Source organism: Quercus robur, chromosome 5 (assembly GCF_932294415.1).
Source record: "Quercus robur chromosome 5, dhQueRobu3.1, whole genome shotgun sequence".
NCBI lineage: Eukaryota > Viridiplantae > Streptophyta > Magnoliopsida > Fagales > Fagaceae > Quercus > Quercus robur.
Window position 1 is genome coordinate 11,312,578 of NC_065538.1, and position 72,089 is coordinate 11,384,666.

The 72,089-nt window shown below is 33.7% G+C and overlaps 1 protein-coding gene and 1 pseudogene across 5 annotated transcripts; one reads left to right on the top strand and one right to left on the bottom strand.

The window, feature by feature from the left end:
- Positions 1 to 4,499: 4,499 nt before the first annotated feature.
- LOC126727791 (uncharacterized) lies at positions 4,500 to 60,463 on the top strand (annotated as a pseudogene).
- On the bottom strand, positions 45,173 to 50,052 carry LOC126725138 (xylose isomerase-like). 5 transcript variants are annotated; one of them, XR_007655326.1, is made up of 5 exons: positions 49,647 to 50,052; positions 49,448 to 49,538; positions 49,165 to 49,215; positions 47,919 to 47,993; positions 45,173 to 45,537 (listed from the first exon to the last, which is right to left on the bottom strand). XR_007655326.1 is itself a non-coding variant. In XM_050429673.1 (5 exons), exons 1-5 carry the CDS (start codon positions 49,691 to 49,693, stop codon positions 45,493 to 45,495), a joined length of 303 nt encoding a protein of 100 aa, XP_050285630.1. In that variant the 5' UTR covers positions 49,694 to 50,052; the 3' UTR covers positions 45,173 to 45,492. The 5 variants fall into 5 exon arrangements, 3 of the variants coding, with proteins under 3 accessions (XP_050285630.1, XP_050285632.1, XP_050285631.1); XM_050429673.1 differs by having other exon boundaries at positions 47,919 to 47,987; XM_050429675.1 differs by lacking the exon at positions 47,919 to 47,993.
- Positions 60,464 to 72,089: the final 11,626 nt, after the last annotated feature.

The window sequence follows — 72,089 nt, forward strand, 5'->3', positions numbered from 1 at the left end:
GCACCAAGAATTTGATGTGACCAGTGCCTGCTTCGGATTTTGACTAAAGGAGGCAGAGATACCATCCCCACCTTATCATGACGAAAGATCATCTTGAATCTATGTCTCCCCTGTCTAGACCGCAACACCTTGAATTTTGGAAGGACTCGGTGCCTCTGAAGCAAGTGAAGATCCCTCATCCCCATCCATGCCTCAAACATATTGCTCTAAGGGTGGATGGCACTGGAAATGGAGATTGTGAGTATGACGGAAGGATTATGATTCTGGAGGGAGCAGAAGGGTGTATATGCAAGGGGAGTGACCCTCTATCCTATTTATATAGAGAGCAAACCGGAGGCATTTAATCCATGCAAGTTTCCAATAAGTACCACAGACAAGACGGTCCTGGCACAATTTCCTATGCCATCTGCAACCGCAAGGTTTGAATAACCTCGTGAAGGAAACGTATTAATGGCGCGCCTTGGACACTGAAACGTTAAGGACGCCGCGCGAGAAAACCTAGAGGAATGTCTCACCGTTTTGCGCGCCCCCTATGCAAACGAAGAAACCCCGGCATTAAAGAAGTATTGAGCTGGGCAAGTCATGGTTTGGGCCTAACATCATCAAAACCCTCCTCCCTAACCACAAGGTCGGGAAGTAGGATTTTGAGGGGCTATTGTGGGGCCCAAAGTCTGAGGTCCCAGCCCACTTTACATTCGGGGCTCAAAGCCTAGACCGAGGAGCCCTATTGCCGAGGACGATCCCACGCTCAACACCTCACAAAACGCCTGAGGAAAAGGACAAACTCCGTACAGGGATAGGACAAGGAAAAGAATGCTGACACCGCAGTCTAGGGACCTACATCTGACAGGCCCATACTTCAGACCATGCTATTTAACCTTTCCCAACCACTCAGATGTACGGATTGATGAGACAAGTCCATACCCCAAAAGCTAAACTGACACGTGGACACAAACGGAGAAGGAAATACGAGTATAAAAGGAAACGAAAGCCAAGAGGAAAAGGGACCTGAAAAAGAAGAAGAACGGGAAGAACATGATGCTCCTCGGACTAAGTCCTCGGACTCAAACCCCCCGAACTACACCGATGTGAAGCCTAGCCATTCTGGCCAAGCCTACCTTTGCATGAGCTTCCAAGAAAGTCATGACTAAGCCACCGTCCAACGACCAAGGTCCAGCCTTTCAAACCCACTCTCTATGAATTGTATTGTTCGGGCCTTTTACATACGAGCCCAATGACTCCATGGGTCGTTAAAAATCGTGTCCCTACAAGTGTAAAGGTTAAAGACCAAATTCGTAATTTACTCTATAATTTATTACTTTGATAAAAGTTGAATAAAATACTAAATTAAATAGTGAATGTTTGAGGCTAACAAAGCTGGTTGGGTCATGCCCATGAAAAATGATATGGATTCCATATTTCCATGGTCATGACTCGGTGTGAAAAATGCTACATGTTGGATGAGAAAAATGTCTTGCCTTGGTCTGTTGGATTCCTTTGTTGATGACATCAAGCGTGATTGATTTTAACGGTTTTGATCCCAAGAGACCTTCATTAAGTTGTATTTTTATTTATTTAAGTTTATTAATCCTAGTCAGCAAGTACGTCTAGCATTTGAGTCAGCATAACAATTATTATTTTTATTTTAGCTGTTGGAGAATGCATTTTTTTCCATTAAATAATAATTTTACTCTTAGAATATTAATCAATTATATATGTTAAAAATAATAACTCTAACACCAAAAAAAAAAAAAATACCAAAAAAAAAGGATTTATGCACAAACAAAATAATTAGATTATTTTTAATCAAATAATTTTGTAAAAAAAAAAAAACCATATACTAATATCAATAACCCCAATTTCTCTACAAATTTCAAGGGGTTCTCATTAATTCTCTAAAATTTTACACTATTCCTACAACTTCCAAATTTATGCACAAATATATTTCCAAAAAAAAAAAAAAAAAAAAAAATACTAGCACCATATGACTCAATGTAAACATTTACAAGCTGTACGAAGTTTTGTTGCCAAAAAGATTTAAAAAAAAAAAGTTATTTAATTCAAAACTTCAAATTTCCAAAGTTGTAAGAAAGTTATGAGCACTTTCATCATTTATTTTAAATTAGTTTATAATTTTTTATTTAAGATTTGGTTTTCGCTAAAAGTTGTTCTTACACAATGTGCATCATGTTGTAATTGAAAGTTGTAAGAAAGTTATGAGCGCTTTCATCATTTATTTTAAATTATTTAATAATTTAATTATTTAAGATTTGATTTTTGCTAAAACTTGTTTTTACACAATGTGCATAATGTAATTTAAAATATTTTTGTTCCGTTATTTTTACAAACTATTTTATCATTCAATTTTTATTTTATATATATATATAATTAAATATGAAAGAAATCCAATTTAATTTTCAATCATAGTCTAATTTGATTCATATAATTTTTAAATTTCTTGCTAAGTGAATTATCAATGAAAGCTAAAGACTAAAAACAGAAAAAGGAAAGAAAAAAAAAAGATTTGGTTTAACTTTGACAAAGTATTGATGTGATTGTTAGAAATGGGGATGGTGAAAATTAAAAATAAATAAACAAATAATGAAAATGAAAAATATATTGATGTTGGACTTAGGCTTCATTTTAGGTTTCGTTACCATCTAAACCAAATCTATATCAATGTAAACTAAACTAGCCCAACAAAAAATTAATAACATTTGCTATCAATATTTACTTTTCTTATAGTATTATTATTATTATTATTTACAAATAATGGTTTGACAAATTAAAATTTAAAATTTTATTGATAAAAATTCAAATGAATTTTATTTTTCATTTGTATCAAATAAACTTCTATTTGATTTTATAAGTAGCTATTTTATATTTTCAAATATAGAAATATTATATATAAACTTAATTAGTAAAATTTAATACACATTTAGTTGTGCTTGTTTATAAATGTATCACATACATATGAATAAGTTATAAACTAGTTTCATTCATAAAAATAAAACCTAGTTTTAAAATTCTTTAAAATTTTCTTTTCTAATTAAATGTATAGTTTTAATTGTAATGGAAATTCTGGTTTTTATTTATTTTTGTTTCTTTTTGAAATATTAAAAATAAATTTAATAGTATTTTATGATACCATTGAAGTTAATAATAGTGCTTAAAAGAGATAACGTTATTTTTCATTCATTGATTGGATTCAATTAGATAAGCTAAGATAGCTAAAAATATAAAAACTATTGACAAGATATAAAAAAATAAAATAAAAAAACCTGTAAGGACGTAACTTGGTTCCCTGGCCCAAAAGATATATGGACCTTGGCCCAAAAAACCCCAAAGCAATGAATTTGTAGAGAATGAGTTGGAAATCTAGGTTCTAATGAGTTGGATAATTGATTCAAATGATAACAAAATACGAACAGGCAACTTATATTTAAAGAAGGTCATCCTCGGCCCAATCCGAGGAGATCAGTTCTTGCATGTCTTTTGGATTAGGTTGCTAGTCCGGTCCATGTTGTTGCCGTCCTTTATTTTTCTCTTTTTATGGCTCCCTCACTATCAGGGTCTCTCATCTATTTTATACTATCCTCTTCCTCCACTTTCCACCTTCCACGTGTAGATTTAGATTGGTAACTCTAATACTTGTCCCATTAGCCCCTCCCTAAAGTCTTTAGGAGCAACTGTAAGACTGAAAAGCATGGTTCAATCAGCTGCAGAGCATTCAATACTGTGGTAGCAGCCTTATCTTAGATATTTTATAGCTCTCCTTTGTTCTGTTCCTTCTTAATACTTATCCTCTTCCCTAGAATGGTCTAGAATGTTGCTTTTGATGGTAGACTATGCCCTCCCTCCTCGGCCTTGCCCAGCCAAGGAGGGATTCTTCCTCGTTTTCCCCCTAGGTGGCTCTGATTGGGTTCCATTTCTTTTCTCATTGGCATAGACCCTTCTAGAAGTGTTTAACGTCCTCAGATTGGGCCGCTGGCTCAACATATATATAAATATAGGCGCTCTGGCCTTTCACCCCTACAATAGCCCCTTGAGATCCTTCTTTCTTACTCTTCAGGAGGAAAGGAAAATGTCGATGTGATGATAGTTCCTTCGCACCCAATTTACATCACCTCTAACTGTACAGATTTTATTATTATTTTTTTTATAACTATCCAAGTCACGCTCCTGACATTTCAATATACGAGGGGTGCCGTCATTAAATTCTTGTGGCTCCATGTTCCCTACACTCTATGACGTGATGAGGATCCAACGGTTGAGGATTTTATTGGAAATTGAGCAGGATTTCTCCTACTTGTAGCTTTCTCTTAGAACTACGAGCGGGATAACTCCCACAAGGTTTCGCCTTTTTATATAAGGCGCCCTGGGGGAATCATTCTTCTTCACTTTACAAATCTTCGAGTCCTCCAGAAATTTCAAACTCTCAAATCTTCGGGGCTTCCAAAGGATCCAGCCAAGATGGTAATCAAGGCCTAGGGGATGAGATGGCCAAGGATAAAGGCAAGGGTGAGGAAACCAAGCCCTCCTTAGAAACCAAGGATGCTGCCAGGGCCCAAGATGGCACAATAAAGACGAAGGAAGCAGAGGCTAAAGATATTCCTGCCTTTCAGCCGGGCAAGAAAGAAGATCCTCCTTCTCCAGCCAAGGCCCAAAGCAAGTGCAGATCGCATCAGATTTTTGGTGCGACAAAGTTTGGGTTCCAACCTATATCATGTGTGCACAAATGTAAAAACATTCTAAGGTTGATTAAGCAAATTAACAAGAACAAGGATAGGCAGGCTTTCTGTTTTTCAGCCTTGATAGTAGAACATCTTGTAATTAGGAGAGAAATGATAGATAGGTCTCCTATTTTTTAGCCTTGATAGCAGAACATCTTGTAATTAGGAGAAAAATGATAGATAGGTTTCCTATTTTTCAGCCTTGATAGTAGAACATCTTGTAATTAGGAGAAAAATGATAGATAGGTCTCCTATTTTGTAGTGAAAGTTTGCCGTTATGACTAATGTACATTTCCTTCATCTAATAAAAAGGGTCTACACTTTTTACTTTGTGAGTCTTTCTTTTCTCTACAATAACTATTTTACGAATGGTGGCGTTGTTATTTTTCCCTCTAATGGGACTTAAAGTTGAAGATGTTGTCAGTAATGAAAAGTTGTTACCCTGACTTCATAAAAGCCGACAGTAGTGCATGGTTGCTATCTTAAGTAAATTAACTTCGTAAAAAATAGTAAGGAAAATAACCATGTGCTTATACCGCGAACTGTGCAATCCATCATAGAATACTAAATCCAAAGCAAGTGATCCAAGGGGACCATCACGTACTAAGGTTCTGTTTGAACACTTATAGGAGATGCCAGAGTGTTAATTTCCCCAAAGCATCTGGTCCAATGACTCCAGGCATGACTTTGGTTCTGTTTGAACACTTATAAAAGATGCCAGCGTGTTAATTTCCCTAAAAACATCTGGTCTGAGGACATCAGGCATGACTTTGGTTCTGTTTGAACACTTATAAAAGATGTCAGCGTGTTAATTTCCCCAAAACATCTGGTCTAGGACTCCAGGCATGACTTTGGTTCTGTTTGAACACTTATAAAAGATGCCAACCTGTTAATTTCCCCAAAGCATCTGGTCCGAGGACATCAAGCATGACTTTGGTTCTGTTTGAACACTTATAAAAGATGTCAGCGTGTTAATTTCCCCAAAACATCTGGTCCAGGACTCCAGGCATAACTTTGGTTCTGTTTGAACACTTATAAAAGATGCCAACATGTTAATTTCCCCAAAACATCTGGTCCAGGACTCCAGGCATGACTTTGGTTCCGTTTGAACACTTATAAAAGATGCCAACATGTTAATTTCCCCAAAGCATCTGGTCCGAGGACTCCAGGCATGACTTTGGTTTTATTTGAATACATATAAAAGATGCCAGTGTGTTAATTTCCCCAAAAACATCTGATCCGAGGACATCAGACATGACTTTGGTTCTGTTTGAACACTTATAAAGGATGTCAGCGTGTTAATTTCCCCAAAACATCTGGTCTAGGACTCCAGGCATGACTTTGTTTCTGTTTGAACACTTATAAAAGATGCTAACATGTTAATTTCCCCAAAGCATCTAGTCCGAGGACTCCAAGCATGACTTTGGTTCTGTTTGAACACATATAAAAGATGCCAGCGTGTTAATTTCCCCAAAAACATCTGGTCCGAGGACATCAAGCATGACTTTGGTTCTGTTTCAACACTTATAAAAGATGCCAGCATGTTAATTTTCCCAAAGCACCTAGTTCGAGGACTCTAGGCCTGACTTTGGTTCTATTTGAACACTTATAAAAGATGTCAGCGTGTTGATTTCGCCAAAGCATCCGGTCCGAGGACTCCAGGCATGACTTTGGTTCTGTTTGAACTCTAATAAAAGATGTTAGTGTGTCAATTTCCCCAAAACTTTTGGTCCGAGGACTCCAGGCATGACTTTGGTTTTGTTTGAACACTTATAAAAGATGCCAGCATGTTAATTTCCCAAAAACATTTGGTTCAAGGACTCTGGGCATGACTTTGGTACTGTTTGAACACTTATAAAAGATGCCAGCTGTTAATTTCTCCAAAGCATCTGGTCCGAGGATTCTAGGCATAGCTTTGGTTCTGTTTGAACACTTATAAAGGATGCTAGTGTGTTAATTTCCCCAAAACATCTGGTCCGAGGACTCCAGGCATGACTTTGGTTCTGTTTGAACACTTATAAAAGATGCCAGCGTGTTAATTTCCCCAAAGCATCTGGTCCGAGGACTCCAGGCAAGACTTTGGTTCAGTTTGAACACTTATAAAAGATGTCAGCATGTTAATTTCCCTAAAGCATTTGGTTTGAGTACTTCAGGCATGACTTTAGTTTTGTTTAAACACTTATAAAAGGTGGGAGCATGTTAATTTCCCCAAAGCATCTGGTTTGAGTACTCCAGGGATGACTTTGGTTTTGTTTGAACACTTATAAAAGATGGGAGCATGTTAATTTCCCCAAAGCATCTGGTTCGAGGACTCCAAGCATGACTTTGGTTCTGTTTGAACTCTTATAAAAGATTCCAGCGTGTTAATTTCCCCAAAGCATCTGGTTCAAGGACTCCAAGCATAACTTTTGTTCTGTTTGAATACTAATAAAAGATGTCAGTGTGTTAATTTTCCCAAAACTTCTGGTCCGAGGACTCTAGGCATGACTTTAGTTCTGTTTGAACACTAATAAAAGATGCCAGCGTGTTAATTTCCCCAAAATTTTTGGTCCGAGGACTCCAGGCATAACTTTGGTTCTGTTTGAACACTTATAAAAGATGCCAGCATGTTAATTTTCCCAAAGCATCTGGTCTGAGGACTCCAAGCATGACTTTGGTTTTGTTTGAACACTAATAAAAGATGCCAGCATGTTAATTTCCCCAAAAGTTCTGGTTCGAGGACTCCAAGCATGACTTTGGTTTTGTTTGAACACTAATAAAAGATGCCAGTGTGTTAATTTCCCCAAAACTTCTGCTCCGAGGACTCCAGGCATGACTTTGGTTCTATTTGAACACTTATAAAAGATGTTAGCGTGTTAATTTCCCCAAAACTTTTGGTTCGAGGACTCCAGGCGTGACTTTGGTTCTATTTGAACACTTATAAAAGATGCCAACGTATTAATTTCCCCAAAGCATTTGGTCTGAGGACTCCAGGCGTGACTTTGGTTCTATTTGAACACTTATAAAAGATGCCAGCGTGTTAATTTCCCTAATGCATTTGGTCCGAGGACTACAGGCATGACTTTAGTTCTAGTTGAACACTTATAAAAGATGGCAGCATGTTAATTTCCCCAAAGCATCTAGTTCGAGGACTCCAGACATGACTTTTGTTCTGTTTGAACACTTATAAAAGATGCCAGCATGTTAATTTTCCCAAATCATCTGGTCTGAGGACTCCAGGCATGACTTTGGTTGTGTTTGAACACTAATAAAAGATGCCAGTGTGTTAATTTCCCCAAAACATCTGGTCCGAGGACTCCAAGCATGACTTTGGTTCTGTTTGAACACTTATAAAAGATGCCAGCGTGTTAATTTCCCTAAAGCATCTGGTTCGAGAACTCCAGGCATGACTTTGGTTCTGTTTGAACACTTATAAAAGATGCCAGCATGTTAATTTCCCCAAAGCATTTGGTCTGAGGACTCCAAGCATGACTCTGGTTCTATTTAAACACTTATAAAAGATGCCAGTGTGTTCATTTCCCCAAAGCATCTCGTCCGAGGACTCCAGACATGAGTTTGGTTCTATTTCAAAACTTACAAAAGATGTCAGCGTGTCAATTTCCCCAAAGCATCTGGTTTGAGGACTCCCAACATGACTTTGGTTCTGTTTGAACACTTATAAAAGATGTCAGCATGTTAATTTCCTCAAAGCATCTGGTCGAGGACTCCAAGTATGACTTTGGTTCTGTTTGAACACTTGTAGAAGATGTCAGGGTGTTAATTTCTCCAAAGCATCTGGTCCGAGGACTCCAGGCATGACTTTGGTTCTGTTTGAACACTTATAAAAGATGGGAGCATGTTAATTTCTCCAGAGCATCTGGTTCGAGGACTCCAGACATGACTTTGGTTCTATTTGGGCACTTTTAAAAGTTGTCATAGTGAGAAGTACAATGCATTTGCACAATGGGCAAGCATATGTCAATGGAAAATTTCGTTAATAATAATACCTTTTCAAGAGATACTAAAACTAGCCCCACTCTGGATCCCCTTTAATTTGCAACATCATCAATATTAATCCTCCTGGACAAAGGGTCCGAATTAGTGGGACCATGCCAGGTAATTTTCCATCCATGTTTTGTTTCTCATAAAGAAAAATTTTCTTTTAAATGGGGTTTTAGCGAACTCGGCCATTAGATCAGTGATGGCTTCACCCTTCACAGAGGCGCGAGACATGTATTCGATATAGAAAGCCCCCAATATCGTATCCTACTTGGCAATCCTCTGCGTAACATGCATCCTTGCCAAAATGGCCTCTTCTAATGATCAATCTCCTGCTGCATCGCCTTGGTATGTTGAGCGTTGAACTCACTAAAACACCAGATCCCTACAGACGGTGCCAATTGTAAAGACGTAACTTGGTTCCCCGGCCCAAAAAGCCCAAAAACAATGAATTTGTAGAAAATGAGTTAGAAATCTATGTTCTAATGAGTTGGATAGTTGGATAATTGATTCAAATGATAACAAAGTAAGAACAGGCAACTTATATTTAAAGAAGGTCATCCTCGGCCCGATCCAAGGAGATCAGTTCTTACATGTCTTCCGAATTAGGTTACCAGTTCGGTCCATGTTGTTGCCATCCTTTCTTTTTCTCTTTTTTAGGCTCCCTCACTATCAAGGTCTCTCCTTTATTTTATACTATCCTTTTCCTCCTCTTTCTACCTTCCACGTATAGATTTAGATTGGTAACTCTGATACTTGTCCTATCAGCCTCTCTCTAAAGTCTTTGGGAGTAACTGTAAGGCTAAAACGCATGGTTTAGTCAGTTGCAGAGCATTTAATGCTGTGGTAGCAGCCTTATCTTAGATATTTTAGAGCTCTCCTTTGTCCTGTTCCTTCTTAATACTTATCCTCTTCCCTGGAATGGTCTGGAATGTTGCTCTTGATGGCAAACTATGGCCTCTTTGCTCGGCCTTGCCTAGCCGAGGAGGGATTCTTCCTTGTTTTCCCCCTAGGTGGCTCTGATCGGGTTCCATTTATTTTCTCATTGGCACAAACCTCTCTGGAAGTGTTTAACGTTCTTGGATTGGGCCTCTGGCCCAACATATATATTAATATGGGCTCTCTGGCCTTTCACCCCTACAAAACCTATAGATAGTAGCAAACAGATAAAAGTTAGCTGAAATACTACAATAAGACTTATTAATAGTACCAAAAAGTGCAGTAAAACTCATAAATAATAGTAAAAATAAACTAAATGGTAAAATAAACTTTTTTTTTTTTGATACCATAAGATTTCTCTGTAATTTATAGCCAAACGCATAATATAAAAAGAGAAGAAAGTGTCACTCAATACTCTAAAGTGGAAGCTAATAGCCAACAGGGGCTTGGCTCAACTGGTAAGGTTCGGTCACTTCGTCTAACCCACCTAGGATCGAGTTCTGCTGCCAACAGGCTTTCGTCTGGTGGGCATCCTTAGTGAGGGTTGGCCCCCTCACACAGTTTGGAAAGGAGTGCAACATCTCCCGCCTCTAACTGGCGCCCTAACCTGGGGTTTAATATAACCATAAACACCTTTTTTTATTGATTGTTTTTCTACGCTTTCCTTTTTAAAAAAATTTTAAAAAATTTAAAAACTCTTTTATGTTTTTTGAGAAGCAGAAAACAAAAAGATTCCAAAGCTATCTTCGATGCTTGTTTTTGCTTTCAGTATTCGGGGTTTGGTTTCTGACTATTAATTGATTCGATTGACTGATTGTTTGTGGTCTTTCACAAACAGCACAGCTGAAACAATTTCATGAGCACCAACAAAAACACAACGATTTTTCTTCCCCATCGTCTTCTGCATCATCAGCAAGGGAGACTCAGTCCTCAGCTCCTCCACCGCAGCCACCACCAAAAGAGTCAATAGCTCGGCGTTACAAGTTTCTTTGGCCTATGCTCTTGGCTGTCAATGTTGCTGTTGGAAGTCTAATTCCTTTTCTTATTCCTCAGCTTTGTAATTTGTTGTTTACCTTAATTTATTGGGTTTATTTATGTATGTGGGTGTTTATTTCGTATACAAAGTGATTAAATTTATAAAATGGTGATATGGGTTTTGAGATTTCAGCTTCAAAGAATTGTTTTTCAAGCTTATTAAGTGCTTTTCTTAATGTCGTTTTGTTGATGGGTATTCTGTTATTAGGATTGGGGTTATGGCTTTAGTCTCATTTCCTAGGGATACAATCACAGGGAGAGAAGGGAGGAGGGGGTATTCTGATTAAATGGCATTTGGTGTTCGAAGTTTGGGCTTGTGTGCGATTTATGATTCTCCTTATTAGCTGAAAAATAGTGTGAGAATATGTTGACTCTAGCTTCTATGGATTTAGATCTTAATTGGTTATGTAACATCTGATTACTTCTTACTCTTTTCCTTCCAAAAAAAAGAAGAAGAGGTTTTTGCTCTCTGCTCCTCCGATGCACTAAGAGTCTTGGAATGCTAATGCAGAAGCGTGGTGGAGTATTAGAGCTGAAATAAACATATATTGTAGTTCCAAACTAAGAAGCCAGAATGAATCTGGAGAATTAGAGGGGAAATCAATCTTGCAATTCTCTCAAATTACTGTAAAACTTTCAAATTCTTCGGCAATTGATAATTTTCATTGTTCCTTATTTGGGCTTAGAGAAATGAAACTTGAGCACTGTGGTTGACTACTTTAATTGTTCTCATTGTTGAAGGTTTATATACAGGGCATTTAAAGTAAGGAGCATTTGGATTGTAGGGCCAATAATTTAATTCCTTTACCTTCTACCCAAGCATGAAGGGGATAACCTTTGCTTCCACCACACCGTGCGCTGGGGGGAAGTTGGGGAGAAGAGGGGGTGGATTGCTTGGGTATTTGGAAGTTGTCTAGTTTCTATATGATAAGATACAAATATAATTAAAAAAGAAAAAAAAGAGAGTGGAGGTTGTGTATTCACTATTCATTCCAGAGTTGATAAATTATAATCTTTTATGCTTTGATCCTATATAATGGTCGTTAGTGCTTACTCAAGGCTGGGCATGATGCAATTAAAGATGAGTTTGCTATGTGTGTCAACCCAAGAAGAAGGAATACCATATGATCAAAAATCTTGATCACAGGTGACTTATTCCTCTGTAAAGTACTATAACTGTCTATTTGAGCTGGGGGAGGGAGGGTGTTGATGTGTATAGTGTCTGTAACCTAAATGTATTTTAGCTAGTGCCAGTTCATCTTGTAATAAAAGAACAAACCTGGGATGGAGAAAATTGAGGGTTTCGATGAGAAGGGATAGAACCCTAGGTGGCTTCAACCCTCAAATTTTCTTGGGCCTTAGCATCAACTCTCTTCTACCAAAATGTGCAACATTCCTTATAGAAAGGATGCATATTGCTTCATTTGGGGAATTCTGGAGTTTGTTGTTGATGGCATTTCTTCTTGTTTTGTTAAAATGGTAGTAACAGGAATATCTAGAGGCACTCTTCTGCATTACTAGAGCCTTATGGTTGCCTAATCAGAGTGATGTTTTTGGCTATTTGTCATGGATCTTACAGCCAATGGTCAAGTAAAAGACTTACTTGTCCATCCTTATAAGTTACAAACAATAATCATGATTCATGACCATTTTCTCATTGGCATAATCAGTATGGATTATTCGGGTGTGGGAAAAGAGTAAAGACATAAACATAATCGTTACAAAAGGTGGGAGAAAAATACAAACAAAATGCATTTCTTGCAAATATTATTTACTGGCCAGCTAAAGCTCTGCTACTTGTGATTAAAATCTTTTACAAGTAATCTTTGGCTTTATACATGTCTATGATCAGCAATATGTTGAATAGACAAAGTTAGTATCAATTCTTTTAGATGTGCCCAGTATCTTGCATTGCATACTGTAACATTAAGTAGGATGGAGTTATTCATGTGCCTCATTTGGAGGTTATAATTATATAGGTGAGTAGCAACATATTCTTTTTGCTCAAACTAACTCACCTGTTTAAAATTAAGAGTAAGGCTACCAATCACCTTTCCCAAACCTCGCAAAAGTGGGAGTTTTGTGTATTAGATATAATTATTTTAATATATTGGACCTACGTCTGTTGATCATCTTTAATATCTTGTTTGGTGTCTCAGTCAGGTTTGAGAAGGAAAAATTGGAATATACAAGAAGACTTCAGGGGTGGTAAACTGGTTTCATTACATTGCAATGGAAGTAGAGTGAGCAATCCGATAAAGGAAATATGTTCCTTGCATGTTTTGATCCTATATAGTTTGAGAGGTATTCATATCTAGTTTTGTGGCCAAACTTGGTTTTTTTCCCGTGTTTCTATGTAGTTTTCCTATATAACTAGTAAGTTTTTTATTCTCTAAATATGCTTGTTATGAGTTTCTGTGAACTTTATACTTTTATAGCCTACCTCTTTATGCGGACAAAGAAGATAGATGAGCACATAGAGGAAGAAATTGCAACACCAGTTTCAACTTTCAACCACAGCTGCAAAAACTTCTCCTCTTGCTGAAAATCCCTTCCCCCCTCGCCACCCATGACCCATCACAGAGCCTGTGATGTTGCGGGAACAAATTCCAGAGAATCAGAAATGCAAACTTTTCAAGTCAATGTTGGAAGAGAAAAGGAAGATCAAATCGAAAGATCCTGAAGAAAAGAAGCGCATTAGGAAAAAGCCATTCTCAAACAGTTTATTTGAGTAATATCTATCCCTGGTTTCTAATTATTAATACTATAAATGAACATTTTCCTTCGTTTTTACATGAAGTTTTATTTATCCTTTATTCAAATATCAATGAGTCTCCCAATTGTCTGCATAAAATCATGTGCAAAAACTTCATCTGGTTTCATTGAAGTTCTTTAGATCATTGTTGTTCAATGCAAGAATAATGTTGGTGTTAGTCGGTAAAAGATAGCGCAGACCAGTGATTTCCATGTTCTGCCACTTGAAGAGCAGATGACCCATTTATCTTTTTCATGTAACAAATGTTTCATCAATAGAGATCCCTCAAATTTTCTGTTCTAGGTGAAGAGTTGAGGGTGGAACCTCAATTTTGCCTAGCCAAAATCACTCAGATTGGTGGTTGAATGAGCCATCAGCCCTCAGCTAAAAGATAACTATAGAAAATCATATCATGGGTCCGTTTGGATTGAACTTATTATTGCTGAAACTGAAAACTGAAAATACTGTAGCAAAATAATTTTTAAATGTGTAAATAATACCGTGGGACCCATTTTTAATATTTTTTAATATGTGAACAGTATATGCACAGTGCATGAACAGTTTATACACTGTTCATAACAGTAAATATTGTCTCCCAAAGTCAACAAATGTGGACAAAAAAAAAAAAAAAAAAAAAGGAGAAAACGTGCTTTGAGAAAACACAGACGTCGGATAATTGCTATCCAAACGCCCTCCATATTATATATAATAAAAGTTGGGATGAGACATCGTGGTTGTGCCAAATGGCGGCACCAAATTGCAGAATTTTTCTTAAATTTTTAGATTTTAAGAAAAAATATATATAAGTTTTCTTCAACTATAATTTCTAAGTGGATAAAAATCTTAATTTGATTAAAGTTGAATTACACTCACTGTAAAATTCAAGAAAAATCAAAGAATTTTTTAAAATAAAAAGAAAAATTAAATATTATGTATATCACTATATCTTATTATAATTAGGATTTCTAATTAACGTGTTTGTTATTATCCCATGAAAAAGATGGAATAAAAAATGCCATAATTTTATGGATAGAATAAAAAAAATGTTGATATCAACATATTGTAAAAAAAAATTAAATAAAAATAAAAACACGTGAAGGAGCATAAGGAGATAAGATAGAGTTATTTATTTATTTATTTTTATTTTAAAGAATATATATTGTTATGGTCCCATTTGATGTAAAATTTAAATCCTATTGAAAATAGAATTGTTAATCAATGTGTTATATTACCAAACTAAAAAAAAAAAAGAATAAATAAAAAAGAAAGGTCATATGAAATTATGAATAGAATGAAAGGCAAAAACCAAAAAAAAAGTGATTGATCTGTAAGGAAATAGGATATGTTTTTTTTTATTAAAACCTAATTATCAAACATAGAAATTTAAAAACAAAATAAAATAAATACACAAAGAACAAAACTAATTTATCCTGAGAACTGATAAAACAATAGAAGAAAGGTTGATAAGAACAAATAATATGTTATATTTATCTAAAAAATCATTGTAATTAAAATAAAATAAAAACCCACAAAGAAGAAGAAGTTGTTATCAACATAACTTTATCCAAAGAAGTTATAAAGCAACTAAAGAAAAGTACAACTAATTTGTAGTAATCTTTTCCAAAAAAATTGTACGGTTTCTCTATCTTAAAATTCTATATCAATTAGGTTATGTTCCATCTACTTTGCAAGGGCAAAAATTGTTTATTGTATCTAGTGAATCTAAGATAACAGATGTTATGCCATCACGAAAGGTAGGTACAATCTAGATGCAATTTGTAACGTTAAGATGGAAAGGTAAGGAAATTTGTGTTATTAATATGTTCGATCTATCACCCTATCACAATCTCAGTCCAACAACAAACAACAAAGGTTAGTGATTCTCATACTTATTTTTTTAATAGGAATTGAAAGCTAATTCTTAGTACTTTTGAAATAGTGTTGTTTTTCATTATGGAGCCAAATATTGTTGTTTTTCATTAGGGAATCAGATCTCTTAAAGGATTGATGAAATTCATGTTCCATTCACTTTCTTTTATATAGTTTTAGATCTATTATTTTATATTTATTTCAGTTTTGTCATAGGAAACTCTTAAATTGACATTAAATTCAAAGGTTGTATAATATACAGTTCTATTTTTTATTTAGTTTAATTTTCTTTCTGATTTATATTTTCAATTTTAGCTATTGGTATATGTTTCATTCCATTTGTTATATGTCGTAATAGTTTTTTCTTAAAATTTATTTTCGACTTTTTCATAGGTGATTCCAAGCAAGCATCCTATAAAATTGTTGAAGACTCCTAAATTGACATACAATTCAAAGGTTGTAATCTATGTTATTCTATTTTTTTTTTAAACTTAGATTTTAATTTCTTTTTGATTTGTATTTTCAATTTTAGTTATTGCTATATAAATGTAATTTTATATTTTCTTTTCTTTTCTTTTTCAGTGTTGTCGTAGAAGATTCCATGGGTTCTAAGATTGTTGAAGACTCTTGACACTCAATCCCAAGGATGTAAAGAAAAAGTTCTATAGGCTTTTAAGGTAGATTCCCATTTTATCTCAATTTCATTTTTTAACTCAATCTTAATATTCTTCCTTTTACTTATTATTAATATTGGATATTGAGGAAGATTTCCATTTTATTTCATTGGGTTTTATTTTTTATTTTTTATAATTCGATAACTACACCAAGGCTATTTCTTGGGTTTCATAGAATGCATTATTAACTTTTTTTTTTCTTTGGAACAAGTGTTTAAACTGTTTGGTTATTGAAAATTAAAAAAATATTACCAATAATTTACTCTAAATAAAACTCTATCATCTAAAATATAAATTCTCTTCTATTGTAATTCTATTACTAAATGTTTGTGGCAATTTAAATAAATTTAATTCAATATATATAATAAAATTTATATACTATATACCATACTTGCACGAAGTTACATATATTATAAAATTAATCCATTTTATCATATGGCTCACTTATTATCAATATGATCATAATTTATTTCCATATAAATTTTTAATAAGTCGTGCATCACCCAAGTATTATACAATGTAGAATTTTGACTACATCATCAAGTAGTCTAAGAGTTGTGATACTCAATCAATTATCTTATATTATATATATATATATATATATAGAAAATGAATTTTTTTTTAATGCTTATACATTTGTATAGCTTATAATTTGTGAATTTTATGTTGATACTGATTTGATGCTTAAATATTAATTTACATGGACATATTATTTTGTTAAATGTTGATATTAATTTTTATTGTTTAGTTCTATTAGACAATTGGTATTGTTGAAGAGAATTATGAATAAAAATATTTCATTTAATTTATTATTTCTCAAATGCATTATTATATATAGTATTTAATAAGTTATTGGCCAAAACCGTGCAACGCACGGGCATTCAACTAGTGATAATAACAATAAGCTCCCCTCATTGCATTCAACGATCATAGGATACAATTTTTGACATTTTACTTTATTAAATGGGAAGTGGCCCAGCCATTAGCCTAGCAGTCTAGGTCCACCTTGATGCTAAGCCCCACCAAACCAAGCCCCGGATTGGTGCTTGTAACCATTGATTTCAATGAATCATATCACTAGGTGGTATACATTCAACTCACCAACTTAACGAAACCAACCCAACCTAATGCATTGGATTGGTTTCATGAGTTGTGCATTGGGTTGAAATTTTATTTTGAGCCTCAGATGGTTTTTTTCCATCCATATGACCCAACTCAAAGCATCTTATATGTAAATTTATTTCATTACCTTATTTTAATTTGTTTGGTTTGACTATTTTGGTATTTTGAGAATTAGTTTTGATAAAGTTAAAAATTTGGAATATAATTTAGACATTTATGCGAATTGTAAAAATTTATTGAAAGAAAAATATTTGAATAGTTAATGAAAGTCCAATTTTTATAAGAGATGAAATGGCTAAGCATAACTCATTGACCCAACTCAACCCAACCCTTGGGTTGGGTCGGGTTGTATTTTCTACACATGTGATGGGTTGGAAATTTCTCATCCCTGCCTTATCAAGTTGGATTTTGAAAAAAAACATTATCCAACTTGATTCATACACACCCCTACATATTATAATAATTCAAGCTCATAAGCCGGTTCTAGCTACCAATTCTCCAGGCTGCACTAATGTCCAACAACACCCACATAAAACCAAATAATAATAATAAAATACCATGTTTTTTTTATGGTCCATTCACTACATTTTCCTTGTTGCTTCACATTTTGATCAGAGTAGTCAATAATGTATTAGTGATTCAATGACCATTTCATATTGATTATAAAATTTTTTTTTTTTTTTTTGAGAAATAATTACAATATGCTGCTAACCCTGTAGCTCGAACCCTTTCCCCCCTAGACCCCAAGCACTTTGTGCATGGGTAGGTGCTAATTCAGTATTAGTTAATATCAATGTACTGTTTTGTAATTATTAATATACATACATACATATATATATATATATATAAATGTACACGTATATTTAATTTGAAGGTCATAATTATTAAGAGTTTGAAAATGTAAACCCTTACCTGTTCACACCATCGTAATTCTTAATAAATCTAACTTTTGTATTTTTAGAGGACCTAATCAATTTAACTAAATGTATATTTTGACCCACTTATTCTAACCAATGAAAAACATGCATAGAGTTTGAAATAAATCACCATAAAATACAAATAAAAGAATAAAATATTACACGTATAGGCTTAGCAATCGCGTGAGGTGAAGGATTTAGTCAAATAAGAAAATTGATAGACACAAAAAAAATGGACATTTAATAATATGATAAATTGTTAGTAATAGATAAAAATGTGATGTTAGTAATAAACCTAGATGAAAACTAGTAAAAACTTGCCACCTCAATTAAAAATGTTTGTGTGGCTGCCACGGAGAAAACGAAGATATGATTAAAAATTTTAAACTAAAAGATAAACGGAAGGAAGCAGTAGTGGTCGACGAAGAAGACAGAGTAGTTGTCGACGACAAGAAGAAGAAAATAAGAATAATAATAATAAAATACCATGTTTTTATTTATGGTCCTTTCGCTGCATTTTCCTTGTTATTTCACATTTTGATCAAAGTAGTCAATTTTGTATCAATGATTCAATAACCATTTCGTATTGATTAGGGAAACAAAATACTTAAGCATTAATTAATATCAATTATTAAGAGTTTAAAAAACGGAAACCCTTACATGTTCACACCATCATAATTCTTTTTGAGAAGACCTAATTGATTTAACTAAATGTACTTTGACCCACTTTGGTTTTAATATTGTTTTAGACATTTGTAGTTTTGGACACATAACAAAATGTCACTGTATTGGAGGTCATACTCATATCTAGACGGAGTTATCTAGTCCTTTAGATCATCTATATATATATATATATATATATAAAACCGAAGCCTTTGCTAGTTTTACAATTCTCCACGTCAGCATTCTTTTTAATTTTTAAATATGATTTTTTTTCTTTTTATTAAATATATATACTCTCCGTCTATGAATATATTTACTCTCCTTCTCAAAAAAGTTTTTATTTATTTATTTATAAATCTATTTTTTTTCTTTTTATTAAATATATATACTCTCCGTCTATGAATATATATACTCTCCTTCTCAAAAAAGTTTTTTTTATTGATCACTCTCACTCTCTCTCTCTCTCTCAATGGCTGACACCACTGACATTGCTACTGCCACCGCCTTAGGAAAACACCACAGCTGCTGTTGCTGCTGCTCCGCCAACATAAGAAATCCTTGTTCCAAAGACGGAGATGAAATTCTGGGGCGACGAAGAAGACAATGAGCCTTTGGAAGACACGGCTACTTTGTCAACGTCGAGGCCTTGACCATCGATGACACCAAAATGCTCACATCACTGCGGTACCATCAATCTCTCACATCACCAAGATTTGAATTTCTTTATTTGCCTAATCCTAATTAGGGTTTTGATCAACTCAATACCTTTGCTACTACTTTTGGTTAAAATATAATAAAGTAATGATTTTGATTATAGTTTGAGATCCTAATTAGGGTTTTGAATCTTTATCATTGATATTGCTTTTTGTTTTGATGCTTATACAATGTGGTAATAGATATAGTGTTCTATAGTTTTAATTCCTATTATTATGTTACTTGGAACATGAATGCGGAAACACACATGTATAGTTGAGTCTAATAGATATGTTTTGTTCAGTTTTCAATTTTGGGTTTTGATATATTAGGGGGTTAATTTGATGTAGGTTACTGTGAGTGATACCTTGTATACATCGGCGAGTACTTTTGAGGACTTGAATCTCACTACAAGAAAATGTATTTTTAGTGACGAAAAAATTCGTCACTAAAAGTCCTGTTTTTCGTCACTAATAACCTTTAGTGATGAAATTGGACTTTTAGTGACGAAATTCGTTTCGTCGCTGTAGCCCCGTCGCTAAAAGTCCTGGCGACGAAAAATTTCGTCACTAAAAGTCCGATTTGTTTTTTAAAAAAAAATTTTAGCGACGAAAACGTTTCGTCGCTAAATGTTTTCCTCGCTAAAAACAGTATTTAGTGACGAAAATATTTTGTCACTAAAACCATTTCAGTTTATTAAATCATATTTAGTGATGAAATATTTCGTCACTAAAACTATTTTCAGGTACATTTAGTGACGAATTTTTTCGTCACTAAAATTATTTTCGGGTACATTTAGTGACGAAAAAATTCGTCACTAAAACTATTTTTAAGAAATTTTAGACACATATAGTGACGAAAATTTTCTTCACTAAAACCATTTCTTACAAAATTCTGCTGCATTTAGTGATGAAATATTTCGTCACTAAAACAATTTTTTGTTGCCATATTTGTGACGAAAAATTTCGTCACTAAAACTTATTTTCTATTTTTATTATTTTCATGGTGTTGATATTAACCTGTAACCTGTCATGACATTATTAAAACCTCACATTTGATTAACATATTTATTTCAACAACACATTTATAAAAAATCGATCCATACATTTCACAAGTTAAAATTAAAGTAAGTATCCAATTCAAACTCCTTCCATACAGTAATTGTTTGCAACACATACAATAACTTAAGATGTTTTATAACAATACAAAAAATGTGGCATAATATAATTAGAACTAACGGAAGATGTCCTCATATGTCTTCAAATAATGCCTAAAGGAAATCCCCTAAAGCCACCAATAAGAAATCTGCACAAATATAAATCTTTAGTTAAATATAAATCTTTAGTCAAATATAATTCTACATAGTGCCAACATAAATTTCACTTCTATATCTTCAGTATCATAAACTAAAGATTGAATAACCTATCACGTGACAAATATTAGTTTCAAATGATACATAAAAAATGAAGTGTTTTAATTTAAAGATAAAGTACTAACTAATAAGTGATTTAGCTTGAAGATGAACCACTTCCATAGGTAAAAGCATCATCATAACCCTTGCTTCTCAAAAAATTAAGAATATTCTTTTGGACCTCATCTTGCTTAGCTCGCTCCTCTTCGTCCCTAGCTCTTGCCTCTTTGAGCTCAATTATCTCACTTTCTAACCGATGAATATACTCCACCGATGAATTAGATGAGGCAGTGGTTACTAGAGAAGATGAAGGTCTCATGCCAAGTCCTTTTACAATACCAGATTTCTTCTTAAAAACCAAGTTTGAGATCTCCTCTTGTGTAAGGGGAATTGCATTAGGATCTTGATAATGATCCTCTTGCACTTTGAGAATAGTTTCCTACCATTTTAAAGAGAAAAAAACAAGCAATCACAACATTAATAATACATATGCTATAGCTTTACAAAGATGATAAAGATGGAATAATAGGAATGGAATGATACACATACATATGTCGCTTCATCCTCAGGCTGTATCCACCTATTTGTATTTGGATTGAAATGAACATCTTTGTAGATTTTTGCCAATTCAGGAACTTGACCGCCATTATTATTTGTCTAATTAAGTAACATTCGAGTGTTAGTTATTTACTTAATTAATCACAACATGTAATACATTTAAGGTTTAAGAAAATGAAAAAACACACCTCCTCATCAACCCTAACAGCAAATGCCTTTGTCCCGCATCTATGTTTGCCTGAAGTTTTGCTCCTATTTTCAGAGTTAATTCTTGATTTTTCCTAATAAAGAACATTCAAGATATTTATTGGATCATGACCAAAACAATATACATTTATTTCATCTAAGTATTAATCTAATAATTTGACAACATAATATAGTAAATATTAGATAATAATAATATACGCATAAATAATTTACCAACCAATCCTTATTGGTCCATCTCCCTTCAATGAGGCCAGTCCACTGCGCAAGTGTGACATTCTTTGGCGGGTGATTTTTTGCATGGTCAGTACCATGAGATTGTACGAGCTTCTTATAAGTCTGATACAACTTGTTAGAGCCGCTACTCAATAATCTTCCACATTTTGGATTTATTGCTTTCGTTACTAAGTTGGAATCTCCTTCTAGCTCAAACTGATCCTGTAAATTAAAGTATATATGTATTATAAAATTATTATTATATGAATTTAATATGCTTAGTGACAACAAAGACGAGTTAGACGTTATCAATATAAATTTACCTCGATACTTTGAAGCACCACATCTCTAGTAGCAGCATCAACACTTTTCCAATTTTTTACGTTGTAACTTGACAAATTACTTCGCACTTGTACACCAATTTGATTGACAAGCTTGCACGCATTCTTCCCAATAGGAGCATCATACTCTGCAGCTATACGTACTGGCAATTTACCACTTTTTTCAACAAGTGCCCGTACTGCTACACCACGTGTTGTTCCACGGGTATTTCTGCTAGTAGATCCTATTTAAAATTTATCAATGTTATAAAATAATACATTCTATGTATATTAAGTATAATCTCAATAGTAAAGACAAGGTGCAGTTGTAATTAAGCATGTTTTATGTAATTACCAGTCGAGCTAGTTAATGCGTCGGTAGCCTCTGCACTAGAAGAACTTTGGACGGGAGGATTTGCTTCAAGCGGTGTTTCCGTAGATTGAACCGTAGATTAGACCACCGGGATAGATGCCTTACCTCGCGAGCGTGTAAGTCGTCCTGGTGCCATCTGTAACTAACAAACATACATATAATGGGACAACAAAGTCATTACAAATAATAGAACGACAAAGTTATTATCTATTGTACCCTATGGAACATCTATTGTACCTTATGGATTAAAGAGTTAGATGACTCAACATCATTCTCATCGTCACCAATAGGTGGTACATAATCATCATCTACCATAACACTAGCTCTACTTCTTTTCCTTTTTGCACAATTGGACTGAGCGGAATCCTTTAGAGAAGTTGAGATGTGCTTCAATCCCAAAGCATCAATTATCTCTTGATTTTGCCTCATTCTATCCAATCTTGTCATCTCATACCTCAGTATATTATGAGTGTATTTGGCCTTTTCTGGACATTTTTTGAAACTATGTATTAACATGAAAGATAAGTATATTTGCTACTAACTTAACATTATAGTCCACATCATTATCCATATCAAGAAATTCACAAGTGTAAAATTTGAACACAATTGCTACTAACTTAACACAACAAATGACCACATTAATATCCATATCAAGTTTAAGATAAGCACAAAACATCTCAATAACAATTGCAACGTAGACAAGCATAAAACTTTAAAACAAGCATAAAACTTTAAGAAAAGCACATAACATTTAAGACAGTTGTTATAACTCTACATATCATAATCCATATCAAGATCAACATCAGGTATGTCATGCTCTTCATTTTGATTAGCATCTCTTGAAGTTCCACCTTCAGGAACAACCTCAGTTTCAACATCGCCCATACAATACTCAATAATATTGTCTTCAACATTGATAGGGACAACATCAACAATTGCTTCTTGTTGGAATGCGTCACTATCTTCTGTATTATCATTGGATTCTCCGCCCCCGACTTCTGGAACATCAAACACTCCCCTATGTTGGATATATTGCACAATTTTCCAAGGATCACGCAATTTCGTATCTTGAAGGTAGAAAACTTGTTTCGCTTGACTAGGAAGTATAAAAGGGTCATTTTGATACCATCGACTTGTAACATCAATGCTCGTGCAGTGTGCATCAGTTCGTATCGTTCTTCTTCGACCATTGGTACCAGTATTGTACCATTCACACTGAAACAAAACAACTTTATAACGAAACATATATTCTAATTCCCAAATTTTGCACACATGACCATAGAAGTCATGCATTTCTCCTTCATGGTCTCCTTCGGTACATACACCACTGTTTTGGGTTACACGACGATTGTCTAGGTCCCTTGTATGGAACTTTACACCATTGACCATACAAACTGTGTACTCTTTCACATACGGTTTAGGACCGTTTGCTAATGACCATAACTGTTTAGTAGCTTCTGATGAATCGTTAACTTTCAATCTATTCATCTATAATGACATACAACAAGTGATATTAATTAGTAATAAGCAATGACGTTCACAATTAAATGTTTAAATTTATTAGTGCGTGATTAAATTTCAAATGTCTTACACATTCTCTAAACCACTTGGGAAACTCTTGTCGTTGGATTTGAGTTATGGCTTCTCTAGTAGGATTATGCAATGTGCTTTTGTGTTTGCTGTTAAAAATAAGATAATTTATTTTCAGCTAAACATTGTGGATAATATTCAAAACTTGATTAAACAATATATGCATATGAAATCACATACTTTAAATAAGGCTCTAGCTCAGGACTATTGTACAACAAGTACCAATGAGCAGTATCAAGCAATGCACGAGAGAAGTCGCCATCATTTCACCTACCACCTGTAGGTCGGGCAGTTTGTGAAAAAACTATCAATCCTTCGCTAGATTCACCAAAATCTTCATTTCCTTCTCTTCGATTATGCACAATTTCGATCCCATCAATATACAAAGACCAGTTGTTAATACATTCTTTAATAATGTAAGCCTCTGCAATCAAACCTTCTGGTCGAGCTCGGTTGGAAACGTATCTTTTCAATTTTCCAAGATACCTATGAGGAAAAAATACGCATAGAATGTGATTTTATACCACGTGGGAAATATGCAATTGATGAATGTATCAAAGGATCTAATTACCTTTCAGTTGGATACATCCACCGATATTGTACCAGGCCTCCTAGAATTACTTCTCGAGGCAAGTGAACAGCAAGGTGGACCATAACATCAAAGAATGCTGGAGGCAAAAACCTCTCAAGCTTGCATAGTATAAGAACTATACGTTCTTCTAGTTTCTCCAATTCACTCCGCTTTAGGGTCCTTGAGCATAAGTCTTGGAAGAAGTTGCCTAACTCAAACAATACAATACTAATGTCTTTATCTGCAAACCCTCGCAACCCAATTGGAAGAATTCGTTGTAGTAGCACATGACAGTCGTGGCTTTTCAAACCAGATAATCTACCATTTTTTGCATTCACTGACCTTGATATGTTGGTTGCATAGCCATCCGGATACTTGACTGATTTCAAAAAGTCATAAAAACCATTTCTTTCATTGGGGCTTAATGAAAAGAAAGCTCGAGGCTTGTCATATGATCCATCAGGACATTGTTTCAAATGCAACATGTGCCTGAAGTTCATATTTTGCAAGTCTATCCGTGCCTTGTCAGTGTCCTTATTTTTCTCCTCAATGCCCAACAAAGTACCATAAGTATTTTCACTAATGTTCTTCTCCACATGCATGACATCAATGTTATGCTTAAGCTTCTTATTTTTCCAGTATGGAAGCTTGTACAAAATACTTACCTTTGACCAATTTGGCTCCCCAATGAGTTGTCTCTTCTTGTTACTTGGATGCTTTCCTAAAATTATATTTGGCATTCTATCTAGCTGCTCTTGTATCTTTCCCACTTGTAACTCTAAAGATCTCTTCCGTTTCTCCGATAAACCATTATGCAACCGACTATGTCTTCAACGATGTTCCATAGGTAAATAAGCTCGATGATTAATGAATCCAATTTTACTTTCCAAAGCTTCTAAATATGGTTGATCATTGCAAGTGTAACAAGAATGATAACCCTTTGTCCTCCACTCGGATACGTTACCAAATCCAGGATAGTCATGTATTGTCCACAACAAAGTTGCACGCATTCGAAAATGCTCTTTACTATAAGCATCATAAGTTTCTACACCTTCTTCCCACAACTCCTTCAACTCATTAACCAATGGTTTCAAGTAAATATTAATATCATTCCCTGGTTGATGGGGACCGAGAATAAGCAAGGACAACATAAAATATGGCTCCTTCATAACCAACCAAGGCGGTAAATTATAGGGGATAAGTATTACTGGCCACATACTATAATTATTGTTCATATTCCCAAAAGGATTAAATCCATCTGTAGCCAACCCTAACCTTACATTGCGAGGTTCGAGGGCAAAATCAGGATGTTGCAAATCAAATTCCTTCCACTCCTCACTATCAGCCGGATGCCTCATTATCCCATCGTCCACACGTTTGTCTATATACCATCTCATGTCCTTAGCTCTTTGGCCTGACATGTACAATCTCCTCAATCTCGGTGTCAACGGAAAGTAACGCAATACTTTATGAGGAATCTTCTTACCTTGAGTACGTGTATCTTTGTACCTAGACACCTCACACACCGGACATTTATCAAGATTTTCATTTTCCTTCCAAAATAATGCACAATCATTTTTGCATGCATCTATATGCTCGTATGACATGCCCAAGTCACGTAATATCTTCTTTGCTTCATAAGTTGACCTTGGAACCAAGTTACCTTTCGATAAAACCTTTGTCAGCAATTCTAGCATCATATCAAGTCCCTTATTACTCAAGTTGGTCATTACCTTTACATTCAACATCTCAATAACAAACTTCAAGATACTATAATCAGTGCAACCCGGATACAACTCATGTTTTGCATCTTCCTCAAGTTTGTCAAAATGACGCACCTCCTCATCCTCGGTTGCATTTCTTGGTTTCCCTCTAATTCGGTCATCTACCAAGGCATCGATACCATCTATATGATCACCATCCAACATTTCATTATCATGAATATTCTCATTCAATACACGAGATTCTCCATGATTATACCAATTAATGTAAGATTGCATAATTCCACGATGAAGCAAATGGATACGCACAATTTGAGGAGATTGTCGATAGCAATTCACACAGTGGATACACGGGCACAGAATATTACCACTCAAGTCCACAACCGCTCTTGCAGAATTAATAAATGCATTCACCCCTTCAATATATGGATGACTTAATCTGCCATCGGGTGTCTTACCCATTGTCATCCAACTTTTATCCATGTTTGACTACAATTATAAAATGAATCCTACTTTAGTAAAATAAGGACAACTCATGCATAATGTATTCTAACATCTAAGTCTATAAGCCACTTAGATAAAGTTCTATCACATTCATGAATGCACAAGTCCATATTAACACTTAAACAAATAAACGTTGCACACATAAAACCAATCACAAACATCACAAGTCTAGAGTACTTACAAGTTATATTCATCACATCTAATCAACAATACTCATTCACATTTGCAAGAATTGAAAAACACTCCCAATATGTATTTAAACCACCTTATAACACCATGCAAGCCACCCGCTTGCTCCAATACAACAACCCACCACAAAACCAATCACGAACATCACAAGTATAGAGTACTTACAAGTATTGAAATCAAATAAAGTAATATTAATCACATCTAATTAACAATACTCATTCACATTTGCAAGAATTAAAAAACACTCCCAATATGTATTTAAACCACCTTATAACACCATGCAAGCCACTCACTTGCTCCAACACAACAACCCACCACAAAACCAATCACAAACATCACAAGTCTAGAGTACTTACAAGTATTGAAATCAAATAAAGTTATATTCATCACATCTAATCAACAATACTCATTCACATTTGCAAGAATTGAAAAATACTCCCAATATGTATTTAAACCACCTTATAACACCATGCAAGCCACCCGCTTGCTCCAACACAACAACTCACCACAAAACCAATCACAAACATCACAAGTCTAGAGTACTTACAAGTATTGAAATCAAATAAAGTTATCTTCATCACATCTAATCAACAATTCTCATTCACATTTGCAAGAATTGAAAAACACTCCCAATATGTATTTAAACCACCTTATAACACCATGCAAGCCACCCGCTTGCTCCAACACAACATACCACCACAAAACCAATCACAAACATCACAAGTCTAGAGTACTTACAAGTATTGAAATCAAATAAAGTTATATTCATCACATCTAATCAACAATACTCATTCACATTTGTAAGAATTGAAAAACACTCCCAATATGTATTTAAACCACCTTATAACACCATGTAAGCCACCCGCTTGCTCCAACACAACATACCACCACAAATCCAATTTTCAACATCACAAGTCTAGAGTTTTATAAGGTTTTCAACTAAAATTTACTTACTTTGCTCAAGCTAAGCTTACAACTTTCAGAAAAAATCCAAAGTTATTGCAAACAATGTGTATTTAGCTTGCAAAAGAAAAGTTAAACTTATAAGTACTTCAGTCTTTATAATGAATAGCTCTTACCAAAAAATAGATGGCCTTTACTTACCTACTATATGAAATTGTACAACCTAATAGCTCTCTCTCTCTCTATATATATATGCCTTTAAGTTTTTCTTCATTAACCAAACAAGTTTAGTGAACAAATCCTTTAGTAGTATAAACCATACATGTTTCTTTCAAATAAAGAACACAATAGTACAAACAGAAACATAACATTTCAGCTCCTAAACTTGTTAATCCACATCCGTTGACATCAAACATGTGATTGAACCCAATAGTATAAAATATGAAGCTTTTAGCAATACTATCACGCCTAAACAAAAGGAAAAGTAATAACAAGGGTTTCAGTTCATCCATACCACCGTTTAGTCAGAAACCAAAAATGCTCTAGAGTAAATTACCTGAGCTGGATAGACCTCTCCTCCTGTATCACACTAGATAGACCCATTCTCAACAAAAATAAAAAATACCCATTCTCGACAAACATGAGCTGGGATTAATTACAACAAAAATACCCATTCTTAACAAAATAGTTCAAATATTTTTCAGCTCTAAGGATGGTAAAGTCGGTATCACATCTAATCAACAATACTCATTTACATTTGCAAGAATTGAAAAACACTCACAATATATATTTAAACCACATTATAACACCATGCAAGCCACCTGCTTGCTTCAACACAACATACCACCACAAATCCAATTTCAAGCATCACAAGTATAGAGTTTTATAAGGTTTTCAACTAAAATTTACTTACTTTGCTCAAGCTAAGCTTACAACTTTCAGGAAAAAAAAAATCCAAAGTTATTGCAAACAATGTGTATTTAGCCTGTAATAGAAAAGTTAAATTTATAAGTACTTCAATCTTAAAAATGATCCGCTCATAAATTACTACACAAACTCATAGCTTACGCATGTAATACAGGTAGTGCTTACACCAATCAGAAAAGTGATAAGGGCAGCAGTCCAACCTACATCAGAAGCAACGCCCAAAGAAAATCTTTTGAGTGCTTACCATATTCAGAGAGCACAACAGCAGATTGGACCTATCCAAGTAATTTATCACATTGGGCATAACAAACAGAGTTTATATTCCATAACCAAGATAGATGGGACAACTGTCGTCATGCACTAAACTCTTTAAACTACTTAATAATAGACCCATAAGCAAACAATGAAAAAACCACAGAATTTATTAAAACTGTGAAATATCTCAACACTTAAACAATGTGCAAACCCATAAACCCCTTTATAAATCACAATAATCTACAGCTATAAATCCTCACATTAACATCCAATCTTCAAGTCAACTATAAATATTCATTTTATTAATGCATACTATAGTTGTACAAACAAGAAAACAAACAAAAATAGTTTTAAATATACTTTAACATACATTATATATCAACCTGCAAACCAAAATAGAACACAACAATGGTACGTACTCATAGGAAAACATACCATTGATTCCAATCCTTGTCTTCCCACCAATCCTTGATCCTAAACAAATAAACATAAAAGTGAAAATGGAAGGGAAGGGAAGGTGAAAAGGAAAAAATTAAAAATTAAAAAAAAAAAAAAACCTTACCGATTCAAAACAAAGGCGATGGGGAAGGGAGGCGACGGCGAAGGAGGCAAATCGGTGGTGACGACTTCGAGGATCGTCACGAATGAGAATTTGTTAGTGTGGCTTGAATTTTGCCACAAGCCCATAAGGCCCAACCAAGCCCAATCCGGCCATAAAATTGACCTAATACAAGTTGTATTAGGAATCCCACTCAGCCGACTTTATAAAGTAATATATATATATATATATATATGTGCTTAATTATATGAGGCTAGGAAGAAGAGAATTGATTTAATAAAAATTCCAATTAACCTAGTGAGCAACCGCATGAGAGAAAATAGAGAAAAGAGAGGCAGCCAACTTCTATTCTTATTTTTTTCTGTGAGAGAGTGCTAGGGTGTAATTGGGAATTGGGTTTCTTGAGAGTGTTTTTGTGCACTATTGTATCTTTCCTGATAATAGTGAAATCCCTGCAACTCCGTGGACGTAGGCAAATTGCCGAACCACGTAAATATTGTCTTGTGCGTGTGATTCTTTTCTTTGGCGTGTGTTTTCTCTATTTATTTTTTTTCTCACAGGTTGGGATTTTTGGTTAAATTCCCTACAGAATTGGCGTCGCGAATGGGAATCGGAATCGTCGAGGATCGTCGCCAATGGGAATCGGATCGTCGCAAATGGGAATCGTTGAAATCGTCGAGATCGTCGCGAATGGGTTCAGCGGCGTCGCGAATGGGTTCGTCGGCGTCGCGAATGGGTTTGTCGGCGTCGCGAATGGGTTTGGCGGCGTCGTGAATGGGTTCTTCGGCGTCACGAATGGGTTCGGTGAAGTCGCGAATGGGTTCGTCGGCGTCGCGAATGTGTTCGGCAGTGTCGCTAATGGGTTCGTCCGGCGGTGTTGCGAATGGGTTTGGCGGCGTCGTGAATGGGTTCGTCGGCGTTGCGAATGTGTTCGTCGAGCGTCGTCACGAATGGGTTCGGCGTTGGTGTATTTGGGAGGCTTATCAGCTTATGGTTCATGATTGCTGAAATAAAGGAGAGAAGGGATAAAACGAAGAGGAGTAAGGGAAGTATATATAATCAGGTTTTTAGCGATGAAAATGTTTCGTTGCCAATGCCCCTTAAATTCGTCGCAAAATGTATCTCATTTTTAAGGTTTTAGTGACGAATTTAATTTTCGTCACTAAAAGTATGATTTAGCGACGAAATATGAATTTTGTCGCTAAATCATACTTTTAGCGACGAACTTAATTCGTCACTAAAAGACCCAGGCTTTGTATCACTTTTTAAGTTTTTAGCGACGAATTTAAGTTTTGTCACTAAAGACCCAAGCTTTGTTATGATTTTAGCGACGAAATTCATATTTCGTCGCTAAATCATACTTTTAGTGACGAAAATTAAATTCGTCACTAAAAACATATAAGTGCAAAACATTATTATTTTTAGTGACGAAAGGATTTTCGTCACTAATACTATCCACAACAATACCTACAGTGACGAAATATTTCGTCACTAAAAGTTTCAACTTTTAGCGACGAAATATTTCGTCACTGTAGATTAATTAAACTAGAGCCAAAGTTTCCCTCCACTAGCGCCCATTTTTCAGATTACAATAGCGACGAAATTTAATTTTCGTCACTAAATGTTTCATTATTAGTGACGAAATTCATATTTCGTCACTAAAGCTGTATTTTTAGCAACGAAAAATATTTCCTCACTAATTTTTGTCGCTAAAAATACATTTTGTTGTAGTGTCTGTCAAAAGAACTGTTGAAGGGTTTATATATTGAGATGAAATTCCAGAAGCCAAGTAAAATTCAAGCTATTAGTTTGCCCATGATTTTGACTCCTCCCCATTAGGATTTGATTGCCCAAGCGCATAATGGTTTTTCTGTCAATTTAAGGATTTCGTTTTTTATTAGGTTTTTCTGTCAATTTAGGGATTTCAATTCCTAACCCCTTTTTCTCTCTATTAATTTTTGTTGAAGTTAGGAAAACACTCATAGAAAATCAAATTCTACAGGTTTTGTAAGAAAGTGGAGATAGTATTGAAGAGCCTCTCAACCGTCAAAATCTAACAACAATCCTACAAGTTTTGCTTTACCTTCAAGTTTTGCTTTATTTTGCTATCTAGGTTTTTTAGCACGTCTGATTTAGCTTAGCTTAATTGTTTGTTTGATTAAATAATTATCTGGGCACCTAAAACATCAGCCTTCTTTGTCTCCACTCAGTCCCCTGTATTTTTTTTTTTTTCAAACCTTCTACCTCTTCTGTACAAGTTCATATATTTTTCGTTTTGGTCTATCTAAGATTGTAAAATTTAGGAAGAAATTTTATCTTCTTAGTTGGGTTGTAGCTGTTGTTTTGTTTTATAGTAGAATTGTAGTGAAACTCCAGTAATTATTCTTTTTAAGCTATTCTAGCAGATGAAACACATAAAATCTTAATTAAAGAGATATGTGATAAGTGATTGCAAAGGGAACAAATTAGCACAACTTATTTGTCAAAATTAGATTTGTTGTTTTGTATATTTTTCTACTCTATTGTTGGTGACACAAATTGAAGACATATGGCCATTAATGATTGATTCATAATGTGATTGTTTTGTGCAGATTTATTGTTTTGTGCATATTCAATTTCTAAGAAGAACATTAATCTAGGATCTGGCTACTTTTGTCAAGTAATAGGTGTTTGTTGGGTATTTGGAGTGCAATTTAATTGTGGAATAACAAGATGTCCAAATTTTGGAGGGTTGAATTTGAGAGATTATATAAGTTTACCGCATTATGCATGTTTATTTTGCATGATTTAATATTAGTAGGTTGTGTACTTTTGGTTTCTAAGGTTTTGCTTTCAAAATATATTTCTGAATTCAGAGTTATAATGTTATGATCTATTTTAAAGTAGTGAAACTATTATTTTCATATAAATGTTTTGTGGTCTTTGGTGAGCTTCATTGGATTAGTGATGTGAAATTTAGTTAATTAATACCCATTTGGTGTCAAAGCATATAAGAATGTGATTATAGGTATATGGATGCATTTACAGTTTCTTATGGCATTATACATGATAAATCAAAAGGCATATATTACACCTTTATACAAAGTTTTTTTGTGTGCAGTTGACCTTATACTTAAAGCTTCAAGTTCTGTCTTGAAACCCCGTATTTTTAGAATTGTGATCTTCGATTTAGAACAATTAGATTTTCCCCAGGAGGATCTTCACTTCGAATCAGATTGAATTGCATATTTGAGATTTGAACTTGAGGTTACAAAATTAGTCAAGGTTAATAGATAAATTTTGAAGACAAGATAAAAATCAGATTATATTCGAAAATTTTATTTGCTAAGCTTGCATTAGATTGGCTGTTTTAGGACAGTGCTTTGAGATTCTTTTATGTGGTGGTTTGTGCAAAATGAGTCTCCACAACTTATAGGGTAGTGGAAGTGTTAATTAAGTTACAAGACATTTGGCTGCCTTTATATTTTAAAATGCTCTGTGTTTTCTATCCCTTTTTATTTTCCTTTCCTATCCATCAAGTGCCCATGAATATTGAGAGTTCACAATAAACCTTAAGCTAGAGAGAAAAAAGAAAAAAGAAAAATAGGAGGCTGTAGGTTATTAGCAACAAATAACACAGAAGTTGTGCTTGAATTTGTATGCAGGGAGTTTCACTCTATTTAATTTGATCATGTTCAATTGAGTTATCAATCATAATGGCCATGCTCTTTTGTTTTGTTTTTTTTAATGTACCTATATGAATTAGTTAGATTGCTTTGCCAGTTTGTAAGTAATTAGCCATTTGTAGTAAATTTGGAATGATGTCCAAGTGGCAATGAAGGCTATTGGAGCATTTAAAGCCAACTGCAGTTGCTGATGCAGGTGTTATTTTCAGTGTGAAAAGTAAAATGCTGGTGAGTTTCATTTAGTTTCCACTTATTTTATAATGTATAAATCATTAAATTGTGTTTAACATTCATGAGCTTATAACGTGATAAATAGTGCTTATGAACCATTAGTTAAGGTGCCTTACCAAGATCTTATAAAATATGTGTGAAAACGTGAAAGAAAATATACATGCAATGTGTGTGTGTGTGTGTGTATATATATACATACACAAATGTAATATTTAGTACAGTTACTTATTTGTTTTAACTTACATTACTTATAAATGAATTGCATGAAGTTGATTAATTGTTTTTGGCAAATTACCAATTATTTTTAGCTCTTTTTTTAGTGTTACATTTTGCTATAGGCTTTTGTTTCTTCGAATTCCAAACCAATTGAGAAGGAAAATTAAGGTATCAGTAGAGCAAAAGTTTTATTTTAGGAGAGAGTTGAAAATTGGCAGTTTCATCATTGTCATGTAATAAAAAGTTCCAAGCTCATGCTGCAAATTGCGCTTAAGTTCTTGAATGGTAGGGTATAACATGGGTTCCGAAATAGGTGCCTAGGATCAACTTAAGGAGTAGTGTGTGATAGGTTGGATAATTGATTGATTGGTGTTATTATTGCTTTCATATGCCTCTTATATCTTCGACTGAATTCATAGACAACTTACGTTCTTCCATTAAGAATTTTCCAATTTTGTTATTACAATTTGAGCTATGCATTTTTTGCTAGCTTATAAAAAAGGATATAAGTGCAATTTATGAAAGTTAGAATAACAATTTGTTGTCATTTTTCTTTATTAAATGAAGATAGAAAAAAATTTGTTATATATTTTTAAAATTTTCATAGATATGTGATAGTATATGAGTTTGTTTAATTTTATATTTCTGTCTAATTTATTGGTCTCTGTGATGTTTCTAGCAAGATAATTTTCCTTTTTTGGTGATTTTTATTGGCTTTACTTACACTAAGTGCTGTTTGTATGCCTGTTAATCAAATAGTTCGACGAAAGCAATACATATAAGTGCAATTTATGAAAGTTAGAATAACAGTTTCTTATCATTTTTTATTATTATTAAATGAAGATAGAAGAAAATTTGTTATATATTTTTGAGTTTTTCATAGCTACATGTTTGGAAATGAGTTTATTTAATTTTATATTTCTGTCTAATTTATTGGTCTTTGTGATGTTTCCAGCAAGATGGTTTTCCTTTTTTGGTGATTTTTATTGGCTTTACTTACACTAAGTGATGTTTGTATTTTTGTTAATCAAACAGTTTGATGAAAGCAATAGAAAATTTAAGTAGAATTTCATAGTGGGTTTGTGTGATTGTGTCTAAAATTGTAATTTTAAGATAGATTTGCTTGATTTTGATTGCTTGAATATGTTTGTCCTAAAGTAAATGTATCACAACAATACTTTTTGGGTTATTGATATTGTTGGGTTCCTTAGAATAATGGTTAGAACTCTAAGCCATATGGTCGTGGTTGTAAGAAAATGTTTGCTCCTCTGTGTCCTCTACAACACTCTAATATGTAACATTGGTTACACATTTTTGGATTGAATATTAGCTTTAGGATGTTGATTATAATGATAGAATTTTGTATAACCTTATACACATTCTTATGCAGTGACCACATGACACTTAAAGCTTTTGAAGGATAGAATGATGCAAACCGTAATGAAAAAAATCTTGTCACCTTGCAAATGATAGAGGATATGAGAATGCAATTTGTAGATCTATTTAGCATTGGCTTTGTAAACAAATTGATGAGTGCTAATGTAAATTCTTTAAGATTTTCAAATTTTAAATCATTTGATTTGCTGAAATCTTATAGTTACTAAAAAATTTCTCGTGCATCGCACAGGTTAGCAACTAGTTTAATTTAAGAGAGAAAAAGAGAGGATTTCTTCTTCAATGAGGTGGCACTAGCACCCATTATATTATTATTTATACACAGAGAAGAAACCGGGTTTCCCTTTACCAATGATTGGGCACCAGTAATTTTATAAAGAGTTTAGGCAGAAAGACCTACAGAGAGAAGACTTGAGTTTTATTAAGGGAAAAAGCTAAAGAATGACTTAAAAGTAATTGGTTTGGAAAAGAGAAATGTTATTTATAAATCTCTTTAACCGGACCCATTAAAAAAATAAATACATGGGAGACCGGCATCTTTACTATACAATGCGAGTTTTAGACCCATTAGACAAACAGCCGTAGAAAGAGTTTACGAAGCGGACTGATTTTCAAAGTCCGCAGATGGGAAATTTTTTTTTTTTTTTTTTTATAAAATAATAATAATAATAATTAGGTGAATGAAAGTAGTCCATTAGATTTTTATTTTTATTTTATTATTATTAAAAGAAAAATAGACCTGTCCATTGGTTCAAGTCTCCCAAGGGAGAAAAATAATCATTTTCTGGAACATCATAATAAGAGTCAGGATGTCAATACCGTACTGGAGGCCGTATCGGTTTGGTCACCGGTATGATATATTTCGGATACCGGTCAATATCGGTGTATCGTTTCGGGTTTACCGCTTTTTTTATATTTATAAATAAATAAATAAATATATATATATATATATGTATGTATGCGTCTGTGTGTATATATATATATATATTATAATAAATATAAAAGTTTACCATAAAACATTTCCTCAATTCAGAACTAATTATTCATGATTTTAGACTTTAGTATCTATTAAAAGGGGGAAAAAAAAAATAGAAAGCTTAAAAGTTACCATTGCATACTAAGAAAACAAATAATACTAATAAGTTAATGCAAATAAGAGGGGAAAAAAAAAATAGAAAGCTTAAAAGTTACCATTGCATACTAAGAAAACAAATAATACTAATAAGTTAATGCAAATAAGTTACCATTCTGTCCTAACAAAAATTCAAAAATTACAAAACTTAAAAAAAAAAAAAAAACTTTTTTCCTGTACCAGCCAGTATTGCCCGAAATTGGTTGGTACGGCCGGTATTTTTTTGGGTACGAAATAGGGGGGTCGAGCGTACCGGATTGCTTGTCGGTAAGGTATATTCCGACCGTACCGGCCGGTACGGTACGGAATCGATAACCTTGAATAAAAGCCTTTGGCTGAATAAGGACAAAGTTTGGCTATAACTACCACTAAAAAAATAAATATTGTACGTTTTTAGACCCCTTAAAACATAATTGGATTAACCTAGGTAATTAGTCAAGTTATTACTTAGTCCAAATTCCAGATCTAGGATATCATAATCAAACAATCATATCATGCATAGTAGCAGAAATATAAATAATACAATGATATGATGACCCAAGAAACCAAACTGGTAAAAACCTGGGGAGGATTTAACCTAACTATCCTTAAGACAAACCTGAATCCACTATGAAAGAATTGAAGTTTTACAATAGGACTTAGACCACTAACATCTTATTGCCACCCACCAGTAGAAACTTACTGACACGACCACGTGCAAGTTCCGAAACCATGGACTCCTTCTTTCTTGGATTCTCTAGCAAGTACAAGCACACCCGCTTGTATTTTTTTAAGCTTTTTAGTGCAGCAACTGAATGATCATCAAGCTCTCAATAAAATCTCCTTCTTGATAATCCTAATCATGTGTGAAGGCAACCACCTCTAGATCTCACAAGAGATTCACACACATAGCAAAATAGAGCAACATAAAAATGTGGCTAGGGTTTGCCTTTTATACTTAGGGCAAAACATAAAACCCAACACGTTTTAATAGGCTAGGGCTGAGTTGGAAAAATCTGCAGAAAAAACATTCTGTCTGAGATTCAATCGATCGAGTCTAAGTTTCGATCGATCGAGCCAGGCCGAAAGTCATTAATACTTTTGCAGCCACTCGATTCCAACTTTACATACAATGCACACACTTTGAGCAAGTCTAAACAAGACTAACAACTGTTTTGATCATGATTTGCCAACATTACACATTAGAATTCTAAATACATTAGTTCCTAAGTCTTTAGAACCTAATAAACTCCCCCTTTGACAATCCGTGACAAAACACAACTAAAAGCTCAAAGTTTACTAAGAAAAGCCCTTTACAAAAAAAAAAAAAAATGCCCATTATAACAAATCCAATCCTAACTACTATCCATCAGTTGCAAGTGTAGACAGTAGCACAATTGAATCAACCTGTATAGTTCCTGAAACACTTAAACAAAACGCATAAACGCATGTGTGGAAAATAAACAGAAAAACAGGAAAACAACAAATATGCAAACTAGCTCTCCCCCTAAGTTAGATACATCAAAACATACTTGTATTTGCCACACATACTTGTATTTTCCACTATCAAAAACAATTTCAACTCCCCCTAAACAAAACAAATAGGATTCCCACATTCCCACATATCAACTATTTCTCCCCCCTTTTGTCATGTATTGACAAAGACAACTCAATAAAGAATAAACATACACAATAAAGGATAAGAGAAAATAGAGAATTAAAGGAACACAAAACAATTCAACTTTATAGGAAATAGGGACAACTCCCCCTACGAAGAGCAACAACTCTCCCTATGAACAACAAGGGTTAAAAACAAGCTTCTCCCCCTATAAAAATAGGAAAAACAAAACAAGTTTTGGGAAAAACAGTTTTGGGGAAAATTTAGGAGGTAGGGAAAAGAAAAAACACACAAACCTAACTTAAAAAAATTAAGTTGAGGATACACATGAAGAAAAATATTCTCTATTACAATAAATGCAAACTTGACACTATGTGACCCATAAACAGTTGTATGAGTAGAGAAAATATTTGCACACTGATTATCCATCATATCTCTTTAGAAAAATATTTTTTGCAGTTCACAAATAAAAATAGCATATACTAAAAAGTATATAACTCAAAAATTAATCAATCAATTTTTAAATCAAGTTGAGTACCCAATTTAGCAAAGTATATGCATGTTATGTGTGAAAACAACGAGAGATATGGCTGCAAAACTGCAAGATGGAAACAAAAAATCAATGCAATGCAATGCATGTGAATCCTAAACATAAATGATGCATGAAAAAAAATTTGATCAAATACTTAAAAACTGAAAATTTTCAGTTTCGATCGATCGAGCATCAATCGAATGCCAATCGAGTCATGCAAATTCAAACCAAAAATTTTTATTGCAATTTTGATTAATCGAGAAATAGCTTCGATCGATCAAAAATCTGGAAAAGTGAAATTTTGAAAAACAGAGCAAGTTAATGCAGAAACTCCTCAAAGCATAGTGTTTTATGATAGAATGCACGAGTATGAGATGAAATGTTTTTCAAAAACACTTGTATGCAACCTAGATCTTCCAAAAACAAGATTTTTGAGTCAATTTGTCCTCAACAACTCAAATATTAAACATATTTTGCATCAAAATCAAGGAATTTTCAATCTTGGATGGCCACAACAAGATCACACACAATATAATGTACCAAGTTTAACAAAGAATAACTTGTGTAATGTGTGCAACTAGCAAAAACTTGAGATACATGTAAGGTGATATGTGAATAGAAATCAAACACAGTCTACAAAATTCATCACATAGAGTTTGAAAGAGACTATCACCTAAAGAGTTACATCATATAACTCTCACATCTCTCAGAAAACAAGCTTGTAATCATGTAAGTTTCTTGATTTGCCTCATATTGTACACACCAATTTTTATTTGATCAGAAACTTATTAAAATAGCTGAGATAATGTACACACCAATTTTATTTGTTTGATTTAACATTAATTCCAATAATGTACACACCAATTTTATCATTTAAGCCGAGGCTACACCTTATGTTCTTTTTGTGCATGTGCTACACTTTTTCGAGTACAAAATCTTATGATATGCACTAAGGTGTTCATGATTGGCTACTAAACAGTGGTGAGATGGTTATTTATGCCTTTCTCAAAAGGTTCAAGTCCGACAGTCAAAGACATGTGACTTCAAGATCAAGACAAAGTGATCAAAAACTATAAACATCTCCCACACAACATGCACTACAAAGCTCAAACTAGTAAAGTGCAATAAAAGAAGCTCATCCAAGCTAAATAAGGTACATAAACATGTTATGTAAAGATAATATGACCAATCCTTGATTATAAATCCAAGATGTGAAATACAAAACACAAAAATCTTTTTGGTAAAAAAAATTATGACCAAAAACAAAAAGCACACATTATGCCAAATGAACACTGCAAATGCAATGCATGACAATGCTTAACTAAGCTATAGATGATACACAAACAAGAAATATCAATATCTTAATTAATCCTTTAATACATGTACAAACTAGTACATATTCACACAAAATCATATAACACATTCTATTCAAGTCTCTCTACAATGTCAAGCATGTTCTAAATCAAGAGAAAGATATCATAATTCATGTAATCTTCAAGAAAAATAAAACAAGACTCAAAATAAAATATTTTTGTCTTTTTAAAATTTTTCAATGTTTTTGGATTTTTTTTAAAATAAAAAAACTAAAACAAAAAACAAAACATGTCCACAAACAATTGAAAGAATTAAATCAAGGATAAGTCAGCAACACTCACCTTGGAGAATTTTTTCTCACCTATCTAGCACGAGTCTTCGGCTTTGTAAGTGAAAATCCATGTGAAGCAGAGTGTATTTGAGGGATTACACCAATCTTCTGAGAAAGACCAAAATCCTGCAAATTCCTTTCACAAGCCAACAAGCTTAAAATTTTCAAAATAATATGAAACAATTTATATGGACTTATGGCAGAAGAAATATCATTACAAATCCTAGACTGAAACATAGAATGCTTAAATTTCAGTTTATGACAATTAGGACGAATGCAACCGCGGACACCACAAAAGTGGCAAACAGGAACAAATTTAGGAACATCAGTATTCCTAGTGAGGTTTTCAGTCACAGGCTTTGGTTCTTGCCTCAACAAAGAACAATTTGGTCTAATATGACCAACAACACCACAAAGGTGACAAGTAGGCACAAAAACAGATTTATTGTGCTCTCTAACAGTAGGTTTAGACATAGTTTTAGAAACATCAGCGTTTACATCAGAACTTTTACCTTTGTCTAACTTAGCAAAATTAGCCTTTTCTTTATTATTCCTCTTAAAAGGAGGGATATAAACTTTCTCAGTTTTAGGCTTAAGAGAGACAGAAACACTTCTGTTATCAACAGCAGGCTTGGTACAAGTCAAATTTTCAATTTTAGTTTTAGATTCAACTAATTCTTGTTCCAAAATTTTCATCTTCTCATCTTGAGAGGAAATTTGTTTTCTCAAAAATTTATTCTTTTTATTAGATTCATCTAATCTGACAACCAATTCCTCCTTTTCAAGATTAGCTAATTTTAACTCTTCCTCGAATTTCTTAGAAATTTTCATAGATTTCAATAATTCCTTATGAAGAGTTTCATAGGCATCAATAAAATCGACAGAAACATGAGCAGAAACATGATCAGAAAGACACTTCAAATTATCCATGACAACAGGGGTTAAGGATCAGCTCTTAGATCAAAAGATCTAAAACAAAAGAGCAACCCGCTTTGATACCACTTGTACATTTTTAAACCCCTTAAAACACAATTGGATTAACCTAGGTAATTAGTCAAGTTATTACTTAGTCCAAATTTCAAATCTAGGTTATCACAATCAAACAATCATATCATGCATAGCAGCGAAAATACAAATAACACAATGATATGATGACCTAGGAAATCAAACCAGTAAAAACCTGGAGAGGATTTAACCTAGCTATCCTCAAGGTAAACTTGAATCCACTATAAAAGAATTGAAGTTTTACAATAGGACTTAGACCACTAACATCCTATTGCTACCTACTAGTAGAAACTTACTGACATGACCACGTGCAAGCTCCAAGACCACGAACTCCTTCTTTCTTGGATTCTCTAGCAAGTACAAGCAACTGAATGATTATCAAGCTCTCAATAAAATCTTCTTCTTGATAATCTTAAGCATGTGTGAAGGCAACCACCTCTAGATCTCACAAGAGATTCACACACAGAGCAAAATAGAGCAATAGAAAAACGTGGCTAGGGTTTGCCTTTTATACTTAGGGCAAAACATAAAACCCAACATGTTTTAATAGGCTAGGGCTGAGTTAGAAAAATCTGCAGAAAAAACATTATGCCCGAGATTCGATCGATCCAGTCTAAGCTTCGATTGATCGAGCCAGGCCGAAAGTCACTAATACTTCTACTGCCACTCGATTCCAACTTTACATACAACACACACACTTTGAGCAAGTCTAAACAAGACTAAAAACTGTTTTGATCATGGTTTGCCAACATTACACATTAGAGTTCTAAATACATTACTTCCTAAGTCTTTGAAACCTAACAAATATTGCTAAATATTTAAAAATATAACAGTTAGATTGCATATTTTTTATATTCTTAACATGCATGTGAAATTTTGTGCAAACCCAATGTTATTTATTATGCAAAACTTATTTTTTATGAATAATTTTACACTACAAAAACTTAAAATCTAAATATTTGATTGATAATATTATTATTGATCTTTGATTTTCTCTCAATTTTGCAAGTATGAAGGATATAAGATGAAATTATAATCCAATAATGAATTTATCAAAATTTATATCCAATAAAAATATATTGAGTGTAGGTGTAGTCATTGGAGAGTTTATTAAGTGTACTACATGTAGGTACTGTTAAAAGTTCTTTAGGAGAATAACGTAGTGATATTACCGAAATAGGTGAAAATTCGGTGGTGTGATTGTCAAATTACGTTAGAAATAATAATAATAAAAAAATACAATCAAAATGTTGTAGTGGGTAGTACCAAATTACTACCTGCCCTGCTGCCCATAACAAAAATAATAACTTCAATTAAAAAAATTATATGAAAATAATAATGTGTAAAATTATGAGGCTTCAAAACTTATGTGTATGAGGTCTACCGAAAGTCATAGGAATTCGGTTTTATATATATTATAGATTATAGATTGTAGACTAGAGAAAGTTAATTGGCACAAAAAAATCTCACAATATTTTTATGACAACTTTGTTTTGATTTGTGGTAGGTTGGGGTAATCTTTATTTTATTTTGTTTTGACTTGTGGTAGGCTAACATTTCAATTTGTTATGAAAATCTGGTAAAATTTTGTTGTGGTCATAGAAGAACTTTTTAGATTATAAATTATAGAAATACTATTGAAGAGAGAAGAAAAAAAAAAAAAAAACACAAACAAACAACCTGAAACCCTTAAAAAATTCACACATTTTTCTATGATTTATTTACCATCTTTTATATATATATATATATATAGAGAGAGAGAGAGAGAGAGAGAGAGAGAGAGAGAGAGAGAGAGAGAGAGAGAGAGAGAGTATGGAACTCAATTGTCTTTTTCAATTCTTGGCATCAACGATTGATGAGAAAGAGGTTAATTCAGTAAAATTTTGATGTTTACATTATTTAGGGTTTGAACTATATAAGTTTGGAGAAAAAAAAGACATGAGAATCAAGTATGAGTTTGGAGAAAGAGAGCATGAGGAGGAGAATCATACTCTTGAATCATATATACTCTTGAAAATGCTAGTATTAATTATGAATGAGGTGGAAACCAATAGCATTTAATGATATTTTTTTAGCCGTTAGATCTCTTATGAATCTATGGTGTAAAAAATGTGTAACTTTACAAGAGTCAGTGGCAGAGCCACATTGGGACCCAAGGGGGCCTTGGCCCCCCCCCCCCCCCCCCCCAAATATCTGAAAAAATTAGTGTATATATAGTAGAGTTATTTTAATAAAGAAATGCTACATTCACAATATTTTTACAATAAATCTTAAATAACAAGTTATTATTGGCTATTACGTGTGCGCAAAAAAGTTATTTAGTTGTGGATTAAAATTAAAACTAATAATAACTTACTACTTAAGATTTATTGAGAAATTGTTGTAAAAATATTGTAGAAGTAGCACTTAAATAATTTTCCTCCACTAAATAACCATGTGTGTGGTTAAAATACATCTTGCAAAAGCAGTTGTGTAGCTGTGTAGGCTACTTTCACTTTCTCATATTTTTATTTTTTCTTAAAATATTAAAATAATCAATGTATCATAACATCATATATGTATATGATTAAAATATATTATTTTTATCATTTTATTTATATATAAAATAATATAACATGTATTTGGTTATAGTTATAGCTTTTTTATTTTATTTTTTTTATATATATTGAAATTTGAATGATTGTTTGTCTTTTATTTAAAAATCTTTAAATTATTAGTATTTTTTAAAATTTTAGTCATTATATTTAATGGGTGATAATTTAATTTGAAAAATCTAGGTTCATGGACAAGTTTAGGAGTTGGTAATTCAGAAATAATGCACTTTTGGGTTTTGATTATTAAATTGTATGTACATTACTGTTAGTATGGATATAATTAATATATACACAAAAATAACTAATTGTCTAATTTTATGTTTGGTCCCCCCAAATATAAATTTCTGGCTCCGCCACTGACAAGAGTTACACTTGGTGTAACTTTACAAGAGTTACACCAGATGTAACTTGAACCCATCTCTCTCTCTCTCTCTCTCTCTCTCTCTCTCTCTCTCTCTCTCTCTATATATATATATATATATATAGTCAAGTGAGTTATTTTAGTGCAAAAGACTCGGTGTCCAGCAATAATGAATCATATAAAAACACAATCATATATCTAGCCTATAATTCTATACTATTCCTTAGGTTCTCGAAAGCTACAATATTTATAAGATAAACTACCGCAACCATCTGTATAAATCCACCACCCAAAGAATCAATGTCTTTGAAACATACTCTGCTGAAATTAAAATCCAAATTTGTTATCAATTTAAATCCAAAAGTCATAATTTTGAAGTTTGGATAGCTCCAACTTGACGCCATGTAAGGGAATATTACTTCAAACAATCGAAGAACTGAGATAAGTGATAGGCCAAAAACGCATTGACCCCTTATGATGAATTAATTGATTAATTAGACAAGTTTATTAATTAATCAAATTAACATGCAAATGCATGGTAGCACAAACAAATCACCAATTAAACTAAGTATGCAACAGAAAATAAATTGATACGGTGATTTGTTTACGAATGAGAAAAACCAACACGGCAAAAACCTCACCGGGTGATTTTAAAGTCACCACTCCCGAGAATCCACTTTTATCATAACAAGTGGTTACAAGTAAAGGAATCTCAATACCTTATACTAACCTACAGTTAAACCTTTACTCCAATATCCAATTGGACTTGTTCTGTAGTGACAATCTCTCTTTGTAATGCACGGCTCTCAGTATGTGACTAACCAATTGCGCGGATCCTAGTACGCGACTTCAATCACCAACTAGAGAAGGTTGTTGGGTGCAAAGTTTTTCAGTTCATCATACAATGAAGATCTAGAAGATGCTTGGTCACAAAACCCTACAGTACAAACACAGCAACTTCTTCACAAGAAAGATGAACTAGGGCAAAACTCTGTCACAATTTGTTTGAACAAACCTTGCTCAACACTTATGCAACTTGTGTTTACTTTGACGGCCCACCGGGTGATTTTAAGCTTACCACTCCTGAGAATTCACTATTATCACAATAAGCGGTTACAAGTAAAGGAATCCCAATACCTTATACCAACCTACAGTTGAACCCTTACCACAACTAGTGTTTAACCCACACAATGCGCGGGAACATTTTACATATTAATTATGAACTTTGCATCTTACATAAACTTAGTTATCATACTTCCACTGCATACATTCAAACTTAAATAATGTAGTATATTTAAGCATATAGTGTCTAAAAAAAGAATGACTTTAAGCAACAACACCAGCAATTATGCAGCTACTTGAGCCTCTAGCAACAGCACCAACATGAGTTATGGAGCAACTTAAGTTGAGCATTATTACCACCCAATCATGTGCATTGGTTCAGCCATCATAAATCCTGAAAATCAGTCTCATTCTGGTAAAAGCCTGAACATAGAAAATCATTGCATCAAATCAAATCACTGCCAAATTCAAGGAGAATATTATGCAATAATAAATCATGACAGATCATATTTAACCCGTGCATCAAAATTTTCCTTGTAACTTGTATATTAAAATATAGTAAACTATTTTATTACTTAACAATATAGAATATGTTAAGAGTCATCAAGCAACACTTATGATGTTGCTGTTGAAGTTGACTTGTTGCCATAGCTGTTATTGTTGATGTTGCCTAACATACACCTGTACTAAGCCGCTGCATTAAAGTTAGGGAATTGTTAGTCTTTTACCCTAAAAGCTAATAACATCTGTTAGTTGCTATCAGTTAGTTAGTTAGATAGGTTGTTAGAATGCAATATATATGGCTTTACTTGGAATAGCTTTGAATACTCAAGAAAACTGGATATTAGTGGTTTGCTAGAGTGGTGATTGTAAGGACCATTGAATGAAATAAGCAACAATTTCTCTCCTAATCTTCTCTATTCTCTCTAAATCTTATTTCTCATTCTTGGAGGCCAGTTGCCTTGAATTAAGTATTTCTCGTAGATATGAATTACATATTATGTTAAAGCTCTAAGCATAAAAGTTTGTGGAAAGTAAAAGAGACAATAATAATGGATTGTTATAAAGTTAGTCTAAATGGTTTGGCAATGTGTAGTAGCTAATATTTATTTGCACATAGGCTATTAGATTTTCTATCACACATTTCAACAAAACATTTGGCATTCAAATATGCTTCAAAACACATATACATGGATAGGAGATGTTAGTTAAGAACTCAACCATGGATACCTTTATTTTATTTTTTGTGAACACATGGAAGAAGAAAAATTGAATGTATGAGGACATGACACTATTTTCTATGATACTGATTTACAATAATACTTTATGCTTACAGTGAAGTAAGTTACTCAGTACATATCTGATGAGCCAGGAGAGAGGTACCAATCTCCAAGGGATTTGTAAAAAGATCAGAGAAAGGAAAAAAGTAGATAAATTGCATGTCTGCCAGGGGCATGACTGTCTATCTCTTTTTCTTCCTTCCATGTAAAGAACTGACTTCTATCAGTCACTGAATTTCAATCTAGCTATTTTTGAGTACTAATTTATGGTCAAGTGTAGGTTTCTTCTCGGCATTCTCTGTTTTTTAAAAAGAGTTTTGAGAGAGGGCTTGTATTTTGTTCTTTTGAATCATAGTAATGTAAATCTCATTCATAACTCTAATGTGAGTCTGATTGACAACTATAATCAAACACATTCAAGGCAATTCATCAAATGACAAAGCACCCAACTCTTATTTTTTAATTAGCACACGTTGTTGCTTTCAACAGTATAAAGTTAAATTTTAATCAAGAGCCAAGCTAGCTAGTACAATTAAATCTTCAAATTGCTTCAAAAACAAATCATGAACTTTTGCAAATTTTCTTTTGCCCAAACAGGTCCAGGAAATTAAAGGGTTGATAATAACAAAAATATTTACATGAATGTATGCATCATAAAATTTAATTTTCCACCTTAACTTGCCTCTACTTGGCAGGAAAACACAGGATTAAGCTTCACGGGTCATTGAAGATTGGGTATGCTTGATTTCTTTTCCAGGATATGACAAAAATAACACATGGTTTAATGCCACAATTCATATACTTAAATTATCAAGGTTTTTAGTTGGTCAATGAGTACATGTACTCAAATTGATAAAATCAAGAAAAAGGAAATATGTGTGGATATTTGAGCCTCAAGAGAGTCAGGGCGTTTTTGATCCTCATTGAGACTATAAAGCTATTTCCATTAAAATTTAACATAGGAAGTAAAAGTTTAATTTATATCCACAGTTCACTACACATGATTACATGAACAAATTACACTGGCGTCTCTCCCATCTCAGTAAGTTATTGATCAATTTTTGGGAAAACAGAAAACGGAAAAAAAAAAAATCAATTGTAGGCATGTATGCCCAATTGCTCATTCCTAGTACAAATAAGACTAAAGTTAAACTCCATATGTTCTCGGCTTTGGTTACCTACAACCATCAGATTCTAATAAATTTAGAGGGAAAAGGGGGAAGGGGGGCGGGCAATTGATTTTAAACCTTTATAAAAAAAAAAAATAATAAATAAAAAAAAAAATAAAAAAAAACAAACAAACAAACAACTCTAGTTCTTTATAAAAGGGTTCAAAAAATGAACTTCGTTTTAAATATACTCAAAATTTTCAAGTAATACTGTAATGTTGACAATTATCATACACCAAGGTTTCTCTTCCAGATCGTGCCCAATACCAAGCAGTGATGTAAGCCAAGCTTACTGTGATTTTAAATGTATATCTGTATGTATGTATGATGATGATGATGATCAATATATCCATACCACATCAGCAAAGACAATCTCCAGCTCATTGAAAAAGTTCTCTCTCTGACATTCGTACTTTGCAGCAGTCTAGAACTGAAAGGAGAATTAAAGGTTTATTACTAAGAACTAAGTATGGGGATAGAACCCTATGTGCAGAGATAGTGGGGGAAAACAGTCCATTTACAAATGCAATGGGAAAACAGGCATGCATTCTACAAAATATAAAAATTTCTTCCTTTAGCATGCCATAATTAGGCATCCAGTAAAACAAAATTTTTCTAGTTTGCCATAACAATAAGATGAGATTTATGGTTTGCTTAGGCTTCTTATAGATTCATTAGGTAGAGGTATACACACAATTTTCCATGTTGTCCATTTATCAACTTGATAGTTTCTGATATCAAAAAGTACATTGTATGTCTATCACAGATTCTTTCAATGTCATAAAAAGAAAATACAAATCTTCCCTCATTTCCTTGAAACTTTAAGTGAAGTTGCCTCTAGAAAATTTTCTAGTAAAAAATCAGCTTGCACATATAACACCCATAAAAACCAAACAATTTCACCAAGACCCTATTTTCATTACCTAATCCTTGTTCATCATTCCCCCCTCCCTCCCAACTTCGCACGGTCTCAAACATTTCCCATCACATTCCATCAAAGGCAGCACAACTTTCTAAACTATAAACAATCAGCAAAATAATTAATTTAACATTAAAAAAAGAAAAGAGAAAAGAATCACCCTCATAACCCATATACAATTTATCTCATCATCAGAATGCACAAAACCCATAAAAAATTTAAAAACAAACAACACTTTCATTGACCAAAAAGCAGACTCCATTGGAACATTGACCCCAAAAAACTCCCATTTTCAAATATCAACATCCCAAAGATAACACATTTATAAACCACAAGCCAAGTAAACAATTAACAAAAACCAAACTTTAAATAACAAAATGTGTTTTCTTATCAAAACTTTGAATAACAAAAAAAAAAAAAAAAAAACTTATTGTTAAGTTACACAAACACCTAATGGGTTTTAAAATCCATGATCTCACCCTACAACTTGGGGGAAGGAAGTGCCATTTGCGCCAAATCTCATTCCTACCGAAACTCAAAAATTGAGAATGGCACACGCATTGTCAAATACACAAAGATTTGAACCAAGTATAACAGCTACATATACCCAGAAGCTCCAAAAGTACAAAGAATTCCCCCACCTCCAAAAATAAAAATCCAAAGACAATTCATATAAAATCACCTGAAGCTTCTTGGCAAGGGCCACTACTTCATCCAAGTTTGCGTTACTTTCCTGTTACAAAGATAACAATGCCAAATGATTGGTTTTGTGGGAGATTCTTAAATTCTATTAAATAAAATAATAGTAATAATAAAAAAAATAAAAACAGCTGACTATTATTAAAAAAAATTAGAAACAACAAAAAATCAAAATTTTCACATCTGCTTCCGATTCCATTGATTAAATTGAGTAAGCAACAGGAATTTCACCTCCTATTAGCACAATGACCTAAAAGATGACCCACCTCTAGGGTTTTGCCATCAGGGGCTATATCCCTGTCATGGAAGCACCACCAATCAAATCCAAGCTTGTTTATGAATCCAAAATTGGTTTCACTGTTATATGCATTAAGAATTTTGAGGGGAAAAAAAGTTCATATCATTTCCATTGGTAAATTATCAGTCCCAAGTATACAAAATTGGACAAATAAAGATCAATCTTACTTCTTCTCTTGGCCATAGCCACTGAATTTGTACCATTGCTTCAGCATTTTCTATTGAAAATCCACTACATTCTTTAAAATTTTCTTCTAATGCAATGTGCTCCTACCAAACAAAGTATTTCAAAGATTTCAAAAATTAAAAACAAAACTTTGCAGGTAATGATTTCGGCAATCTGACTGTGTGTGAAGACTCTGATTTTTCTTTCTCTACTTTATAATCTCAAATCTCTACATCGTTATTCTAAAATCCCCAAATTTTTCCTGTTTGATATTGAAACAGTTTTTAACAGCAACTATGGTTCTACCTTTCAACAGAAACTGCCATAGAACGGATGCAGAGAAAAAAAAAAGTAAGAAGAAAGAAAAGAAAAACCAAATATAATTTAGAGAATAAGAGGAAATAAAGAAGAGAAAATAGCATTAATTAAAAAAAAAAAAAAAACAAAAACAAAGGAATATACAAATCTAAAAAATAAGAATCAGAATTGATTTTTTTCCTTAGAACTTTGAGTCTCTCTCATTCCGTTGTGTGCCTTACAAACTGTTTCTCTTTGTGATTGTGGTTCCAGTGGTCTAAGATTGGCAAAGGAACGAATGGTAGAGGAAAAACCAATGGTTATGGCCGGCCTTAAATATTTATCTCTTGGCACCCTATGAACCCTGTCTCTCCTATCTCTGTATCTCAAGCCTTTCGAGTTTCGATTGCATTTTAATTTTTTAACCCAAATAACTAAATCTAAAGCAATCCAACCAAAAAATTCACCCTAAATCATATTCAATCCCCAAATTTGAGAAAGAAAAGGAAAAAAACAATAACAATAACTTTACTGGTTATGGGTATACTGCAAAAAAACTTAAAATAAAAATCAATGCAACATTCAATCCTATACTTAATTAATCCCAACGATTTCATTAAGATTAGAAATAGAAGTACCCAAACTAAAAAAAATATTTTTAGTGATTTCTGTAATCTAAAAAAACAAACAAAAAACAAAACAAAAGCAAATATCTAAAATTGAGAAAACAAACATTTTGATAGAGATTCCAAAACCCTAAAACAAAAACGAATCAAATCTAAACCTACCCAACAAAAAAACTCAATTAAAAGTAACGTTTTATACCCAAACTTACAAAATTGAGAAAAAAATGTATCATTGTCAATGTCGGTTCCGCTATCTGGTGGTCTAAATTTGACAAGGGAACGGACGGTGTATGGTTTGAACGAACTCTTCTCTCTTTTCTTTTTGATTGTAATGCACAATGGACAGCCTTAGGAACTCTGCCTCTTTCTCTGTCTCTTTCTCTGTTTCTTTCTACGTGCCTTCTCTGTTTACCGTTCTGCCTAGGTTTTGGGTTTGCAAAATCATGTTTTGAAACTTTTTGATTTCTTATGCCCAATCGATGCAGTGTTTACCGTTCTACTTCTTTCTCTATTTCTTTCTCCATGTCGCAGGCCTCATCCTCTCTCTATTTCATCGCCTCTCTCTTTCTCTGCTTCTTTCTTCGTGTCCTCATCGCCTCTTTCTATTTTTCTATTTCCATGAACATTTAATTTTAACTTTTTTTTTTTTGTTATTTATAATGAGAGGGTTTTAAATGGTATATAGATTGTCAACCAATATAATTTATCACTTTTTAACTTATGCGTGACAGAATCTTAAAGGGTCATTTTTCCTAACGTTACAGCATCTCCTTAAGGTTTCTGCTATTATATATAGTATTAGATACCCAATTTGACTTGTTCTGTAGTGACAATCTCTCCTTGTAATGCACGGCTCCCAGTAAGTGACTTTAATCACCAACTAGAGAAGGTTGTTGGCTGCAAAGTTTTTCAGTTCATCACACGATGAAGATCCAGAAGATGCTTGGTCACAAAACCCTACGGTGCACAAACATAGCAACTTCTTCACAAGAAAGATGAACTAGGGTAAAACTCTGTCTTCGGTTACAATTTACTTGAATAAACTTTGCTCAACACTTGTGCAACTTGTGTTCACTTAGATGGCCCACCGTGTGATTTTAAGGTCACCACTCCCGAGAATCCACTATTATCACAACAAGCGGTTACAAGTAAAGGAATCCCAATACCTTATACCAACTTACAGTTAAACCCTTACCCCAATACCCAATTGGACTTGTTCTGTAGTGACAATCTCTCTTTGTAATGCACGGCTCCCAGTACGTGACTAACCAATTGCGCGGATCCCAATACGCAACTTCAATCACTAGCTAGAGAAGGTTGTTGGCTGCAAAGTTCTTCAGTTCATCACACGATGAAGATCCAGAAGATGCTTGGTCACAAAACCCTACGGTGCACAAACACAGCAACTTCTTCACAAGAAATATGAACTAGGGCAAAACTCCGTCTCCGATCACAATTTGCTTGAAGTGGAACTTGTGTTCACTTTGACGGCCCTTAAAATAATCATTTTATATGTCTAGAGTTGTAAAAAAAGAAAGCTCAAACATACAATTACGGATTAGAGTCAAAATAGAATTGAAATTCTGTTTTTCATAAACCTCAATAGATACTCTATCTATTGAGTTGCTGTCGAGCCATATAGGACTAAACAGCTCTTCAAGCTCGATAGATGGCTAGTTGTTGAGATAGCTGTCGAGCTTTAAGGACAAGCACTTTTTAGACTTGAATCTTGGACAGACTTGCATGGCTTTAACACTTGATCTTGAAACAAAGTTTCTTGAAATATTAAACACATCATAGATCTGCCCAAATACAAGTAAAGTGCATTTTGTCAAAGGATTAGCCAATTACATAAAATAGTAACATATGTTCCTAACAAGTGAATCACATATGTCCTAACAATCTCCCCCTTTGGCAATCCATGACAAAACCACAACAAACAAATGAACATATGAAAGAAGTCATAAATCACTCAACTCATATTCACTTATTGAATACAATAAAATCTATCATAACACAAACTCTTGAAAAACTTTGCAAGAAGAGAGTCTATGGCAAGAAAGACTTTGACAACCTATATTTATGAAACACTTTAAACAAAACTCATCATGACATTTTTGTGTGAAACAGAAATAATAGATTGCATACATATAATAAAAAGCATGTGCATAAAAAGAGAAAAGAAACAACACATGTAAGGGTAGGTGAAAGAAACATACATCAACATATAAAGAAAATAAGTACAATGTATGTCAATAATGGTCACAAGACCCATGTACAAGATGAATGTATCTTAAATAGAAAGAAAAGAAAAAGATACATGTAATCCTCACTACATCCCTCAAAATATCAACACTCCCCCTAACAAAATGATCATATACTAACTCTCTCTCTAAGTATGACTACTCTCATATACCAAAACTACTTTCCCTTTTTGTCATGAATGACAAAGGGTAAGAGAGTCAAGTAGACATCTTATCTGCACTGGAAGAGTTAGCATCTCCATCATCATCACCCTCAGAAGTAGTAGCATCATCATCATTATCCTCAGCATCAGAAGCCTCTAGAGTATGTGGAGGAGAATCAATGAAGCCACCCATGACCACCTATTGTCGAGCAATACGGCCAACACGGATGTTCACCTGATACAACTCAGTAGAGAGTGTAACAAGGTGAGCATCCTTGCGCTGAAGGTGCCCCATGATATCTCTGAGAGTCACATCGCTCATAAAAGAGGAGGAGTGGATGTGGATGGAGCAGAGGGAGTGGGAGGAGCTGCCGTACCGGACCGCCTTGATCGAAACTGCGCCTCACTCCGTTTAATGGTAGCGTAGTCAATGACACACATGACAGAGAAGTGGTCAGAAGAGGGAAAAGGAATAGAAAAATGACATAAAATCTGCATGATAGCTGAAGAGAAAATGAGCTTATCACAGGAAGTCATATCCTTATACATATCTATAATAGAAAGAATAAAATGTGAAGGAATATCTATAGTGAGATGCTCTAACAAGGAAAGCAAAAATCGACCATGAGGCTTTGTGATAGAGTTATAATAAGATAGTGGGTGCAAAACAAAAGTCATCACCATGTTCATGAATCTAGGACCTTTAGCAAAGGTCGAACATGGTGTAAACTAACGATCACCTCAATCCGCGGGACGCTCATAGAAAGTGGAAATCATCTCGTCTTTGGACACAGTCATTAGACGCTCACAACCAGGGTAGTCAGGATGCTCTACCTTCGGGACACGGAGCACATTGGATACCAACTCCGATGTGACAACTATGCGCATACCTCGAACGCAAGTATAAAAGAGAGGTACTGAGGAATCAATTCCATGCATGTTGGAGTAAAATTCATGGATTAGCACGGAAGGACATGTGACCGAGATGTCACACAGTGACTCCCAACCTCGAATGTGAATGACATCGGGTAGGTCAATGTCGGCGAAATTTGACAAAATGACTCGGCGTTTCGAATGAATACCTTGTCAAGAAAGGTTCTCCAAGAAGTCCTTTCGGGTATCCTCATCACAGAACCGAATAAAAGAGGGGGTAGGATCAGAAGAAAACAATGCCTCGGAACGAAGAGGGTTCTGGGATGGAGCAGATTTACGTTTCAGTGTCATTGACGCACTAACATAAACAAGAGAGAGAGAGAGAGGGGGGGAAGGAAGAGACAATTAGAAAAGCTCCAAACAGTTCAAATATACAAAAATATATTGAATGTAAGGTACGTATGCATGAAAATGCATGAGCATGTGATGTGTAAAGTAAAAAGCATCATGGGCTCAGCCCAATCCAAACCTACCAGCACACAATCAGTTTGACATATATAGCACACATCTAAATGCATGAAAATATAGTTATAATGCATATGTGATGCAATGCTTAAGGTTCAAAGATCATTTAAACAAAAACCCATCCCAAAACTTTAATAAACACTCAACAATTTTGAAAACTCCAAAATTTTTCAAAAACCCCCAAAACCTAGGTCTAAATGCATGAAATGCATGAATAATGAGAGAAAAAGAGAAGAGAGTGTATGGGAGGTGAATAGGCACAGATAGATCGAGAGAGATCGAGAAAATGAGGATCAGATTGTGCTGAGACCTATTTATAGGTGTTTAGTAATTCTCAACAGATCGAGGTGTCGAGAGGTATCGAGGAAAGTGTCGAGATTTAAAAGCTTCGATAGATTCAGCTATCAAGAGTTATCCATGCAGGTGTCCATAGCAACCAAAGCTTGATGGATCGAGCAGCTATCGAGGGGACAGGAGATTTCTCGATCGATCCACCTAGCTATCGAGAGGTGTCTAGATTGCGATAACAATCAACTAAAGAGCTCAACAGATGGGCTAGGTATTGAGAGGTATTGAGGAGGTGTCAAGATTGCTTAAAAATAGTTTTTCAAGAAGGGAAAAGCATAGATATGAATGAAATCAAACACGCAACTCAACCAAGGATCCAAACAACATTTTAACCTCTTAAAAACATCTCTCAACAATAAAAATGTTAAGCACATAGATCCCAAAACACACACACACTAAACAAGTCTAACCAATTTTATATTTCAAAAACAAATTAAGACAGTTTAATGAGCATACATTAACACATATAAAACCTTGTGATCACCAAATCACATTGTACCTGCATATGTATCAAGAGTAACAAAGAGTATTGCGTGTTGTGTGTGAAAAATATCGCAAGATTGCATAAGTGTATACATGTTATGATGATTTAAGATATGAGAGAATCACTTTAACTCACACACAATCATAACTGTTTGATAGGGACTATTACTTTCGAGGTACATCCTATAACCACTACATTTCCTAGAATACACGCTTGCAATCATATATAAAGCATTTTGTTCTTTTTGCTTTTTATTTTTCTTTGCATATTTTTCTTTTTAAGCAAATCATTTATGGACATATAAGAGATAGAAAAGAAATACCCAATTATGTTAAGCATTTGACATTCCAATTTTGCTATGTCGAAGCACATAAATGTCATTCATAATTGACGGGCAACAGTGGTGAGATGGTTATTTATGCCTTTCTCTTAGGATTTTCTAGTCCTTCTTGTCAAAAAGAGTGACACGAGTGTTAAGTATAAGAGATCAGTTAATCTTACTCATCACAAACACGAGCCACAAAGCTCACTTACTTAGTTGTGCATAGAGATGCTCATCTAAGCTACAAAAGATACAAAATTTAGAAAACTTTGTTTTAATAGCCATCCAATGTACACAAGTACCAATGTACACAAAACACATTGTTTTCGTATTTTTCTGATTTTTCAATTTTTTTTAATTTTTATATGAAAAATAAAATAAACAAAACTGAAAACAAACAAAAACATGTTAATCAAAGCAAAGCATAAAAACTAGACTGACTCAAAACATGAAAGCAAAACACATAAGTAATGCAAACAAAAACAAGAAGGGAAAGAGAGAAGAAGTGACAGAATCACTTGGAGCCCTTTTCCTTCTACACATTGGAGGAACCTTTCCTTTGATTAAACCCTTGAACTGGCGGTGAGGGGGAAGAATTGAAATCGTTTAAGTTCGAAAGGAGCATGAGGGCTTTGAGAAGATCTCCAAGGGGAGCAAATAAGGATGGAAACTGATTCTGGTTTCCCGATGCGATCATGTCGTTACTCTATTGAGTGGCTAGCCACTTATAGTAATTGGGTTGAGTATGATCGGCTGCTCCACAGTGATAACAGAGATGCTGCTTCTTCTGTTTAGGCTTTTGAGAGTTAGCCTTCTTAACCTTAGGGTTTTTAACTTCCTTCTTATCTTATTTAGGGGTGCTCCAAAGATAGATTTATCCTTGTCTATGTTCTCACTAGCTACATCAGTTTTAACATTAGTGTTCTCAATTTCAACATTATTACTAGGAGGAACAAAAACAGTAGTACTAGAAGAAGCAATATTAGAAGGAGAGAAATCATACCCTAAATCGGTTCGATCTGAAGCAGATTTCTAAAGACTGAGCATTTTATCGAGCTTAGCTCTTGAAGTCCTTTCCAGTTGAGCTCTGACTTGGAACAGTTCTCCCTTAAGCTTCTTGATCTTCTCAACCAAGAAGTTATTCTCAAACCTCAGTGTTCCAATATTCTGATTGGATTCATCAAACTTTGTGGAAAGCTCTTCACGCTCAAGCTCCACATCACTAAGCTTCTTGGTGGTCAACCTATACAACTTCTCATGCTTTTCTAAGACCTTGTACAACTTTGCATAGGCTCTGTAAATGTCATCTTGTTCATCCACTTTCTCAAACTTGGACTTCACCAATTCTTCTTCTTCATCCACATCTTCAATAATCCCTTTAGTAGGATTGACAGTAGCAGTGAAGGCATTCAGGATTCCATCATCCTTATTGTCGGAATCATCCTTAAGCTTAGTGTCGCTCAAGGTAGCAGCAAGTGCCTTGCTTTTCCCAATGCTCTTCAGATATGTAGGACACTCTTGTTTCATATGTCCAAAGCCTTAACACCCGAAGCACTTCGGTTCTATGGGAATAGTGTACTGATCGCTATCCCTACTATCCTTCTTCCTTTTATCTTGGCTCTTGAACTAAGAAGAACTAGATTGCCTACGATCCTTGTCGAAGCCTTTTCCATTGGCATTCTTCATGAACTTCTTGAATTGCCTGGTGATGTAGGACTTCATCTTAGAATCTTCATTATCTGAAGACTCATCCGTGTCACTACTCTTGGCCTTCAAAGCCATGCTCTTGCTTTTACCTGACTTACATATCCTCGTTAACCCTAGCTTGTAGGTCTGCAGATTACCAACCAGCTCTGTCAAAGGGATTTTGCCAATATCCTTTGATTCTTCGATTCCCGTAATCTTGGCATGGAATCTCTCGGGTAGAGATCTGAGCACCTTTCTCACAATCTTGGGTTCAAGAATGGTTTCCCCAAGATTGAAAGCTAAGTTCACTATGTCCTTGAGCTTGGCATAGAACTCATTGAATGACTTATCCTCCTCCATCTTTATCTCTTCGAAGCTAGTAGTGAGCTTTTGAAGTTTTGAGTCCTTGACAGCCTTTGTTCCTTCATAGGTTGTTTAAAGGATGGTTCATGCTTCCTTAGCAATTTCAGTGGAGGATATCTTCTTGAACTCCTCATTGGTGACCGCACTGAATAAAGCATTCAACGCTCTGCTGTTGAAATTTGCCGCCTTGATCTTGGCTTGCTTGCTCACTCCTAAGTGCAGGAGATCGTAGCAATATAATTCTCGGAGTACCGAGGTCGAACCACAAGGAGCAAGATAGATTCAAAGACAATATAATTAAACAAAAATTTGGGTAAAGAAGAAAAATACTTTTGCTTGGTAATTGTTAACAAGAATAATAATAAAAATTTATTTAAATCAATAATGTAAATATCAGGTAATCAAGGTGTTTCCCTATATCGATATGAAATTCTTTGTGATCTAAGAAATTATATATTTCATAATTGATTATTCTTATACAATTAAACACTTATGATTCGGTTGAACTGAGACAATTCAAGAACGCATGATAACTTCAATTAATAATGCGGTTAGAATAGTTTTCAAAAAAACTCATTCACTTTAAAACGTGATTTCTATTTAAAACTATTACAAATTCATCTAAACAATAAGAAAAACATGATTGAACTTATTGAAAGCATGGAAGAACTAATACATCAAAAGAAATCTAATTGAACAATCAAATATGTTGTTGATAAAATCCTAAAAAGAATCACATTGAATATTCATACCGTATAGAAGAAACATAACCCCTAACCCTAGCAAAGAGTTTAGGCTATCATTAGAGAAAGAAAAAATACAAGGTTTTCTCTGCCAAAATTCGTTCTACCAGCCTCCTTTCAAAACCGTAATGTCTAAGTGTCCAAAGAAAATAAAACTTTTACTATTTTAATTTCCGTCCAGGTTTACAGCAGTAAGTTGTGAGTTAATTTCGGCCTTCAAAAATTGAGAATTTCCAAAAACTCAAAACTGAAAAGTTGTAGATATTTAAGTCATGGTTCCAACCCATCTAGCCTTGTGTCAATTGGATTTTTGAGGAGAGAGATACGCCCAAAATACTGGTCAGTACTCAAATCAGATTTTTCATTTTTAGATTCTGCCTCTTTGATTTCTTTCCTTATTTGAACATTCCAATCATGGTAGACAATCCAAGCACTCCAGCTGCACCTCCTTATACATTTAAGCATGGTTCTTTAGCTCCACTTTAATTTGAGTTTGGCCTCTATTCTCTCAAAAATTCCTATAAACTCATCTTTCTCACATGATTTCTTGAAAGTAAAAAATTACACACAATGAATAGCATCTTATTCAAGAAATTATGTAACGATAAATAATAGAGACTAATGCAAATCATAACTTAATTATACAAATTAAGCATAATAATAAGGAGATAACGCCCACATAAATATATAACAAGTATACACTTTAAGGCGTTATCATGGCTTCATGCCAATCGGCCAACACTTCCTTTGGCTTGGTCTAGCTAATCTCTACAGCTTGCCACACCTTCTTATCTAAAGATTGTAAGAAAGCTCTCATGCGTACTTTCCAATATGCATAGTTGGTACTATAAAATAAAGGAAGTATAATGAGAGACTGTCCTTTATCCATGACAAACAAGGGTTAATGGATTACACAATAAAGATTAAAACCTAATCAGAGTGTGCTTACTCTGATACCACTTGATAGGCCAAAAACATATTGATCCCTTGTGATGAATTAATTGATTAATTAGCCGAGTTTATTAATTAATCAAATTAATATGCAAACGCGTGGTAGCACAAACAAATCACCAATTAAACTAAGTATGCAGCGGAAAATAAATTGACACAGTGATTTGTTTACAAATGGGGAAAACCAACACGGCAAAAATCGCATCGGGTGATTTTAAGGTCACCACTCCTGAGAATCCACTATTATCACAACAAGCGGTTACAAGTAAAGGAATCCCAGTACCTTATACCAACCTACAGTTGAACCCTTACCCCAATACCCAATTGGACTTGTTCTGTAGTAACAATCTCTCATTGTAATGCACGGCTCCCAATACGTGACTAACCAATTGCACGGATCCCAGTACGCGACTTTAATCACCAACTTGAGAAGGTTGTTGGTGCAAAGTTCTTCAGTTCATCACACAATGAAGATTTAGAAGATGCTTGGTCACAAAACCCTATAGTGCACAAACACAGCAACTTCTTCACAAGAAAGATGAACTAGGGAAAAAGTTTGTCTCCAGTCACAATTTGCTTGAAAAAATTTTGTTCAACACTTGTGCAACTTGTGTTCACTTTGACGGCCCTTAAAAAAATCATTTTATATGTCTAGGGTTGTGAGAAAAGAAAGCTCAAACATTCAATCACGGATTAGAGTCAAAACAGAACTGAAATTCTATTTTTCATAAACCTCGACAGATACCCTATCTGTCGAGCTGCTGTCGAGCCACGGGGCTGAACAGCTCTTCAAGCTCGATAGATGGCTAGCTGTCGAGCTAGCTGTTGAGCTTTAATGACAGACACTTTTCAGACTTGAATCTTGGACAGACTTGCATGGCTTTAACACTTGATCTTGAAATAAAGTTTCTTGAAGTATTAAACACATCCTAGATCTACCCAAATACAAGTAAAGTGCATTTTGTCAAAGGATTAGTCAATTACATAAAATAGTAACATATGTTCCTAACAAGTGAATCACATATGTCCTAACAATAAGCAAATTTGTTCTATTTATCATCTAAATAAGTAAATATGATGTAGGAAGAGAAATAGAAGATCAAACAAAAAGATCTTGAAGAAAATAATTGTATTGATGAAGAGAAAGTCATTCTCAAACAGTTTATTCGAGCAAAATTGATCCCTAGTTTCTAATTATTAATACTATGAATGAATATTTTCCTTCATTTTTACATGAAGCTTAATTTATTCTATATTCAAATATCAACAAGTTTCCCAATCGTCTGCCTAAAAATATGTGAAAAAACTTCATCTAATTTCATCAAAGTTCTTTACATCATTGTTGTTCAATGCAAGAAAAATGTTGGTGTGTGTTAGTAAAAGATAGCGTCGACTAGTTACCTCCATGTTCTGCTAATTGAAGAGTAGATGACCCATTTATCTTTTTCATGTAACAAAATTTTCATCATTAAAGATCACTCAGATTTTCTGTTCTAGGTAAAGACTAAAGGGGTGTGGAACCTCAATTTTGCCCAGCCCAAATGGGGCAAATCACTCAGGTTGGCGGCTAAATGAGCTATCAGCCCTTAGCTAAAAGATAACAACAACAAATGATAATAACAATAAGCTCTCCTCATTGCATTCAACGACCTTAGGATACAATTTTTGACGTTTACTTTTATCAAATGGGAAGTAGCCCAACATTGAAGGTTCGACCCTGATGCTAAGCCCCTATTGAACCAAGCCCCGGATTAAGGTTTCAAGTCACCTAGAAATTTACCCTCACACATATTCTTTTGTGAACATTATATTTTGTTCTTGGTGCTTGTAACCATTGATTTCAATGAACCATATCATTAGGGATGTGCATCCAACCCACCAACTTGATGAAACTAACCCAATCTGATGCCTTGGGTTGGTTTCTTGAGTTGGTGCAAAGGGTTGAAATTTTATTTTGAGCCTAGGTTAGGGTAGGATTTAGGTTATAAGGTTTTTATTTTTTATTTTTTTTCATCCATATGACCTAACTCAATCCACATTATATATAAATTTATTTCATCACCTTATTTTAATTTGTTTAGTTTGATTACTTTAGCATTTTGAGAATTAGTTTTAATAAATTAAAAATTTTGGAATATAATTTAGATATTGATGTGAATTGTAATAATTTATTGAAAAAAGAGTGTTTAAATAGTTGATGAAAGTCCAATTTTTATAAGAGATAAAATGTATAAGGATAATTCACTGACCCCTAACCCAACCTAACCCAACCCTCAGGTTGAGTTTTCTACACATGTGATGGGTTGGAAATTTCTTATCCCTACCTTATCAAGTTGGATTTTGAAAAAAAAAATCTAACTTTATTCTGACACACCCCTACATATCATAATAATTCAAACTTGTAAGCCATTTCTACTCACCAATTCTCCAGGCTTCACAAATGTCTAACAACATCCACATAAAACCAAATAATAATAGTAATAAAATACCATGTTTTTAATTTTTAATTTAAAATCAGTGATTCAATAACCATTTCGTATTGATTAGGGAAACGAAATACTCAAGTATTAATTACTTAATTAGTTTTTTGAGAAAGAGTTTCAACCTATAGCGTTCGCTCTTGATGATATCTCTTTATCATCAGACCAAGACACCAATCGGTTTTTAGTATAGGCGGGGATTGAACTCCAGATTTCTTATTTAACCATAAAAAATTTTAGCAGTTAAGCTAGCTGGAACCCACCTTAAGTATTAGTTTACATCAATTAATAACAATTATTAAGAGTCTAAAAAATGGAAACCCTTACATGTTCACACCATCGTAATTCTTTTTGAGAAGACCTAATTGATTTAACTAAATGTATACTTTGACCCACTTAATCTAACCTTTGAAAAGACATGCATAGAGTTTGAAAACATCACCAGAAAACACACGAGAGAATAAAATATTGCATATATACACTTAGCAATCGCCTGAGGTGGAAGATATATTAAGTCAAAAAGCGAAAGTTTAGGGAAACAAAAAAATTGATATCTGTTTATATGACAAATTGTTAATAATAGATAAAAAAAAATACAATGTTAGTTATAGGACTAAGGGTTTGTTTCAATAGAACTTATTTTGCTGAAATTAAAAATTGAAAACTGAAAACACTATATGAAATATTTTTTAAATGTGTAAATAGTGCTGTGGGACCTATTTTTAATGAAAAAGTTTCTGAAAAGTGTAATTTGTGGGACCTTTGAACAATGCATGAGAACACTGTTTATAGTTGACTTGTCAACAATTGCAGGCTGAACAAAAAAAAAGAAGCAAATTGCGCTACAGTGCAAACTTGGACGTCGGATAATCTCTATCCAAACATATACTAAATGAAAACAAATAAAAAATTTTCATTTCAACTAAGATTAGAAATGGGGTCAAATTTTGTGTGTACGTACCCTTTTATTTTCTATTTTTCTTATGCCTGAATTTGTGTGTACGTACCTTAAGAGAAAAAAAAAAGTAAAATTTGTCTAGAAAGTACCTCAGATAGTAAGTAGACCTACCTACTTGGCATAAGTAAATAAAGAGAAGCAAAAGTGACATAAAAAATAAATAAAAAACGCGTGTGGCTGAAACCGAGAAAAGTCAGAAAACGAAGATATGATTAAAATTTTCAAACTAAAAGATAATACAAAATGAAGCAGTGGCCAAAGAAGAAAACATATGGTTTGTTTGGAAGTTTAAAAATGGAGGGAGTAGAGTAAAAGGAGGGAGAGTAATTTAATTACCTCATTTTGTAATTTTTTAAGGAAGAAGGGGAAGGAGTTTGAAGGGGTTTTAACTATCTTTAACCCTTCATTTTTAATTCCTCCAAATTGGAGAGATTTGGAGGGAGAGTAGAGTAGATAAATTATTAACCAAATAAATTCTCTAATTTACCCTTTCTAAATTATCAAAATTACAAACCTAACAAAATTACAAACCGATTATATAAATAATATTTGTTTGTTTCCTTAGAAAATTTAACACCACGAATGACAAACAAGCGAAATTACCATAATACCCTAAACATGTGCCAAAACTGCTTCAACACCTCGAATTCCAACAACAACAACGACCACAACAAACACAAACACAAACTCTACAACAGCAACAAACGTTTCATCATCAACAACGACGACAACCGTTACAACGGTGTCTTCTTCTTCGATGAACAAGTTGTTGAAGGTTCATCATAGATCTAGTGCGAGTTCGTTCAAATCTGCTACTACGTACTACGGAGGTGTCAAGCGAGGATGTTGTTGCAACGGCGGCGGCGGCGGCGGCGTCGGATTGGGTTAGATCGGAGGGGTTCATTTTCGGATTCAGATCAGAGGTGAAGAGAGAGGTGAATCGGTGCTTTAGTTGCAGGAGGAAGGCAGGGTTGACCGGATTCTGGTGCCGGTGCGGCGAGCTCTTCTAAGCCATTATTCCGAATTCTGGTGCTTCGTTCAGTTTCTGATTTTCGTTTTCTCGATCAATCTTTAATTATCTTCTTTTTTTTCATATTTTTATTATTTATTTTTTTTTTTGGTTGGAAATGAAAATTATTGTGTCTCTGATCTTTGTTTTTTTTTTTTTTTTTTTTTCAAATTTGATAAATTTGTAAGAGGGTATTATGGTAATTTCGCTTGTTTGTAACTGAAAATTTTGTTTCTTGAGAAAATTTTTGAATTTTGTTTAGGTTTTGAATTTATTTTTATTATAATTTTTTTGAGGTAATGAAAATTATTTTATAATAGTTAGTAGTAGTTTTATACTTTTATTAGTGGTATTGAATGGAATGAGAATGTTGGTTAAATAATTATTTAATCTAATAAATTAATCATAGACTAATGTTGTAAGTCTATTTTCAAATAGGGGTAAATTTGTCTATTTTAATTATTTCCTCTCCTCTTCATCCTAATTTTTAAAACATCTAAATAAGAGGAAGGACTAATTACTCTCTTCTCCCTTACTAATTTTAGAAACATCCAAATAAGGTGGAAGGGAATCATTTCCCTTCTACTCTCCTCTACTTTCCTCCCTCTCTAAACTTCCAAACAGGCCAATAGTTGTAGCGAATGACAAGATGAAGAAAATAAGGTGACAACATCAAAGTTTCCCCACTTTGCTTTTTAATATTGTTAGACCTATGTGACAGGAAGGGCCTAATTGATATAATCACTTAGTTACCGGAAATCCGAAGAGAAAAAAATATAGGTGTAATTACACACCTCTCTTTTGAGGTTTAGCATAATAAGAGCATCTCCAACAGTCTTTCTAAATTTTTGCCTAATTTTTACCTGTTTGGAGAATGAACAGTGACATTTAGCTTTTAGCTACCCACTTTTTCAAATACACTTTCCAACAGACTCTCTATCACATTCTCTATCTCATTTAAATATTATATCTTCATTCATTCTTTATTCTTTTTTTATCATCATTTATTCTTTCTATATTCATTACCAACAATTATATTTTTAAATGAAAAGTGTATTTTTACAACATTTTTCGCAATACTTACACAAGAATCACATCAAAATCTTATGTGAAAAGTTATTACTAGTTCTAATTTGAACCCACCACTGAAATTATATTTTTACTCACCAATATTAGTTAATTACTTAAAATTTATTGTGAAAATATTACAATAAAATTTCTAAATGGTTATTTCTTATTCTTTTCCTTCCTTTCATCCACACGTTCCCTTTTATTTATTTTTTTTTTCTCTTGGTTTTTCCTCCACCACACACGTATCCACTATCTCCACCTACCCATCTTTTTCTTTTTCTTTTTCTAGTTCATTCCAGATTACTTGTGTGTGTGGTAGCCTCCAGAACACTTCTCCCTCTTTGTTTCATTTTCTTTCTTTCTCTTTCTCTTGCACAAACACACAAATTTCTCTCCCTCTATCTCACACAAATAAATTCTCTCTCATTCACACATAGATCACCGGCAGAGAAGTGGAGATTGGCGTTCTACACAGATCGGCGTTCTACATTTTTTTTTTTTTTTTTTGGTTTGATTAGTTTTATTTTATTGCTCAGATTTCATTAGGCTTATGAGAAATATTGTTTTTGTGTTTCAAATCTTTGGATTGGATTTTGTGTTTTTGTTTTAATTGTGGTATGTTACCGTTGAGATAGAGAAGCACCAGAGAGTGAAGAACGAAAGAGAAAAGGAATGAGAGAGAAAGAATTATTTTTTTATTCAACCGGGTATTATTTTAAGAGGAAATATTCTTTAGATGATGAACAGTGATTGCTACAGTGCTCTCCATACCTGGAGAGCTACTGTAGCAACTCTAAAAAAAATTTGGAGCAAGGCCGGCTCAACAGTAGATGCAAGAGATGCAACTGCTTAAGGTCCCCAAATAAAAGAAGGCCCCACTTGTAAAAAAAAAAATTTATATATAATATATTTATTTATATATTTTAGTTAAAAAAATTTTAAGTATTTTTATTGATCAATAAAATGCATTAAAAAGGTCTTATTGTATCCTAAAATGCAAAATATTAAAAAGGAAAAAAAATCAAAATTCAACTAACACAATTAAATTTTAGGAGACAAATGTATTAATCCATTCTTGAAATATGCTAAAATTAAAATTAATAGCAGATAAATTCATTAATAATATAACGTAATTGTCTTAAAATATGCTAAAATAGAGATTATAAATATCAAAAACAAAACAAAAACCTCTCATCTCTCTATGTTTCTGCCTGTCCATCTATATTCTTACAGCCTTACCTTTCTTTTCTTCATCTTCATCTTTATTTTTGATCTTTTTCCATCAACTCAATCAGCCCCTCTAGCTTAAAATTTTTCTTTGTTGATCCCAGCATACCAGCCTACCGGTACCAGCCGGCAGTCACAGAAGGTCTTTCTCTCATTCTCTGCTTCAGTTCTTTCTTCCCCTTTTTCTCTTTGTCTTTTTCTCTTTGTCTTGCCGAAAATAAAGACCCAAGAGTTTTCTATTTCTTTAACTTATATTATATATATTTTTAGTTTATTTCACACTTTCACCGCAACTGTCACTGAACAACTGTTTGATGTTGATGGGATGGGACACGTTTTTTGTTCTGCCCATCTGTGGACCTTTATTTGCTTTAAAACTTAGCCATAGAAATTGAAGAAAAGGCTGGTCCGGCTGGATCACAGCATGGTTCTCACCCCTTTTTTTTATATAGTGGTACTGTAGTCAGTGGTTTGTCATATCATGTGACAGACCACTGACCACACTTTTTTTTTTTTTTTTTTTTTTGTTTGTTGTTCTTTGTTAAAGACCACAGAGATAACTATTATTTACTTATTTGGTCCGACGGTTTCTAACCTTTTTTTTTTATTTTTTAAATCTGACACTTTATCTATTATTATAAATAATTATGTCAATTAATAATTATGTCAATTAAAGACCACAGAGATAACTATTATTTACTTATTTGGTCCGACGGTTTCTAACCCTCTTTTTTTTTTTTTTTTTTAATAAATCTGACACTTTATCTATTATTATAAATAATTATGTCAATTAATAATTTGATGTATATCATATTAACTCATTTGTATTATAGTGACACTAATTTATTAAACTATATATTAAATAAATTTTTACTTGTGCAGGTTTAAATTTTCAAATGGTCACGGCTTTAGAAAAATTACAATAACCAGGTTCTATTGTTCTATACTTTAAATTTTATTTTTAGTTAAATTATCATTTTAATTTTATTAATATTTAATTATAAAAAGGTCTCATTTAAATTTTTCGCCTAAGGCCCCAAAACTTGTTGAGCCGGCCTTGATTTGGAGTTGCCGAGTCTGTTGGAGTGCTTGTTTTGCGTGAATAGTGTCTGTTACTCTCCAAAATTTGGCTTTGCCGAGTCTGCTGGAGATGCTCTAACACTCCATCCTAAAAAAAAAAAAAAAAAAAAAAAAACACTCCTGTTTCTTGAAATGTGAAAAAATTAACACTCTTTTCCTCCCCTTTTGTTTATAATAGTAATGAAATATTCTAAATTTTTATTGAAATCTCTTTACAAAAATTTAATCATAGTTAGCTAAAAAATAACTTATAGATTCAGAATAAAAATACTAAATTTATCTAGTATAAGTGTTATTTTTCCAAACCTTAAAAGAGATGAATGTAATTATCCAAAAATATATATGCCATATTAGTGTAAAAGCATAAAAGTTCAAAGAAGTTAATTAGTGCAATTTAACCATTTTGTTTTTCATCTCTATCTTCAGCCTTTTGGAGTTTTGGACACATGACAAAATGTCACTGTATTGGAGGTCATCAACACGCGGTTATCTTGTCCTTGAGATGCCCCTACTTAATTTAATAGAGAAAGAGAGAGGGTTTCTTCTTCAATGAGCTGGCAGTGGCGCCCATTATTGTATAGAGAGATAAGACCGAGTTCCTTTACCCTTTTCCAATGATTGGGCACTCGTAATCATATAATATTAGTGTGATTAAATGAAGTCTTAAGGCATTTGTTAATAAGCTATCATAAGAAAATTTTAATACAACTTTCATAAGAAATATAAAGTTGTTAGAAAATAAGTTGTTTTGTTTTTCTTTCACCATAAAATTTTTTTAAAAATATTTCTTAAATCAATATTCTTATTCTATCCGTTAACTTTTCTCATTATATAAAAAGTTTAGGAAAAAATTCTTAAAGATTAGAGTTGAGTTTTATTAATGAAAAAATAAATTAACGAATACTTTAAAGATATTAGTTTAGAAAATACTTTTGAGAGTTTCTTATAGGAAACATTAATTTTTTTTTACAACTTTTATATTCTTCATAAAAGTAATATAAAAAATTTCTTAAAATAATCATTTAATAAATATACTAAAAACAATTGTTAACTAACGCATTAAAAAAAAAAAAGTATTCAGAGGAGACCGGCACCTTTATTATACAATGAGAGTTTAGACAAAAAGGCCTAGAAAGAATTAAGGAGGCAACTAGGAAACTACTTTTCAAAGTCGGCAGTTAGTAAAATGTTATTTTTCTATTAAAAAAAATTAGGTCGATAAAAGTAGTCCATTAGATCTTTTATTAAAAGAAAAATAGACCCATCCATTGGTCTAAGTCTTCCAAGGGGCGCAAAATAATCATTTTCTTGAACGTCAAAATAGGAGTTTGACAAAGTTTGTCTACCAAAAAATTTAATATGATTACATATTTTGAAAATCTAACTATTTGATTACATGTTCTTTATATTCTTAATACATATGTTTGCTAATGAATATTTTTATGATTTGATACATAAAATGTTATTTTATACATAATTTTAAATTACAAATCTGGGGACTGGCCCAAAATAATAGGCTGGCTGGGTCCTAGGCCCGTCAGAGGACGCAACCCATCCGAGGAGACATTGTGGCCCAAACAATCCTTATTTAGGCCTACTGGGGCAAAGAGAATATGTCCGAGGAGTAATTTCTCCTCGGATACTACAAAATCCGGATCAAAGGTGCATCCAAGCCACTATAGTCTATCTTCCAAATACGTAAAAAGGAAGGAAATCTGAAATATCTCAGCAAAGGCTGCTACCACCACATTAAATGCATTACAACTACTCCCCTGGCCGCATTAATGAAGAGAAGACCCCTGAACAGTGCTACCTTGGTTATCGCAACTCACAAAGAATTGATAGGGGTGTCTGATGGGACAGGTGCTCAAGTAAGAGTTTGGATGATCAACAAGTGTAAAGCTTAGATGATTGGAAAGGGCCTATATAATATGTAAAAGTCCCCCAAGAGAGGGGACGAAGAAAGAGGAGGGGAGAATACTGTAGAGAGGTCTTACTGCATTGATCTATGTCCATTAATCAAGTTTTTAGCCTTATCATTTGGGCGGGACCTCTCTTCACGGTGCCATTTTTGTTCTTGTTTCTATATTCCCTTAACCCATGCAACAAACCGTTTAAACTAACTGAAACCAAGTTCTTTAGCCCATATTCTACATAAAAACTCATTGTGTGGGACTTTTTGGGCCAAGACTTGACCGACAAGGATTGGGTCACTAAAATTGTGCCCCTACAACAAAAATTTGAAATTTAAAGATGACATAGCTATTAATCTTTGAGTAGAGTTGTTGTCATAGGCTACAAACTAGGAGTCTTTTGTTTAAATATTACTAAAATTGTTTATAGGTTTTTTGTGTATTGTGCAAAGTTTTTTAGTTGAATGTGAAGAGAAGTAAAATTCAGTGCCACTGATGCTGAATTGCTCAGAAAAATGGCATCAATGACGCCAAATTTACTAGAAAGGGGAGAGAGAAAAAAGGAACAGAAAAAAGAAATAAATAATAAGGTATAATTTTTTTTTTTAAATTGTTATTTTAACACTTCCCATATGAATGCTTTAATTTAGCATTTAGATAGCCGAATTAAAGCACTAGCATTAGAGGGTGTAAAATCCCCCCCAATTGCTATCATTGCCACCAACAACCTCAAAATCAACTACATTCGAGTTTGGAAACCTATTTTTTTTTATACCATCCATGAACAGTTGGTTCTTTATATAAGAACTAATTGTAGCAACATATGTAAACCAAAAAAATAATATTTTATTAAAAATATCCTCTCTTTCTCTCTCTTCAAGCTACGCCTCTCATCACACTCAGTCACTCCTTTCCTCTCATTTCTCATCTCCTTTTCTCTCTCCCCTCTCACTTTATCTCTCTCTCAGATCGGCGTCGACATCATGAATTGGAGATCGATGTTGACAGCGTGGGCTAGAGTTGGGTCGAGATTTTGGTAGAATTAATAAATTTATGTTGGCGGGCTGGATTGGAATTAATTTACTATCTTCTTGCAAACTTCTAGCATGTGGAGCTCTTGTTATTCAAGCTTGGCAAACCAACTCTTGCATGGTCCTATATATCTACCAGATCTAAGAGCATCAACAATGGGCCTGTTACATGCCAAATGTAAAGTACATTTGGCATACAGGCCCAAAAATTGATCCACAACCGGAAGGCCATATGGGAAAAGCCAATTTTTTTTTTGAGATTTAGCTATAGTACCATCTCAAATGTAAGATGGTACTATAGCTGAATGGTATAAAAAAAAAAAAAAAAATTTAATGCTCCCCTCTCATTAAAATAATTTTACCCGGCAATTTCTCTCTCCTCTCTCATTTTTTCTCTTTCTTTTCTCTCTTTCTCATCCCCTCTCTCTTGCCATTGTCAAGCTTCTCTTAGTTGAGTCTGTGCCAGATCGGAGCTCACGCCGGATCGGATTTTTAGATTGGTGTGGTGGCGAGGTTGATGTCACGGCTGAGATGGGTGTGGTGGTTGGAGGTCAACGTAGTGGAGATCGGTGTGGAGACCGATGTGGAGATCAGCATAGAGACTGACGTTTGGTGGGTTTGGTGGCCGACGTGGAGATCGGCATAGAGACTGGCATTTGGTGGGTTTGGTGGTGTTGACATGGTGGCCGGTTTCTGGGTTTGTTGGCCGGCGTTTGGTTGGTTGGGTTGCTATGGGTTTGCTGGGTTTGTAGTGGGTACTTGGTGGGTTTTATTTTGTTTTTTTTATTTATTTTTTATTTTGGGTTTTTGGTTCCAGTGGGATTTTGTTGGGCCCAGGGTAGTGGTGGCGGGATTTTGTTGGGCCGAGGGTAATGGTGGCGTGGTGGTGATTGTTTGTTTAGTTGTGACCGGTGCTAGAGGTTGAGGGAGAAAGAGAAGAAAAGGAAGAGAAAAAAAAATAGTAAAAAAAGGAAAAAAATATTTAAATAAAATGGGAAAAAAGATAAAGTTTTGGGATGTTGGGTGTATTGTAAAATAGTATGTTATAATTGATAAAGTAATTTTTTGGGATGGTAAAATAAGATGAGACAGCTAAACCGGATGTGGATGCTCTAAAGGGCTTTTGAATCCTAGCTTAAAGTAAAATGACGTAATATTAATAGGAGATGTTATTTTTATGTCCAACTCTCCAAGAGATTCAAAACCATTTATTATACAAATTTCGAGTATGCATATTTTATTAATGAATATTACTAATAAATTAAAAATCAAATTGAAGAATTTTGAATTTAATTAGAATTTTTTTAATATTGGATTACTTTAACCTACAAGAGTCAAGACTATTAGTTCTAATTAGTTTAAACTTACATGGTTTAATTACCCATAAAAAAAAAAAAAAAAAATTTAAGTGTCTTCGTCAAATCTACTATGTGCTGATATAAGAGATCATTCATTTGTAATTTTAATTATATGACTTTTCTAGTAGGTCTTATGGCTTTGTTAAAAATTAAAATGTATGAATGGTCTTATAAAATAATCAAAATTAAAAATTAAATTAGACATATAATATATTACAATTAGTCGAGCATATAGTACATTATAAAAAGTAGAATGAAGGATTCTTATTCCGCGTTATAATTTCTTTTCCAATGATTTGACACCCATGCTTACCAAAAAAAAAAAAAAAATGAAAAGAAGAAGAGAAGAAGAAAGAAGACACCCATTATTATACAAAGAGAGTTAGGCAAAATAATAATAATAATAATAATAATAAATTTAGAGACACAAGTGAGCGAAGGTTCAAAGCTCTACTCCAATATTAGTATATACCCGAATTTTTTCCGCTTTGGTTATTATTATTATTGTTATTTTTTGGGTGGTTTGTGGTATTAAATTTCTTTCGGCTGTGTGATCTGTAGGAAATTAAGAACTTATTATTATTATTTTTTCAATATTGTTTGATTTTACAGCAATGGTGAATTTTCTTAACATATTTGGACAACTGCATATTGCACTGGAAAAGAATAACTGAGTAAGAAGACTTAAAAAGA

Excerpts from the sequence above, each read along its gene's own strand:
- LOC126725138 (XM_050429673.1), bottom strand. The coding sequence starts at position 49,693 with ATGCTGAAGCAATGGTACAAATTCAGTGGCTATGGCCAAGAGAAGAA. Across the intron at positions 47,988-49,164 it reads CCCTTGCCAAGAAGCTTCAG|ACTGCTGCAAAGTACGAATG; the intron begins GTGATTTTATAT and ends TTTCAGTTCTAG. Across the intron at positions 45,538-47,918 it reads AGATTGTCTTTGCTGATGTG|GCTTTTACCAGAATGAGACT; the intron begins GTATGGATATAT and ends TTCTATGTTCAG.